General features: G+C 37.1%; 2 protein-coding genes across 2 annotated transcripts; both read right to left on the bottom strand.

Annotated features, from left to right (window-relative positions):
• Positions 1–43529: 43529 nt before the first annotated feature.
• On the bottom strand, positions 43530–61480 carry LOC132189612 (uncharacterized). The gene is made up of 4 exons (XM_059604359.2): positions 61090–61480; positions 60556–60651; positions 60368–60438; positions 43530–43965 (listed from the first exon to the last, which is right to left on the bottom strand). Exons 1-4 carry the CDS (start codon positions 61258–61260, stop codon positions 43719–43721), a joined length of 585 nt encoding a protein of 194 aa, XP_059460342.1. The 5' UTR covers positions 61261–61480; the 3' UTR covers positions 43530–43718.
• A 2356-nt stretch (positions 61481–63836) lies between these two features.
• Positions 63837–69102, bottom strand: LOC132189611 (putative glycosyltransferase At3g07620). Its single transcript, XM_059604357.2, has 5 exons — positions 68997–69102; positions 66695–67657; positions 66430–66560; positions 65179–65527; positions 63837–64729 (listed from the first exon to the last, which is right to left on the bottom strand). Exons 2-5 carry the CDS (start codon positions 67601–67603, stop codon positions 64064–64066), a joined length of 2055 nt encoding a protein of 684 aa, XP_059460340.1. The 5' UTR covers positions 67604–67657; positions 68997–69102; the 3' UTR covers positions 63837–64063.
• Positions 69103–72089: the final 2987 nt, after the last annotated feature.

Below are 72089 nucleotides of genomic sequence, written 5' to 3'. Positions count from 1 at the left end.
AAAGGCGCCAATATTGAAATAGTAAATAAACATAATTAGGACTTCAGTCTAGCCCTCCTTAAGAGTTAGTTACACATAATTAAGATAAAACTAAAAAGAAAAGGGAAAGAAAGAACCGAAAACTACTCCTAGAAGTAGCCTCCAAATTCCTCTCCCAAAGTTATAACTATTCCAGGATGATTATTTTCATGGTTTAGAGGTCTATTTATAGGCTTTTAGAAGTCCTTGACACACTAGTTAACCCAGAAAATTCGTAGGGTTTAGTCCTATTACAAGTGGGACTTGGAAAACCCTAATATGGAAGGAAAGGGAGTCTATGTTGTGCCAAATACTACCTAAATTAATAGATAATATTTAGTACGTTTTAACTCGCAAGTGCACAAGATCAAAACGATAGTATAGTGCAGCAAGTACGAGGTCGAACCCACGGAGATTGTGATTTTATTTAGAATTAATTAAAAATATCAACTTGTCATTGAAGTGATATTGTGAATAAAAAAGATACAAAGATAAATGAAAAGATAAAGGTAGGGCTTTGATATCCACCACTACTTATATTTAGATAATATGTCAATATGCCAATGTCTTGATCATGTTATGTATATCTAATTTTTGTCAACCTAAGGGCATGAGTGTATACTCCTTAAGCTATAGATTTCCCTAAGCAATGAGTTAGGCATGGGTGTATACTCTAACTTTTTTCTTTCCTAAAGGATTTAGCATGGGTGTATACTAAGTTGTTCTTTAGGGAAGCATATATTATGTGGAAATCGACAAACACATGAAGCCTAAAGCATGGGTGTATACTCCCGGTTCCCCAGTTGATTAACCCAAGAATCCGGCATGGATTACTTTTGTTACTTATATTAAACCCAGGACTCAGTCATCCAAATTAATTTAACTAACTAGTCCATACTACATGCATATAATGGTCAAGTACATACATATGAGGAATTCATGAAAACAGGAATTAGTCAAGTTAAATATCACAACATGATCATCACAAAGGCGCTAATATTAAATATTAAATAAGCATAATTAGGGCTTCAATCTAGCCCTCCTTAAGAGTTAGTTACACATAATTAAAATAAAAAAAAAATAAAAAAGAGAAGGGAAAGAAAGAACTGAAAGGTAGCCTCCAATTCCTCTCCCCAAAGTTATGCATCTTCCCAGGATGTCTCCTAATTTCTCTATTGAATTCTGAGGCTTAGAGGTCTATTTATAGGGACTAGGAGAGTCCTAGAAGCCCTAGTAATCCTAGGAATTTCGGAGATTTAAGTCCAAGTCCAATTAGGATAGAGAAAACCCAAGTCCAAATCGGAATAGGATTCGCCTAGAATTGTAGTCCTAACTTGTGGCGTGATTTTGACCTTGCACCGCTCCGAATTGGGAAAATTCTATTTCACAATGATTTGTATAATTTTGAGTTAGCTTTCCAATACTGCTTGAATCACCTCAATCGGACATTTGAACTGAATGTTATGGTCAAAATACCGAGAAGTATGCACAATTCAATTTTTCCTCCAATCCGATTTGACTTCAATTTGAGAAATTCCGAATTAATCCTTTCCTTTATTGGATTAAACTTCACCATGATTGGCTAAGCTTAACCATATCTTCTAGGTCTTCCCAATTTGCCCTTTAAGCTTGGAATTTTTCCATAACCACTTTCTTTTCTTCGAAAAACCTAAAAAAAAAAGAAAATACAAAAATGAAGTAAAATAGCATGAATTAACTAAAACTAAAGGATTAAACATGTAAGTTAACGGCTAAAAATATGAATATTTTAGCACTTAACAGTCTGGCCGCAACTCATGGTGCGTGTGCACTCGATTGCAAGTGCACTCGATCATAGGTCTCCTGTGATTGATCGCACTACCAGAAACTTCAACTTTTCCCGAATTCTCTCTTTAAGCCCAAATCTTGCAGATTTACTTCATTCTCTTCCAAAAGCCTACAAAAGCATGGAAAACACATAAAAGAACCAAAACAGCATAAATTAACAACACTTAAGGAATTAACACATATAAGTTTAAGGGCTAAAATATGAATATTTTGGCACTTAACGAAAGACCCTAGTATTGAAAGCAAAGAGTGTCTGGCCGCAGCTTCTGGAATTTTCCAGCGCACCGGTGCGTTCGATCACAGACTATGTGAGCTCGATCTCACCTCTGTGATCAATTGTGTGTCTCCTACGCTCGATCACAGTGTGATCGAGTCTTCTCTTGTGCGCACGAGCGCATGCCTTGCTCTTCACCTCTGGACCTCTCTGGAAGTGCGTTCGATCGCAGGAGACCTGTGATCGATCGCACTGCCAGAATGCTTTTGGTTGCTTCAAGTCTTCTTGCTTTTTCCCAATTTTATTCTTTAAGTCCAATACTTCCAGGAGTGCTTTCTTTTCTTCCAAGGACCTATAAAACAAAGAAAATATAAAAAGAAAGTAAAATTGCACAAACTAACAACATTAAAGAATTAACACATATAAGTTTAAGGGCTAAAATATGAATATTTTGGCACTTAACAATACACACATTGTGGACAATGTGTAATTTTAAGTTTGAGGGTATGGAAGACACTTACACACACTTTGTCTTAGTTTAATATTTCAATATAAAAAAAAAAATGCATGGTCATGATTGTCTTAAATTCTTGGTTGATCTGAAAAAAATTATGATTTGATTTCATTGGTGAGCTTAAAATTTTGAACACATGATCGGATGATAAATTTTTTTCATTGTTGTTACTTGCTTTAGGCATGTGAGAATTTACCTATTTGATTTGATCTGACAAAAGCATATTAGCACATAATTTGTAGGGTTGTTCATTCTGATGGGGATTTCAGTGAACTTTGAGATACTGAGACATTACACATTGAAAATAATTGGAAGCTTCATACTTATGTGCTAGTTCACTTTACACTGTTTCGAGCTTGCGATGCCTTAGCCTATCTTTTATAAGTAATTTCAACTTTAAAATTTCAATTCATTGAGAAGATGGAGTTTATCTTTTTAAGCTTGCTAGTGAATGGAAATCATGGTTTTGAGTGATACTTAAATTTTTGGATAGCATGAACTTTGTATAATGTTTGTGGGTAACATTCCTGGAAAACCCTCACGAGACTTTACTCGTCCTCTAGGGAATGCTAGGTGTTTAAAAGGCTTGTTGCATATGATAAATGCAATCATATATCCCATGAAAGATGGATTTATCTTTTTGTTTTCGGTTTTTCATTTTGTTTTTAGTTTCGTATTGCTATGGGACTAGCAATATGTAAGTTTGTGGGTTTTTCATATGTAGTTTCGTATTGCTACTGGCAGTGCCACCCCTGGCCACCCGCCCAACCCCTAAGGGGTGGCCGTAAGCCACCCCAGGGGTGGTTTGACCACCCATGGGGTGGCTTGCGGCCACCCCCAAGTGGTTTGTGGTGGCCTTCAGGCCACCCCTCCACCCGAGGGGTGGCGCGAGCCACCCTAGGGGTGGTTTGGGGTGGCCGTGAGCCACCCCATTGGGGGTTTGGGGTGGCCTGCGGGCCACCCCTTTCCACCCATGGGGTGGCCGCAAGCCACCCCAGGGATGGGCAAACCACCCCTGGGGTGGCTTACCCACCCCTTAGGGGTTGGGGGGATGGCCAGGGCTGGCGGTGGAGGGGTGGCGCGAGCCACCCCAGGGGTGGTTTGGGGTGGCCGTGAGCCACCCCATTGGGGGTTTGGGGTGGCCTGCGGGCCACCCCTTTCCACCCATGGGGTGGCCGCAAGCCACCCCCAGGGGTGGGAAAACCACCCCTGGGGTGGCTTGCCCACCCCTTAGGGCTTGGGGGGATGGCTAGGGGTGGCGGTGCCACCCTTGGCCACCCTTCAATTTTTTTTTTTTTTTTTAAGATTTAATTTTTTAAAATTAAATTAATAAAAAATTAATATTTTAATCAGATAAAACAGGGAGTTTTAAGTGGACTAACGGTAGTTAACAAAAATTGACGGTAGAGAGTTTTCTAGTAGTTTCGAGTTACTTAGCGACTAAATTTCAAAAAAAAAAAACCTAGGGAGTTTTTAAAAAAAGCGTGTCGACCTAAGGACTTTATGTATGATTTCCCTTATTTTAATTATGTGTAACTAAACACTTTAGTAGGGCTAGATTGAAGCCCTAATTATGTTTCTTTAATATTTCAATATTGACGCCTTTGTGATAATCATATTGTGATGCTTAACTTGATTAATTCCTGATTTATCGAATTTCTCATATGAATGTGTCTGATCAACATATGCATGTGGTATGGATTAGTTATTTAAGTTAATTTGGATGATCAAGTCCTAGGCATAATAGAGTGACAAAAGAATCTCATCACTGGTTCTTGGATTAATAAACATGGGGAACCGAGAGTAGACACCCATACCCTAGGCCTCATGTGTTTGTCGTCTTCCATAGATTTATGCTTTCTCAAAAAACAACTTAGTAGACACCCATGCTAAATCTTTTGAGAAAGAAAAGAATTAGAGTAGACACCCATGCCTAATTCGTTGCTTAGGGAGATCAATAGCTTAAGAAATAGGTACTCATGCCCTTAGGTTGGCAAACATTAGGTATTCATAATATGATTGGAACATTGGCATATTGTTATATTATTGAGCATGACTAGTGGAGGATATCAAAGCCCTACCTTTTCATTTATCTTTATTTCTTTTTCATAATATCAATTTCGTGACAAAATTTGGTATTTTAATTTAGAAAATAAATTCTAAGCAAAATCAACAATCCCCGTGAGAATGATCTTGTACTTGCACCCTATACTATTGTTTTGACCTTGTGCACTTGTGAGTTAAAACATACCAAATATTTACCAATTAATTTAGGTGGGAATTTGTCACAACAAGAGACATAATTCATTCTCACAAAAATGGTGAGATACCCGATGATAAAAAATATGCTCAGAAAGTACACGTCAAAGCAGCACGATACACTCTGGTCGGGAATATACTTTATAGAAGGGGATATACCCTACCACTTCTTAAATGCCTCATGGAGCTCGAGGCAAAATATGTGCAAAAAGAAATACATGAAGGGTCTGTGGGTGTCATTTAGGACGAAGAATGATGGCTCACAAGGCAGTCCAGGCAGGATATTATTGGCCTGGAATGAATAAAGATTCGAGTGATATCGCAAAGCATTGTGATAAGTGTCAACGTTTTGACAAGGTCACAACCAGTCCCCTAGAAGAATTGAGTCCGATATCCGCACCATGGCCTTTTGCACAGTGGGGGATAGACAATGTAGGGCCACTTCCAACCGGAAAAGGAGGCTGCAAGTTTGTGGTAGTAGCTGTTGATTATTTCACAAAATGGGCAGAAGCCGGGGCATTAGCCACTATAACCACAAGAAATATTAAAAATTTCCTATGAAAATCAGTGGTATGCAGATACGGAATCCCTCATGCCTTTGTGACTAACAACGGCTAACTATTTTACTATGAAGCATTCAGAGTATGGTGTGAAGAACTCCATATAAGGAACTATTTCTCCTCTCCCGAACTCCCCCAAGCAAGCGGTCAAGTAGAAGCAACCAACAAGACCTTGATGAATATATTAAAGAAGAAATTAGAGGAGAAGAAAGGAGCATGGGTAGATATATTGCTAGAAGTTCTTTGGTCTTATCGGACCACAACTCAAACTCCCACCAAGGAAACACCATTTTCCATAGCCTTTGGTAATATCGGTGGAAGTCGGATCAATTTTTTTCTCAGTGAAGCATTACAACCCGAGACTCAATAAAGAGGGCATGAGGCTCAATCTAGATCTACTTGAAGAAAGAAGGGATTGAGCCCAAGTAACAATGTCTGCCTATCAACAAAAAAGGGCGAAATATTTCTACAAAAGTGTTAGAAGGAGAGAGTTCAAAACAAGAGACTGAGTCTTGAGGAAAGTCAGAATAGCTACCCGCGACCCTGTGGAAAACAAAATGGGGCCAACATGGGAACGCCCATACAAATTATTGACAAGTCAAAGGAAAGGAGCATACTATCTACAGTCAGCAGACGGAAGACCATTACCGAGACCAATGTGTTGTCTTTATTTATATATGAATAAAAGAATTCAAACTCATTTGAGCGTCGGAGTGCCCTTTGTCAAACGACCATTGGGCCCGATGATACGTTTCTTGTTTGGCAGGAATTCAAAAACGGATCAAACACAAGAATGCCAGGTGATAAGTGCCAAATATAGCATATTTGGACCCCCTTTATTTACATTAGTTAATCCTTTAGATGTGTCGTTATTTAATGTTTTGTATTAGTTTTCTGTTTTTAGTATTTTGTAGGTCGTTGAATAAAAACTACAGCTTTAAAGGGAAAAATACAAAGTTTGGAAGAAAGCATACTTTGAGAAGATCTAGATGATGTGGTTAAGTTTAACCAAATCCAAGAAAAAGGTAAAATCGGATTAAAGATCAGATTGGATTAAATTTCAGATTGAATAAGATTTCGGATTGGATTCAAATTCAGATTCTGCATACGTCTCAGTATATTGACCATAACATTCCGCTCAAATATGGGATTGAAGTGATTCAAGTGGTATTGGAAAGCGAACGCAAAATACTACAATTTATTATGAAATAGGATTTTCCTAATTCGGACGGTTACTATGCCAAATATGCCCCGCAATTAAAAACACAAATCTGGACGAATCCTATTCCGATTTCAGACTTCTATTTTGACTGGGAGAGAGACCTCCGAATTATCTAGGTTTAATAAGGCTTCTAGGATTTTTCTAAGCCTATAAATAGACTTCTTTGCATTCAAGAAAATATATAGAATTCCAGAAACTAGTTTTGGGATACAATTTTGGAGACAAAATGTAATCCACAGCTTTTCTTTTAGTTTAGTTTTTCTTTAGGTTTAGGTTTTAGTTTCATAATCATGTGGAGCTAAATTCTCAACTAAGGTTGGGGATGAAGCATCATCGATGAAAAATAACATCACTTTATTCTAAGTTTTTATTATTCCGATTTTATTGGTTTATTATTTCAATTGTTTTACTTCTTTTCAACATGTGGCATGATTCTTGGATATCTTGTTGTGATTCAAGGATACACTTGATGATTTAGGATAATTTCACATAATTGATTGTTTGATTTTTAACTCATAAAAATTGGATATCCCTTGTGATTTGTTCTACAGATACATCTGGTGTTTCAATTAAATTTGGATTCCTTTTGTGATTTCGTCAATAAATGGATACATGAGATGATTTTGATTAATTTTTTAAAGTACAGTAAAACATATATAAGATTTAAATTGTGAGAACTTCGGATTAATATTGATGAATATAAAATATGTTCTTATAATTTTGTGAGTGTAGATTCCACATCCTTAGTGCATTTATCTATTGATTTACTTAGTTTTCAAAAATTAAAATTCAAAACCCTTTTGGAACTAGGTTAGGATTTAATTAGTTTAGATTTAAATTGCTCTTTCAAAAATACAATTCTCTGCGGGTTCAACCTCGTACTTGCAAAACATTATATTGCAAATAATTCATGCACTTGCAAGTATTAAAATTTACACAACAAGTTTTTGGGGCCGTTGCCGGAGAATTGTTCAATTTTTTAAACCAATTTATTTCTAAATTAGTTTTATTCTTCTACTAGTTATAATTAAGATTTTATTTTTTCTACAATTTGTTTTGTTTTATTCCTATTACTAATAAAAAATAAATAAAAAAAGATTTCTTTCTGTTTTTGTTTGTTTTGCAGTTTTGCCGCAACCACCTTCCGCACGCCCCTGCTAGTGCGATCGATTGCGCCCAGCCTGCCCTTGAGCGCACCTCCAGAGGCAGCACCAGCAAACTACAGCAATTCCGTAGATTTAAGCCAAAAATTTAGTTTTGGTCCTTTTAGTGAGTTTTTCAGTTTTAGTTTTTATTTATTTTTTAATTGTGTTAGTCATTTTTTTTATTTAAAAATATATATACAAAAAAAAAAATGGTTAATGTTTTATGTGGGATATCTGCATGCTAAAAAGTGAGGGGGAAGCATAAATTTTCATTTTAATGATTTTAATGCATCTCCTAGTTATAGGACACCAGCTCCTACCAACTACCCTAAAAAATTTTACCCACATGAATCATGTTCATACTGCTCCAATCCTTATCATCATTATAGTGATTGTTCATCCTGGGGACAAGCTTCTAATTTTCCATATGAGCAAATGAACACCAGTTTCTCCAGTCCAGGGTTTGATTCAAATTCCAATTATTACAACCCGGACTTTAGTAACCAATCTAATTTCTCATGGTCAGCTCAGGCTACAGGAAATTATGCTTACCTATTTGATGAATTGCACCATTTAGAATATCCACAGTTCAATCACCAAGCTCAACTGCCTGTTTATCAGTCTAGCACTCAAGTGCCACAGCCTGCACCACAATCATCACTAGAAGACATGATGAAAACATTAATAGAAAAAGTCGACCAGCTCAACTCCCAAGCTATACAAGAACTCAAGAATTCCAACTCACAAGCTATACAAGAGCTCAAGAATTCCAACTCCCAGACCGTACAAGAACAACGTCAAAAGCTCAAAGATGCCAATACTCATGCTACCGCAGGGATGGAAGAATGGATTGGCTAGAGTGAGAATGAACATCCATCTGAACATCAACTTGACCCAATAACTCAATATTGGGACAATGAGAGCATAGAGGATAACAGTAAGGAAGAAGAGCTTCAAAGTCAATTGATGGCTAAAGGACACTACATGATTGATGATGATGAGTCAGGAAATTCTTGTCATGAGCATGTCCAAGCCACCTCCAACTTTGAAAGAGAGGAAAGTGATATAAGAAATTATCTTCCTAAAGATGAGGTATTTCAATTTTGTCCAACTGCTCAAATTGATGACTTAAAAAGGAGAATAGCGGAACTCAAGGTAGTTAGGTCAGCCTATGTCGAAACTATAAATAAGTGGGGACTATCTCTATTTTATGAATATTGTTATAATCCTACTCACCACCAAAGCGAATGTCCATTCATTTTACACTACATGGTTAATGAGAAGGAAATTGTGGATAACAAAGAGGAGCACGTAGCACAAGTTGAGCATGCTCAAGTCACCACCACACTTGAGAGTGAGAAAATTGTTGATAACATTGAAGAGGAAGAAACAGAAGAAGAAGTTGAGCACCCTGAGCAAGTTGAGCACCATGAGAACAGTGAGCTACCAACAAATCCTGATCTACCTAGTGAAATGGAAATGAGTACTGGAGCTCCTGCTTGCATCACTATCCCTCTTGAGACATATCAAGAGCCCAAAGCTTCATCGCCTGAATGTCTCAATGAGCCATCTTATGTCAAGATACTCAAGGACTTGTGCACAGAAGCACACAAATCTAGGAACCACTTTCCTAAGAAGATCCTTCGAACCAAGAAATTCTACATAAGATGGCAAAATATCCTTCCAGAGGGGTATCAAGTTTTGAAGAAGAAGGGGCATGATCAGGGAAAGCGCTATAAAGTTTTCACCTCTAGTTTATTTTCTGCACTTCACTCCACAAATTCTTTCTTTCTTTTTTCATACATGTTATTTTTATTTGTTTTTGTTTCTAACAGCAATTAATCTTTTGAGTTTTGTTTCTATAAAAAATAAAAAATAAAATAATAAAAAATGCTGTTAGTTTTGAAGACAGGTGTTTTGATGTTTGAGTTTGGAGGATGCCCTGTCCCTTTTTTCACACATTGGTGTTTTCTTACTTCCGGTAATGTATTTCTATACTACACATTGAGGAAAATGTGTAATTCAAGTTTGTGGGCATAGAAAAACACTTTATTTGTTTATTTAAAAAAAAAAAATTGTGCTATGTTGTTGTCATGTTTGAGTTAAACTGTAACTGTGATTTGCATTTCATTAGCTTGCTTAAAGGGTTGAACACACCATTATGTCATTAGGAGTCTGAGTCCTTTGACTTATTTTTGGGTAAAAGAGATTTCACTTATTTTGAGATAAATTTTTATGAGCACATTAGCATGTTTTCTGTGAGGGTTTGAGCTTAAGTTTGTTCTCTTTGAGATTTGTTGGATGACCTATTGATAAATAACCATTGGCTTGCAACATATAAATAAAATAAAAATAAATAAATAAAAATGAAGGAAAAAAAAAAAGAAAGATCATGTTGAGTTTTCCGCTGAGTAACCGGACCTCTTGCCTCATTAAGCATTGAGTGTTCGCGTCAAAATGTGTGAAGTTCAGTGTTGATTTACAATATGGCTAATCTGGCTTCGTAACCTTTTTGACTTAAGTTAATAAGCCCTTAGGGATGTTTTACATCTAGTGCCCTGAAGCCACTTGACTTGGGAGTCATTGGCCTAACACTTGTTACATGGTTCAATTAGAAAGAATAAGGGAGTTAGACATTGCAAAGCCTATGAAAAATAAATACATATCTTGCCTTGGTTATTTCATTTCCTAGGGAGTCTTACAAATTTTATGGAACTTGTCTTGAGTTGAAACTGAAAGCTTCATGATTGTATGCTATTACACTTTTCAAAACATTGAGGTCTCAATTGTCCATTTATGAGTGATTTGACTCTAGATTTCCTTTTGACTGTGATGATGGTGTTTGTCTTTTTAAATTTGCTCATGAATAAGAACCATGGTTTATGTGAAACTTCTTTCTTATTAACAACATAGTGCTACAATGTTTGTGGGTATCATTCCTGTTAAGCCCTCACGAGACTCAACTCATCCACTAGGGATGCCTAGGGGTATAAAAGGCTTGTTGCATATGCTAAATGCAATCGTCTCTCCTATGAAAGAGGATTTATGTTTCTTATTTTCATTTTATTTTTCATTTTGTTTTGCTAAGGGACTAGCAAAATGTAAGTTTGGGGGTGTTTGATAAGTGCCAAATACTGTATATTTGGACCGCTTTATTTAAATTAGTTAATCCTTTAGATGTGTTATTATTTAATGTTTTGTGTTAGTTTTGTGTTTTTAGTATTTTGTAAGTCGTTGAAGAAAAACTACAACTTTAAAGGGAAAAATGCAAAGTTTGGAAGAAAGCATACTTTGAGAAGACCTAGATGATGTGGTTAAGTTTAACCAAATCCAAGAAAAATGTTAAATCGGATTAAAGATCAGATTGGATTAAATTTCAGATTGGATTAGATTTCGGATTGGATTCAAATTTAGATTCTACACACGTCTCATTATTTTGACCATAACTTTCTGCTCAAATATCGAATTGAAGTGATTCAAGCAGCATTGGAAAGCTAACTCAAAATACTACAAGTGCCTCCCAACATATAAAATTACAAGAGAAAAGAATAATATAAATGTTAAGTGCTAAAATATTCATATTTTCAGCCCTTAACTTGCATGTTTTAATCCTTTGGTTTTAGTTAATTAGGTCATTTTAATTCCTTTTTGTATTTTTCATACTTTTGTAGGCTTTTGGAAGAAAATGAAGTAAATCAGGATGATCTGGGCTCAAAGAGAGAAGATGGGACTGCGATCGATCATAGGGTACCTGCGATCCAGCGCAGTACCAGAGAAGACACAGCACGAAGCAGGCCATGAGCGATCGAGCGCATAACAAAAAGGGATCGATCGCAGACCTGCGATCGAGCGCACACGGGTTGCGATCGATCGCACCCAGGCGCAGGAGACACATCAAAGTGGCGGCCAGAATGTCTTTCTTTCCATATTAGGGTTTTCCAACTCCCAATTGTAATAGGTTTTGAAACCCTACGAAATCCGTAGGTTTACTACTTTCTCAAGGACTTCTAAAGCCTATAAATAGACCCTTAAGCCTCTAGAATAAGGATGCTTTTGTAAGGAGAAGAATAGGAGCTCTTCAAGTTCAAGTCTCGGGTTTATTTTTTTCCTTGCTTTCTTTTCTTTTATGAAAATGTTTAACATCAATTTTATGTGTAGCTAATTTAATTAGTAGGGCTTGATTGAAGCCCTAGTTATGTTTAGTTAATATTTCAAAATTGGCGCATTTGTAATGATCTTGTTGTGCTGTTTAACTTGATTAACACCTACTTGCATGAATTCCTCATATGAGTATGCCTGATCAACATATGCATGTGCTATGGAATAGTTAGTTAAATCAATTTCGATAGCCGAGTCCTGGGTTTAATAGAAGTAACAAAAGAATCCACACCACGATTCTTGGGTTAATCAACATGGGGATTCGGGAGTATATGTCATGCCCTAGGCCTCATGTGTTTGTTGATTTCCATAGAATATATGCTTTCCTAAGGAACAAATTAGTATACACCATGCTAAATCCCTTAGAAAAGAAAAGAGTTAGAGCATATGCCATGCCTAATTCGTTGCTTAGAGAAATTTATAGCTTAAGGAGTATACGCCATGCCCTTAGGTTGACAAACATTAGATATGCATAAAATGATCAAAGCATTGGCATATTGTTATATTAGCTAAATATAATTTGTGGTCGATATCAAAGTCCTTTCTTTTATTATCATCACTTAAACAATCAATCTTTGTTCTACATAAGGAATTTATTTTTAAACAAAAAATTCAGCAATCCTCGTGGGAATGATCATGTACTTGCACCATATACTACTATGTTGACCTTGTGCACTTGCAGGTAAAACATACAATTATTTACCTATTAATTTAGGTAGATATTTGCACAACAATAAATACTAAAAATCCTAGGGTTTTGGCACTACCAAGTCAGCCCTAGTGCGCTCGATCGTACACTAGGTGCGCTCAAGCGTACTCGAGCGTGCCTCAAGGCTCCTACGGCGCAGCACATGGGTGCTACGCGTTTGGGCTTATGTGGACGTGCGCTCAAGTGTTCAATACTGGGCTCAAGCATAGATGGGCTCGAGCATGGTGCTGGGCACTCAATCCCAGCTTCCCAAAATTGCACTTTTCCAATTTCTTTGCATCTTTCATGAGAATACCGCAGTTTCCCTTAGCAATCTGTAAAACACTAAAACATCAAATCTAACAAAACATCATAAAATAATAAAGCTAAAGGCTTAGCAAATGCAAATTAAGGGGTCCAAATATGCAATATTTGGCACTCATCAGAGACATTTACACACACTTTGTCCCATTTTTGAAAAAAAAATGCATGGTCATGTTTGCCTTAAAATTTTGGTTGATTTGAAAAAAATTGTGATTTGATTTTCATATCAGGTTTTAAAATTTTCAACCCATGATCTGATGATAGAATTTTGAAGTTGGTTACTTACTTTAGGCATGTGAGAATTTACTTGTTTGATCTGATTTGACACAAGCACATTAGCACATAATTTGTGGGGTATGACATGAGAGTCTGTTGTGTATGTTTTAATGTCTTGAGGAAGTTGGGAGAATTGTTAGATGGATACTTTGGCATAATTACAAAAAATAAAAATAAAAATAAATATGATCATAGATAAGCTGTTCACTAAGTAACTGGACCTCTTGCCTCATTAAGCAATGACTATTCACGTCAAAAGGTGAAAAATTTTGATTTGGTTAATGTCATGGTTAGTTTGGTTTCATAGCCTTTTTTACCCGATTTAATAAGTCCTTAGGGGTGTCATTACACATAATGCCCTAAACGATCTAGTTTGGGAGTCATTGACTTAACACTCATTACATGGGTCAATTAAAAAGCTTAAGGGAATCAATCATTGCACAGCCTAACCAAAAAGAAGAAAAAGAAAGTTATGCCATAGTTATTCATTTTGATGGGGATTTTAGTGAACTTTGAGATATTGAGACACTGCACATTGGATCTAATTGGAAGCTTCATATTTATGTGCTAGTTCACTTTACACTGTTTCGAACTTGTGATGCCTTAGCTTGTCTTTTGTAAGTGATTAGACTTTAAAATTCAATTCATTGAGAAGATGGAGTTTATCTTTTTAAGCTTGTTAATGAATGAGAATCATGAATTTGAGTGATACTTGAATTTTTAAATAACATGAACTTTTGCATAATATTTGTGGGTAGCATTTCGATTAAACCTCACAAGACTCACTCGTCCTACCAGAGATGCCTAGGGGTTTAAATGGTTTGTTGCATACACTAAAAGCAATCGTACATCCCACAAAAGATGGATTTATCTTTTTGTTTTCTGTTTTTCATTTTGTTTTGAGTTTTGTATTGCTAAGGAACTAGCAATATGTAAGTTTGGGGGTGTGATAAGTGATAAACTATTCATATTTTAGCCCCTTAATTTACACTTGTTAATTTTTTAGACTTGTTATTTTGTGTTTTGTTATTTCCTTTTTCTGTTTTCTGTGTTTTTGTAGGTCATGGATAAAAAAGAAGCATTTCTGGAAAGTTTAGCATAAAAGGCAAAATTGGGAAGAGTTGGAGTGTGCGATCGAGCGCATTAGCACTCGATCACACAATTATGATTGAGCACATTAACGTTGCGATCGAGTGCACTCGGGGCGCGCAGATGTGGCCATACTCCTTTTTCACCCCAAATTAGGTTTTTCTAATCCTATTTGGACTAGGAAAGTTAGACTTCCGTTTTCACTAGGTTTACTAGGGTGTCTAGGGTTTTCCTAAGCCTATAAATAGACCTCTAAGCCTCATAGAAGAGGGACAATTCCAGAGACAAGTCTTTGGAGAGAGGAATTGGAGGCTACTTTCTAGGTGTCATTTTCAGTTCTTTCTTTTCTCTTTATTTTAATTATGTGTAACTAACTCTTTAGTTAGGGACTAGATTGAAGCCATAATCATGTTTTTTTAGGATTTCAATCTTGGCACCTTTGCTACAATCATATTTTGGAATATTTAAATTGATTATTTTCTGGTTAATTGAATTCCTCATATGAATGTAACTGATCAACATATGCATGTTGTATGGATTTGTTATTTAAGCCAATTTGGATGACCGAGTCCTGGGCTTAATAGAGTGACAAGGAATCTCGTCATTGGGGTTCTTGGATTAATCAAATGGAAAACCGGGAGTAGACACCCATGCCCTAGGTTTCACGTGTTTGTCGATTTCCATAGATTTATGGTTTCTTAAAGAACAACTTAGTAGACACCCATGCTAAATCCTTTGGGAAATAAAAGAATTAGAGTAGACACCCATGCTTAATTCGTTGCTTAGGGAGATCAATAGCTTAAGGAGTATACATCCATGCCCTTAGGTTGGCAAACATTAAATATACCAGTATGATTGGCGCATTGGCATTTTGTTATCTTAATTAGTCTAATTAGTGGTGGACGTCGAACCCCTAACACTTTCATTTATCTTTATCTCTTTTCATTATATCAATTTCATGACAATCTCGATATTTAATTTAGAAAATCAATTCTAAGCAAAATTAACAATCCTAGAGGGAATGATCTCGTATTTGCCGCAGTATAAGATCGTTTGATCTTGTGCACTTGCTAGTTAAAACGTACCGAATATTCTCTATTAATTTAGGTGGTATTTAGCACAAGTAGTTTTTTGGTGCCGTTACCGAGGATTGTTTAATTTTGTTTAAAAACAAGCTTCCTATCGGAGTAATAACAACTTAAGTCAAAAGACTTAGTAAGTAAACCTCACAATTAGGTATGACATGAGCCCCATTTTATTAGGCAGAAACAAACATGCGGTTCTTGGTAAATATTCAAAAATAGGTGTTGTCTCCATTAATACACATTGAAAGTAATTTGGTTTGATAAGAAGTGGTGTACTCTCGGCGGCAATTGCCTAAGTATTTTAATGCAAGAAAACTAATGCTTTATAGGTCATAACTTTCATGTATAGTCTACCCGTGATATTATCCGTTCTCAGGAGGGTTGGCTATCCCGAGGGACCTAAAATACAATGCCGGTGCCTCGACCATTGTACGCTACCATCCATAACACTAGCAGCCCGACCGAGTCCGACCTCGAGTAGCCCACGCTACTAATAATGTTCGTCCTGTAGTGACCGCTCGTTAAGGTTGTGCAAGTCACGAAACAACCATTGAATCCAAGGCCCATATAAAACACAAACATTAGACCATAAAATCAAGTTTATATAGTAAGCCCATAGCCATTATACCGCACATACCGGTGTACCATGTCATACAATGCATCTAATCAACCTATTAAATAAGCAGTTACCAAGTGATTATAAAATGTAGACATGCTCATATCATACTCGTGGTTAGTCAACTGACATATCTCACGTTTTTAAGGAAAGTGTTCGTAAGTGTTTACTTACCTCGTTCGCTCGCTCGAGTTCTCCGACATCACGAAACCCTACTATAACAAAATACGACACATTGTTATGTGCAATACTAAAGGACTTTTATGAGTACAATACTAAGCCTGATCTAACAAAATGGGTTGTGATGAGTGCCAAATATTGTATATTTGAATGCCTTAATTTACATCTGTTAATCCTTTAGCTGTGTCTTAATCTGACGTTTGGTGTTAATTTTGGTATTTTAGTGTTTTGCAGGTTGCTAAGGGAAAACGGTGGCGTTAAGGTGAAAATGCAGATTTTGGAAGAAGGTTAGAAAAACAGCCATCTAAGGAAGTAGAGTCAAGCGCACACTCCTAAGCTCAAGCACATATGCACTCAATTGCAGAAGTGTTACGCTTGAGCGCATACACGCCCACAAGCAATCTATCAGTGTACGAGCACTGCGCCGCAGGAGAAGTCAAGCATGCTCGAGTGCGATCGAGCGCACCTAGTGTGCGATTGAGCGCACTCGTCCAACCTGGAAGCGCTGAATCCCTAAATAAGGGTCATAAATACCATATTTTTTTGAGGGAATTGTATGGAGCCGCTCCAGGGGGTGATGTTCGTTATCATTTTCATGTTTTCTGGGTTTTTGTAGCTTTGAACACCAATTCTTTTGTAAGTTCTTTGATTTTAATGAAGTTAATTAGTTTCTTTATGATTTCTTTTGTCATGAGAGGCTAAACTTTCAACTAAGGTTGAAGATGAAGCCTCATCATTGATTTGTTTGCATATTTTTATGTTTTGTTCGTAGAATTCCGACGTTTAGTGTAGTGTATGTTCATTTCAATTCAATTATTTGATTAAGTTCTTGTAATTGATTGTTTAGATTAACATTTGTGCCAAAGTTGGATATTCAATGTGTTTCATCCGATGGATACATTGCATCTTTCAATTTAAATTGGATATCCATTGTCTTTCGTTAATCAAACGAATACATTGAATGATTTTGATTTAAGTTGGATATGCATTATTCATGGAATCTTTCAATAGGTTATTTTTATAAAAAAGAACATGCATAGGATTTTATTGAAATTTGGATGTATGAACAAACCTAATAATATGTGCTTCGATTTGGTGAGTGTAAATTCTGAAATCTTAATATTTATCTTTTGATAAATTTTCTTTTGTTTTGTTTTCAATTTCAAAAATAAAAAATCTTTTGGAACTAGGTTAGGATTTAATTAGTTTAGATTAAAATTGTTTTCAAAAACACAATTCTCTGTGGGATTGACCTCGCACTTGTAAAACTCTTTATTGCAAACGATTCGTGCACTTGCGAGTAATTAAAATTTGCACAACAAGTTTTTGGCGCCGTTGCCGAGGAATTGTTTGATTTTTTAATTCAATTTAATGTCTGAATTGATTTTATCCTTCTACTAGTTATAATTAGGATTTCAATTCTGCAATTCTTTTTATTTATTTTGTTTAGTTCATGTTGCTAATAAAAATAAAAATAAATAAAAAAATAAAAAAAGAAAAAAAGAAAAAAGAAAGATTTTCTTTTTGTTTGTTTGTTTGTTTTTTTTTTTTTTTGGCTTGTTTTGCAGTTCTGCCGAATTTTCATCTGCTTTTTTTAACTCAACGCAAGTGCAATCAAGCACAACTGCAAAATGCTCGAGCGCACTCGCGAGCAAGGCTGCATCTGACCCAGTTGAGCGCGCCTACGCTTGATTAATCTCCGCGTCAACTCGAGCGCACCAACAGCAGCAGACGGATTAGCACATTTGCACTCGATCCCATCCAAGTGGCACTAGAGTGCACTCGCACATAGGGCAGTACCAAGCAGGACGTACGCGCGTAGCAGACAGCACCATTGATAGATCAGTGTGCCTACGCTCAAGAGCACCTCAGCAGACTACACCAAGACGAATCGATACCAAATTTTGCCAAATTTATTTTTGGTCCGATTTGTGAGTTTTTGAGTTTTAGCTTTTAATTTTTGGTATTTTTGTTTAGTTTTGTGCTTCTATGTTAGTTTTTTTTTTTATTAAAAAAAAAAAAAAAAAAAAAAAAAAAAAAAAAAGGTTATTGTTTCATGTAGGATATTTGCATGCCAAAGAGTGAGGGTGAAGCATGAATCTTCCGTTTTGTAATTTTAATGTTATCCCTAATTGTAGGACACCCGCTCCTACCAACTACCCTCACAATTTTCATCCACATGGACCATGTTCATACTACTCCAATCCTTATCATAGTTCTAGTAATTGTCCATCCTAGGGGCAATTTTCCAATTTTTCATATGAGCAGATGAACACCAATTTCTCCAGCCGGAGTTTGAATCGAATTCCAATTTTTACCCCTGGACTGGAGCAACCATTCTGATCTCTTGTGGCAAGCTAACGCTAATTACGCTCCCAAATTTGATGAACTGCACCATCCTGAATATCCCCAGTTCAACAACCAATCTTGTAGCCCTTCAACCTGCAATTATCCTCCACAAGATTTATCATTGCAAGACACCCTCAAAGCGTTCATGCAGTCTAATAGCCAAACCTTGAACGAGATTAAAGATGCCACCATGGTCAGCTCCCAATCCATACAATAAATCAAGGATGCAGCCATGGCCAACACTCAAGCAATTAAAAAGTTGGAAGGGCAGATTGGCATCTATGTGACAATCCTAAGTCCCTTTAGGGTATTTTTAGTTGACTCATAGATTTTTTAAAAAAGGGTTGGCTTAGGTTAACAATGAGAATGGACGAATTAAAAATATAATAATAATAATAAAATAAAGAAGAAAATATATATACATATATATTGAAAGCCCTAGGCGCCGACTACAAAGGAAAACCCTAAGCTCCTCAAAACCTATTTCTGTGTCTCTTTTATACAGCCTATTTAATGGAATGAAACAAGCTCTTGCCGCACACCAAGAAAAAAAAAAAAATTCCTACCGCTCACTTTTTCTCCTCACGTCGCCCTCCCTGTATTTCTTTCACCCAACCCTTAGTGTGTGTCAGGTATGGTTTCTCTTGCCTCACAGATTGCTTTTTCTTCTTCTTCTTCTTATATATATATATATATATATATATATATATATATATATATATATATATATTAGAGCACAAGTGTTTTGTCAAAATTTTAGTATTTTTCTTGCCTTGGTTGCCGTGTTGTAATGTAGTGGAGAATAAAGTATTTGTTAACCCTTCACGTGATGCCATAGCTCACATCTACTTTGTCCCTTGTGGGAACAAGTGATGATTAAAGTAGTTATAAACATATACATATGGAGTACCTTAAATTATATAAATGCATGTAAAGATGCAGAGTGTTCATGTGTATATAAGGAGTACTTTGACGTGCATATATGTATGACATGGTTTACACTTAATTTTATATATATATATATGAATCCTAAAGAATAAAATAATTTCTGGAAATTCTTAGGAAGCATACCTAGATACCTAAGTAAATTCATTCTCAATTGATTAACAAGCCAACTCATAGTAGTAATAGAAAGCTTTACTATGACGTGTATGAGGGTAGTAACGTGTCTGTATTTCCTTCAGGAGACTAGTTAGCTGTCAGAGGAAATTTTTACTGCAGTCAAGAGGGAAACTTCTCAAGGATCTATGCACACATGGTCACAAATCTAGGAACCATGTTCCTAAGAAGATCCTTCGAAGCAACCAACTTGGCTACCTGAGACGGTGAAGCATCCTTCCAGAGGGTTATCAAATTCTTAAGAAGAAAGGGTGAAAGGGATTGGTTGGACACCCAAATGATCGGAGAAAGTGTGTATTTTTTCTTCTTCTTTTTTTTTTTTTCTAAATTTTTTGTACTTCATTTTTGAGTTCTTTTTCCTTTTTATTTTATTTCTTGCCATTTTATTTTTGTTTCTAATAGAAATTAATCTTTTGATGTTTGTTCCTGTGAGAAAATATTGCTGTTAGTTTTTGACAAGTGTTTTGGTGTTCAAGTTTGAGGGATGCCCAGGCTTCACACCATGATGTTCCGTACTTTTATAATGTATTTCTTCACTACACATTGAGGGCAATGTGTAATTCAAGTTTGGGGGTATGGAAAGACACTTTTTCTATTTGTTTGTTTTTATCTGTCTAGAAAAAAAAAAATTACTAGGGTGTTGTTAAGTATGAGTTAAGTTGTAACTGTGGTTTGATTTTCATTGGCTGGCTTAATATTTTAAACATATCATCATGTCATTAGGAATCTAAGTCCTTTGACTCATTTTTGGGCTAGAGACATTTCACTTGTTTTGAGTTGATTATCAAGAGCACGTTAGCATAGAGTGTTTGCGAAAAATGGTGTGAAACTCAAGATTGGTTAATTGTATGGTTAGTTTGGCTTCATAGCCTTTTTGACTTGAGTTATTAAGCCTTTAGGGATGTTTTACATCTAGTGCCCTAAAACCATCTGGTTTGGGAGTCATTGGCCTAACACTTGTTACATGGATCAATTAGAAAGCTTAAGGGAGCTAAGCATTGCATAGCCTACACACACACACACAAAAAAAAAAAAAAACAAAAAGGCATACATTGCCTTGGTTGTTTCATTTTATAGGAATTCTAACGAATTTTGAGGTATTTATCTTGTGAGTAAATTGAAGCATCATGATTGTATGCTAATTTCACCTTACACCTATTAGAACATATGACGTCTTAATTGTCCATTTATGAGTTCTTTGAGTTTGGATGCCCTAATGAATGTGATGATGGTGTTTATCTTTTTAAGCCTGCTTATGAATGAGAACCATTGCTTGTGTGAAACTTTATTATTTTCAATAACATAACACTGACAATGTTTGTGGGTATTATTCATGTTAAACCCTCACGAGACTTCACTCGTCCACTAGGGATGCCTAGGGGTTTAAAAGGCTTGTTGCATATGTTAAATGTAATCATCTCTCCCACGACAGTGAATTTATGTTTCTTGCTTTCAGTTTGTTTTTTTCGTTTTGTTTTGCTAAGAGACTAGCAAAATGTAAGTTTGGGGGTATTTGATAAGTACCAAATATTGTATATTTGAGCCCCTTAATTTACATCTCTTAATCCTTTAGCTGTGTCTTAATCTGACGTTTTGTGTTAGTTTTAGTATTTTAGTGTTTTGCAGGTTGCTAAGGTAAAACTACGGCATTAAGGTGAAAAATGCAGATTTTGGAAGAAGGTTGGAAAAACAGCCATCTGAGAAAGTAGGATCGAGCGCATACTCCTAAGCTCAAGTGCATATGCGCTCGATCGCAGAAGTGTTACACTCGAGCGCATACACGCCCACAAGCAATCTATCAGTGCACGAGCGCTGCACCAAAGGAGAAGGCAAGCATGCTCGAGTGCGATCCAATGCACATAACGTGCAATCGAGCTCACTCATCTGACCTGGAAGCTCTGAAACCCTAAATTAGGGTTATAAATACCATATTTTTTTCTAGGGAAACATAATAATGTGTGCTTTGAAATTCGGATGTATGAACAAAAATAATAATGTGTGCTTTGATTTGGTGAGTGTGAATTCTAAAACCTTAGTATTTATCTTTTGATTAATTTAATTTTGTTTTGTTTTCAATTTCAAAAATCAAAAATCTTTTGGAACGAAATTAGGATTTAATTAGTTTAGATTAAAATTGTTTTCAAAAACACAATTCTCTGTGGGATCAACCTCGCACTTGCAAAACCCTTTATTGTAAACGATTCGTGCACTTGGGAGTAATTCAAATTTGCACAACAGGTTGCTAGACTCTAAATACACGAGAGTGAGGCTTAAAGGCAGATGCCTGGTCTCCTGGCCGTACATATTGATTCGAGGATGTACGTCTGGTCAATGAGTTAGGCAATCCGGCTAAAGCTCCAAACTGCGTTTTATGGTTTCTGTGAAATCTATAGGCTACTAAGTCTCCTTCTAGACTACTGAATAAACACATGCATCATAAGAAAACTATATATTATGCAATAGAAGGAAATCAAAGAGGCTCTTTAAATTCTTTTGAAAACATTATTGGTTTTGTAAGAAGGAAATGCAGGAGCTTTAACATGGTGCCTTTAAAACTCAAAACATTAGAAAAACAATAACATCAAGAGGATAAAATAGGCAAGGGCGTTACCTTAGAAGATAGCAAGAACACAAGGCTTCCTTCCTTCTATCCAAATCTCTCTCAAACTCACTAGAACACTCACACAGGAGATTATGGAGGGGAAGTAAGCTATTTATAGGTGAGAAAAGCTAAGGGTGCTGCAAGCTATTCTGAAAAGCAGCATACGTACAGTACTATAAGGGCATACGTCCGGTACTGTTTACTCAACGGTCCAAAGGTTGCATCGTACGTACAGTCATTAACCAATGGTCAACCCTAAAGTAGCGTACGTACGATGTGGTCCCCTGTATGTACTCGCTATAGCTTAAAGGCGTACATACGGGTGGTCCCCTAGCGTACATCCTCACTCAAGACAAGGGCATACGTACGGTGGTCCCTTGGCGTACGTCCGTTCAAAAAGGGTAAGTTTAGGTTTTTGCCTCAAAAACTTCTAGGAGTCTTAGTTATGTGCTTGGGCTTAGGTCTTTTTGTTATAATTTGTTATAAAACCATGTTTTAAAAAATCTTTAGTCGTTCTTTGTAGAAAGTCTTTTAATAAAAACAATTTTTTTTTTATTGGGGTATTACAGTAGGGTTCGTAGAACCGATTTATGCGAAGATGGAGCTGCTATCGATTGGCTTCGAGGGTCATCCCATCGCCAATGGATGCCAATTTTAATAAATAAAAATGATATGTCACCCAAAATCAATCCAATAACTAACCATGGAATTACATGAAGATAAAGGGCAATTTATGTGTAAAAATATTAGATTTTCTAGGATTTGCAATTGAGTGTGAATCTTTCTCGTCACGCATGTTCTTCAATATAAATTAACAAGATGAATAGGAAAACTTATCTCATTGTCAAGATGTAGGCTAACACCGATTTGGTGTTGTTGGGTGCAGTTGAGATGCATGAACATACATCCGCGCATATCTGTTACAACGAACATGTATTTGTCCTGAGGCAAAGAATTTTACGGAATAAAAATCATCGATCGCTATGAAAGCATGATCATCACCATTACGGATTTTTAATTTCGTAAGAATGAATAGTCATTCCTACATATGGTGCCAAACTATTAGGACATTGTTTGGTCCAACAGTCTTCGATTGGTGTGAACAGCACGGTCCTCGTGTTCTTCGAGGCATCATTCATCTTCGATCTTCGCGCTCCTACAAAAAATAACAAATTAAGAGAACTAGCTGGTTGGGTGCAGGCAGGTCTCACTCTAATGCCTAAATTAGTTTCTTGTATAAAATTATCCAATATACAATAATGGGTAAAGTCCTTATACCCCCTCAAACTACTCTCCAATTTACAATGTCCTCCCCCAAACTTTCAATTGTGACAATATCTCTCCTAAACAACCAAAACATTGTCAATGTACCCTCCAAGACTAGCAAACAGATAAAATGCCCCTATAGATTTTTCAACAACCCTATAAATTAAAAAAGATTAATTTGAGAAAAAAGGAAAAATTTTAATGTTAAAATAATATATTTTTTTAATTTTTTTCTAAAAACGAAATGTTATTTTAAACGAAAATTTTTTATTTTTTTTAAATGGAAATTTTTATTTAAAAAAAAAGATTTTTTAAAAACAATTTTAAAAAAAAAACAAAAGCTTTTATTTTTTTGAACACAAATTTTATTGTTTTAAGGAATTTTTCATTTAAAAAAATTATAAAACAAAATTTAAAACGAAAATTTTCAATTTTTATATATAAAAAAAAAAATCGAAATTTTTAAATTTTGTTCTTACAAAAGGGTTTTTATGAAAGAAAAAAAAAAAAAAAAAAAATTGGCCACTGCTTGGAATTTTTTTTTTTTTTTGTTAGTTTTTAGGTTTTCCGAGAAGTTTTAGTATTTTTGTTTTTATTTTACTAACGGTAATTTCGTCATTAAGGGGAATATTGACAATTTTTTGTAGTTTGGGAGGGGATATCGTCACAATTGAAAGTTTGGGGGGACTTTGTTAATTGGGTGGTAGTTTGAGGGAGGTATGTGGACTCCCCTACAATAATTGAGTCTCTCTTTATACTTGGGATAATGGCCTATTTGTAGGATTGGTTGTTGAGCCGAATATGGTATCTGGATCATAATCTACTGAAATTCTTATGGAATTTCAATTTCTAGAATTTTAAATTCTGGCCGTTCATTTTTCATCTAAGGGTTATTAATGTACAAATTTAATTGTACTCGCAAGCGCACGAGTCGTGTGCAATATAGCGTGTGTGCAAGTGCGAGGTCGATCCACAGGGAATTGTGTTTGTGAAATTTAATTTCTATCTAAATCAATTATATCTTAACCTAGTTCCGAATGATTTTAATTTTGAAAATAAACAAACATAAACTAAATAAAATAAAAATAATCAAAAGATAAATGACTAAGGTTTTAGAATTCACCTCACCAAATCAAAGCATAATTCTCATGTTTTCATTCATGCATCCGACAAACAATTAAACCATATATATGTTCTATTGCTTTTTATAAACCAATTGAATCATTCGATGAATCCATCTCTATTACAAATCACAACGAATATCCAATTGGGATCAAATCATCCACTATATCTGTAAATCACAATGGATATAAGTCTCAATCAAATCATTCGATGTATCCATTGGATGAAACACAACGAATATCCAACGTTTTCACGATCTATAAACAACAATCAATCACAATTTTGTCACAGAATTGAATTGAAACGAACATACATTACATTAAACGACGGATTTGTACGAACAAAACATAAAAATATAAAACTAATCAATGGCGAGGCTTTATCTTCAACCTTAGTTTAAAATTTAGCCTCTCATGACAAAAGAAATCATAAAGAAACTAAATTACTTCATTAAAATTAAAAACTTACAAAGTAATTCGAGTTTCAAGCTAGAAAAACCCAGAAAACACGAAATACGACCAAGAACGGCGCCCCTGGCGTGTCTCTGTACGTTTACAATGGAAAATAATGATATTTATAAGCTAATTTTAGGGTTTTAGCGCTGCCAGGTAGGCCGAGTGCGCTCGATTGCACTCATGCAACATGTCTCCTATGGGCTGGGCGCGAGTACGCTCATCGCACTAAAAGTGCGCTCGAGTGCACTTCCAGTCAGAATTAGCCTACTTTTGTGAAATGTGAATTTGTAGATCTTTCAGTTAGCTTTCAAATGACACCAAGATTGCTTCAATCGAAGCTATACAACTCAAGATATGGCCTTTTTAGTGGAATTCTTCGGATGCGAATAATCACTCGATCCAAATTTGCTGCCAATGCTCCCTGAAGTGTCTTAAGCCCCAGACTTAATGGAATGAGTTGCAAATTTCACCTTAAAGCCGCGTTTTTCTCTTAACAACCCGCAAATCACTAAAACACCAAAACTAACCAAAAACATCATAAATTAACACAGCTAAGAGCTTAACAAACATAAGTTAAGGGGCCCAAATATATAATATTTGGCATTCATCAAATACCCCCAAACTTACATTTTGCTAGTCCCTTAGTAAAACAAAATGAAAAACAAAATCAAAGCATGAAACATAAATCCTCTGTCGTGGGAGAGACGATTGCATTTAGCATATGCAATAAGCCTTTTAAACCCCTAAGCATCCCTAGAGGACGAGTGAAGTCTCGTGAGGGTTTAAGAGTAATGATACCCACAAACATTTATGTACTATGTTATTTGACAAACATCGAATTCCACACAAACACATTGTTCTCACATCAAGAGCAGGTTTAACAAAGTAAACACCACAATGAAATCATCAAGCCAACCACAAATCATTCAACTCAAAGGTGGAAATTTGAGATAACACAAGCTCTAATAGGTGCAAAGTGTACCTCAAAATTCATAGGAATTCACACAGATGAAAACACTAAAGGCTTAGATCAAGACATGCATTTTTTTTTTATATATATATATATATATATATTTATTTTATTTTTATTTTTGGTGTAGGCTGTGCAATGTTCGGCTCCCTTAAGCTTTCTAATTGACCTATGTAACGAGTGTTGGGCCAGTGACTCCCAAACCAGATGGTTTTAGGGCACTAGATATAAAACATCCCTAAGACTTAATTACTCAAGTCAAAAAGGCTACGGAGCCAAACTAGCCATCCAATCAACCAAATTGAATTTTTTATCTTTTTACGCGAACACTCAATGCTTAGTGAGGCATGAGGTCCGGTTACTCAATGAAAAACCCAAACTGATAATGACACCTTTCTTCTTCTTATTTTTATTTTTTATTTTTTATCTATCCTCAAGCCAAGGTTTCATCAACACTTCATCCTACAAATCGTAAGGCACAGCCTAATCAATCCAAACCTCATACCTCACAGACTTTATGTTAGTGTGCTTGTGATAATCAACTCAGACATGTAAAGTCTCTTTAATCCACCAAATGAGTTAAAGGACTCAGATTTCTAATGACATGCAGTGTTCAAAAAGTTAAACACACTAATGACATGCAAACCACAATTATGATGTAACTCATGCCCAATCAACAACATAGCACAATTTTTTTTTTTTTTTAAACAAAACAAACAGATAAAAACAAACAAAAAGACAATGTGTTTGTCCACACCCCCAAACTTAAATGACACATTGTCCCCAATGTGGAAAGAGATACAATACCGTGGGATGAGGAAACTTACTGTGCAAAGGCCAGGGGGTCCTCCAAACTTGAACACCAAAACACTTGTCAAAATCTAACATCAATATTTCCTCATAGAAACAAACATCAAAAGATTAATTGCTGTTAGAGACAAAAAAATGAAATGACAAGAAATGAAATGACAAAAAGGAAAATAAATCAAAAATAAAGTGCGGAAAATAGAAAGAAAGAAAGAATACCGCACTTTCCCCAATCATTTGGGTGTCCAACCAATCCCTTCCACCCTTTCTTGTTAAGAATTTGATATTCCTTTTGGAAGGATGTTTTGCCATCTCAGGTAGCCTAGTTGCTTGATTCGAAAGATCTTCTTAGGAACATGGTTCCTAGATTTGTGACCAGGTGTGCATAGATCCTTGAGAATTTTAGCATGAGACGGCTCTTTGAGACATTGAAGAACTGAAGCTTGGGGTCCATGAATTGTCTCAAGAGGGATTTTGATGAAGGAGTGAGCTTCAGTACTCACTCCCTTGTCACTGGACAGATTTGGAGTTGACGGGGGCTCAATGTGATCAACCTGCTCCTCTTTTTCTTCCTCATCATCTTTTTCCTCACTCCCAAGTATGGTGGTGGTTTGAACACGCTCATGTGCAGACTCGCTAGCATCTTCCTCATCAATCATGTAATGGTTAATGAATGGATAATCATCTATCCAATGAGAAGGATGATAACAATATGAGCATGACTTATGAGGTGCGTGAGTGTGAGGAGGTTGGGTATGGGAACGCCTAGCTGCCATGAATTGGTTCACTCTTTCCTCTAAGCCATCGACTTGAGCAGTTGGAAAATGTTGCACTAATGACTCTTGAAGAGGGTAATTGCAAGGTGAAGGCATGGAAGAATGGTTATTGAACTGCGGATATTCATGATGGTGCAGTTCATGAGATTGGGAAGCATAATTTTTCGTAGCATTAGCTTGCCACGAGAAATTAGAATGGTTGCTCCAGTCTGGGGTGAAGCAATTGAAATTTAATTTAGACCCCGGACTGAAGAAGTTGGTGTTTATCTGTTCCTGTGAAAAATTGGAAAATTGTCCCTATGATGGACAATTACATGAACTATGGTAAGGGTTAGAGCAGTATGAACATGGTCCATATGGGTGAAAATTGTGAGGATAGTTGGTAGGAACAGGTGTCCTACAACTACGGGTAGCATTAAAATTACCTAAAGGAAAAATTCATGTTTATCCTCACTCTTTAAACAAAACACACTTCCACATGAAACATTAACCAAAATTTTTTTTTTTAGTTTTTTGTTGGTTTTTTTTTGGAAAATTTTTTTTTTTGTTTTTTTGTTTTTTTGTTTGTTTGTTTGTTTTTTTTTTTTTTTGAAAATAAAATTAAAAAAATACCAAAAATTAAAAATAAAAACTCAAAACAAAAACTCACAAAACAGACCAAACATAAGTTTGGCAAAATTCAAGGTGCCGACCCGTTTTGGTGCAATCTGCGGAGGTGCGCTCGAGCGGGGGTGAGGAGTGATCGAGCGCAAGTGTGAGCTGGTCTGGCAGGTGTGCTGCTGTTGCGCGTGTGCGCTCGAGCGTAAGCAAATTGAACTCGAGCGTATCTTTGTTGTGCGCTTGAGTGCAGCTAGGGAGGATCGAGCGCAGGTGCGCTTCGTCTACTGCCTTGTGCTCGAGTGCGCTCGAGTGCGAGTGGGGTGCGATCGAGCGCACTAGCAGGGAGTAGATTCCACAGAACTGTAGAAAAAAAATGAAAACAGAAACCAAACTCTTTTTTTTTTTTTTTTTTTTTGTTAATGGCCGGTTAGATGAACCAAAACAGAAACAGATAAAAATAAAAATAAACAAAAATTGCAAAAAGAAAATGAAACAAAAGTCTACCTAAACTAGTAGAAAAATAAAATCAATTTAAACAAAAATCAATTTTCAAAAAAACAAACAACTCCCCGGCAACGGCACCAAAATTTGATGTACAAATTTAATTGTACTCGCAAGCGCACGAGTCATGTGCAATATAGCGTGTGTGCAAGTGCGAGGTCGACCCACAGGGAATTGTGTTTGTGAAATTTAATTTCTATCTAAATCAATTATATGTTAACCTAGTTCCGAATGATTTTGATTTTGAAAATAAACAAACATAAACTAAATAAAATAAAAATAATCAAAAGATAAATGACTAAGGTTTTAGAATTCACCTCACCAAATCAAAGCATAATTCTCATGTTTTCATTCATGCATCCGACAAACAATTAAACCATATACATGTTCTATTGCTTTTTATAAACCAATTGAATCATTCGATGAATCCATCTCTATTACAAATTACAACGAATATCCAATTGGGATCAAATCATCCACTGTATCTGTAAATCACAATGGATATAAGTCTCAATCAAATCATTCGATGTATCCATGGGATGAAACACAACGAATATCCAACGTTTTCACGATCTATAAACAACAATCAATCACAATTTTGTCACAGAATTGAATTGAAACAAACATACATTACATTAAACGACGGATTTGTACAAACAAAACATAAAAATATAAAACTAATCAATGGCGAGGCTTCATCTTCAACCTTAGTTGAAGATTTAGCCTCTCATGACAAAAGAAATCTTAAAGAAACTAAATTACTTCATTAAAATTAAAAACTTACAAAATAATTCGAGTTTCAAGCTAGAAAAACCCAGAACACACGAAATACGACCAAGAACGGCGCCCCTGGCGCGTCTCCGTTCGTTTATAATGGAAAAGAATGATATTAATAAGCTAATTTTAGGGTTTTAGCACTGCCAGGTCGGCCGAGTGCGCTCGATCGCACTCTAGGTGCGCTCGATCGCACTCGTGCAACATATCTCCTGTGGGCTGGGCGCGAGTACGCTCATCGCACTAAAAGTGCGCTCGAGTGCACTTCCAGTTAGAATTAGCCTACTCTTGTGAAATGTGAATTTGTATATCTTTGAGTTAGCTTTCCAAGGACATCAAAATCGCTTCAATCGAAGCTATACAACTCAAGATATGGCCTTTTTAGTGAAAGTCGTCGGATGCGAATCATCACTCGATCCAAATTTGCTGCCAATGCTCCCTAAAGTGTCTTAAGCCCCAGACTTAATGGAATGAGTTGCAAATTTCACCTTAAAGCCGCGTTTTTCTCTTAACAACCCGTAAATCACTAAAACACCAAAACTAACCAAAAAGATCAGAAATTAACACAGCTAAGAGCTTAACAAACATAAGTTAAGGGGCCCAAATATATAATATTTGGCACTCATCAGTTATTGTTTTATTATGTGTCCAACTACTAATAAAATAATAAGATAATAAATATTTATTATTTTATTAATAGTGGGACATATGGCCGAACAATGACCTTTGGATGAAAAATGGATGGTCTAGATCTGAAATTTCAAAAACTAGAATTTCTCTAAGAATTTTAGTAGATCCAAATCCATGGTATCTTAGCCAAAAAGCCGGGATTTAATGAGGGAGGAGTGATTCACATGTCATTAAAGCCTTTAATGCATTCTTTATAATGGAAGATCTCCATCTATTATAATATCTCGAATTATTACCTTTAGTGTAATCTTTATGATGGAAGATCTCATTCCGTTAAGATATCTTCCATAAATTTATTCTTAGCAAGTAACCTTGAGAATAACCCAAGCATCCCTTGGAACCTCACAATTAGTGATATGATGGAACTCTTCAAGGGACACCTCCATAAAGATGGCATTGAGTCCATAGTTGTTCCAATTACACATGGTAGTCTCACCTTGTTACCATTCGGCCAAGGGCTTCTCGGGACGTTCCCATCCCAAACATTCTTATCCACCAACTTAAGAAAAGCTTGCATACAAACTTTTCAACACGCAAACTTATTTCCATCAAAATAGAGAATGAACGCGTGCCATGAGAACTGGGGTCAAGAACACACTCAGGATGCTAGTCCACTAAGAGTGAATCTACTTTGATACCACAGTGGCAAAAAGCACAATAAAATAGTAATAAAATAATGAAATGTTAGCTACTATTTAAACATAAACTACAATAAGAAATGGTATCAACTAGTCTGCCACCTCAGCCCAAAAATATTGTTATTCCTAACAAAGAATCATATGCAAAGCCTTAACCTGCCAATTGGCACGTTGCACTACACGACATCTACTAACTATTGCAACCTACCAAGAGGCAAGGAATTCGGCTTGACTACTCTGCTCCCAATGTACTTCTCGAGAGAGCGACACCTGGCAAAGGACATACCCCATTAAAGGACATGGATTAAATGCCATGTCTGGTCAAAGTGTGCCTATTAGAGACCGGATGACACCTGCCTAAGGGCTTACGATATAAAACACTTTGAATATGGAAAGGAAGGCAACCATTCCAAGTACATATATTTCATACCATACAACTACGGCATCCTCTTTTTCTCCCAACAATTACTCCCTTCATAAAATCCTTGCTAATTTAAGAATCAAAGGGATTCCTAGCAAGTCTTCGATCTTACTCTCCACCCCCTTTGTAGGCATTTGTGGTCTGAGGTTAGTTGTGCAATTAAGTAAACCATCAAGAATTATGATAAAACCTAGAAATTTCACAATCCACTTTTGGCCTTCCTTTACTACACATAGTGAGCACGTGATATGTAAATGAATACATGGAATCAGTTGTCAAATTGAAAGCAATTTGTTTGGTTTATTTAGCAAAGCGCTCCAGTTAAGCTATCAATAATGATAGGTTAAGAAGCTAAACTCTGGATTGATGAACACCTGTTCGTACTAGAATCATTAAAAGATAATTTGGTTGTTTCGAGTGAGCCAGGAACTCCCAAATACGGAATATGTATTATACTTCAATAATCAACGTGTCTTTTATTCATAAACCCTACTACTTTAAATAATAATATAGACTTCTACCCTGGTTGACCTACTTACGCATCTCTGCTTTGCTCTTATCCCTACCGTCTTATCTTATAAACAAGATAGACTCTTATTTGGATTTAAACTACTACCACTCATCTTATCTTCTAAACCAGATAGACTCTTATTTGATCACTACTCTTATCTAATATTATCTAGATAGGTCCTCAATAATAGGGATCCTTTCACTCCCCCCCGCTAACATTTCCCTTGTTCGCAAGGGAATAAGAAGGGAACCTACTAGCTAGAGACTCCTTGTCCTCCCACATTGCTTTTGAGAGCGGAAGGCCTTGCCACTGGATCAGCAACTCCACCTTCTTGTTCCGGTTCCTTTCACCCAACACCCCTTGATGTTTTGGGTTCATCTAGGCATTTTCATCCATCTCTGGCAATTGATTTAAAACTATACTATCCCCTCCCAATTTTCTTCTCAGTAAACTGACATGGAACACGAGGTGGATTTGGGATTCTTTAGGCAATTCCAGCTTATAGGCCACCGGGCTGATCTTCTTAACAATTTGAAATGGCCAAGGAATCGTCCATCTAGTTTAGCATTCTTGCGCATGTAAACCAAGAGTTGTTGATATGGCCGAGGCTTCAAAAACACCCATTCTCCTTCCTCAAACTCCACTTCCCTATGCCGACTGTCATGTATCTTCTTCATTCTCCCTTGTGCTAGTTTAATGTTCTCCTTTAGTTCCCGCAGCACTTTGTCCCCACGCAATAGGTCCTTGCCCACTGCGTCTACCTTAGCCGTTCTGGGTATATATGTGAGTAATGAGGGGGGTTCTCTTCCATATACAGCAAAGAATGGGGTAGTTTTTATGGTTGAATGCTAGCTTGTGTTGTAACTATATTCAGCCCAAGCGATCCATTTCCCCCATTCCTTGGGTTTCGAGCTCATGAAGCACCGCAAATACATCTCTAAGGTACGGTTAATTACTTTCGTCTGTCCGTCCATCTGTGGATGGTATGCTGAACTGAAATTAAAATTGGTACCATGAAGCTGGAAGAGTTCAGTCCAAAATTGACTAGTGAATGTGGGGTCTCGATCACATAAGATAGACTTAGGCATGCCATGGAGTTTGAAAATGTTTTCAAAAAAAAAACCTTAGCTATACTTACAGCCGTGTAGGGAAAACTGGTGGCTATAAAATGGGCATACTTGGACAGGAGGTTAACAACCACCAATATAGTAGTTTTACCTTGTGAGCTTGGTAACCCATCAATAAAGTCCATGGAAACATCCTCCCAAATCTTCTCTGGAATGGGCAAGGGATGTAGTAGCCCCTTAGGGGTGAGGCTCTCAAGCTTATGGCATTGGCACACATCGCATTCCCTAAAGAATTTTTTTATGAAGTTTCACATTCCTCTCCAATAAAAATTTGTGCATATTCGTTGGAAGGAATTGTTATAACCCTCATGGAATCCCCATGGATTTGCTCAATAATTGCTGAAATGAGTGGGGAGTTCTCTTGGAGGAAAGTTCGACCCTTGTAAAATAGGATCCCTTCCTTATACTGCCATGGTCCCAAGGCCTCTCCTTCTTGCACCTTCTGCACCAACTCTTGCAATTCTCTATTTTTTCCCACTTCCTCCCTTATCACCTCCAACCATTTTGGGATGGGACTCAACACAACGACTAGTGTCATCTTCTGGTTGTTAGTCTCAGCCAAGGGTTGAAGAAGGTCTGCACCTGTTGCATTTTCCCTCAACAGTTTTTCGTCCTTATGCAATATTGCATCCGCTACTATATTCTCTTGTCCCTTCTTATGCTCAATGAAGAAGTCAAATCCCATGAGTTTGTACAACCACTTCTGTTGAGCTGTGGTTGAAATTTTTTGCTACTAGAGATATTTCAGGCTGTGGTGATCTAACAGCACTACAAAGTGGCTCCCAAGAAAATATGGTCTCCATTTTTGTACAGCCATCACTAAGGCCAAGATTTATTTTTTGTAGGTAGATAGTAACAATTGTTTTCCTTGCAAGGCTTGATGTAAAACTGCTCCAATTGCTACAATGGATGCATCACATTCTACCATGAATTCCCTGGAGAAGTCTGGTAATGCTAGAACTGGCGCTTGTACCATTGCTTGCTTCAACTTGTCAAACGCCATTTCTGCTGCCTCCAACCACTAGAAGCTGTCCTTCTTTAACATTCGGTTGAGAGCTGCTGCTATCTTCCCATAATTCTAGATGAATCTCCGGTAATACCCGATGAGACCTAAGAACCCCCCATGGATTTGATGTTTTTAGGTTTAGGCCACCTTTGCATTGCCTCCACCTTCTATGGATCTACTCCCACTCCGGTTGGGGACATGATATGCCCTAAGTATTGGACCTCTTGCTGCCCAAACTTACATTTACTTCCTTTGATATATAGTTCCTGCTCTTCTAGGATGTCTAGTACCCTTCCCACTTGTGTCACGTGTCGCTCCCAATCTCGACTATACACCAAGATATCGTCAAAAAAGACTAACACAAATGAACGTAAGAATTCTTGGAATTCATGAGCGATTGGAAGGTTGATGGGGCGTTTGTTAATCCGAAGGACATTACTAAGAATTTGTAATGCCCATGGTGAGTGTGAAATGCCGTTTTCTCAGTATCCTCCTTAGCTGCTCGCACTTGATGATATCCCATGCGTAAGTCCAGCTTAGTAAAAAACCTTGCCCCATTCAATTAGTCAAGCACCTCGATGACTACCGGAATTGGAAACCTGTCCTTAACAGTGATCTTATTGAGCGCACGGTAGTCCATACACATCTGCCATGTGCCATCCCCCTTCTTAATCAATAGGATCGGTGATGAATAGGGGCTGTTAGAGGTCCGTATGATTCCTCGTTCAACATATCAGCCACTTGCTCTTCGATCTCAGTTTTTTGATAAAAATTATAACAATACGACTTAACACTTACTGGTCCCGTACCTGGTTGTAGGTGGATACAATGGTCTTGTTGTCTATTGGGCGGAAACTTGGTTGGTTCCACAAACAGGTTCTCATGGTGTCGCAGCAATTCTTCCATTTCATTGGTCCTCTCTCCCTTTGGTTCCCCCACTTCTTCAATGTGTGCACATTGGCGGATTGGGCTTTCTCCTCGGTCTTTCTTGGGTTTGTCTCCCTGTTACCGTTACTCCATGTAGCAGGATGTGTTCTCCCAAGCATGAGAATTGCATTCTTAGCTTCTTAAAATCCCACCAAATTGGTTCTAAACTATGTAACCACTGCGTACCAAGCACTACTACATACCTTCCAAAGGGAGAACATAGAAATCTACATCAAAACTCCATCCCTGTATGGATAAGGGAACCCCATTACATTTAACAAGGCTTTGGATCCTCGCCCCTAATGCTACCGTGACCTCCATCTTCCCCTTCTCACTTGGTTGAAGGTTAAGTAATTGAGCAAGGGTGAAACTTACAAAATTGTGAGTACTTTCTCGAGTCGATTAACACCAAGGAGACAGACCTTCCGATAAGTCCATATCCCTTCATTGTTTCCGGTGCTTCCTTGCCAGTGATAGCGTGTAAGGATATTTCTGGAAAGGATCCCCCATCTTCTTCTTTTTCCTCCATTACTACATCCCCATCCCCATCATCATCTTCTCCCATATAAGCTTTGATCATGAACAGCCTTTTACACCGATGACCTAGTTCATATTTGTCATTACATTTAAAACATAAGCCATTCGCTTTCCTTTCATTCAACTCCTCTGACGTTAGTCTCTTGATAGGAAGACGGTTGCCCAATGGTTGTCTTTTGACCTCAGCTGCGTTGTTCTTTCAAATGGCAACGTTCTTGGCTTCATATAGCCAAGCTAGCCCAATGCCTGGCGTGAGGGTGAGAGGCTTCCCTGCCATAATGTCGGATTTGATTACCTCCTTTAGCCCACTGGTAAAGCAACTAACCTGTTGATTTTGAGGTAGATTGCCCACCATGGATCGTAAGGACTCAAAACGAGCTTGGTACTCTTTCACACTTCCCTCTTGTTGTAGCTTGCTTAGCTCCCCAAAGGGATCGTAAAATTGGTTAGGCTTGAAATGGGTTAATAACCCTTCGATCAAGTCTGCCCACCTTATGTTTCTCCCTTCTCGCAGCAAGATCTAGAACCACAGCTGGGCTTCACCTTCCAAGTGAAAGAAGCAAGATCTGTCTTTTTTTCCTCCAGTGTCCCCTAGAATTGAAAGAACTGCTCCGCTTGGCAGACCCATGTGGTTGGATCATCTTCCCTGTTAAACCGTGGGAAGTTGAATTTGACATGTCGGTGTGTATTCGACTATCAATCCCCTGACCTGGAATTATCTCTGTACATGTCTCGATCTCTCTGTGAGCCTTCAACCTCCTCTTCATGGGCTTCCCCTAGTTTAGATAGAATTCCAAAAATTTATGTGATCTTGTCTCTAATTTCCTGTTGTCAATCTCTTATCTCCTCCTGATTTCCATTTATCGATCTTACAGATTGCTCCACCTTGCCCATCCGATCCTCCATTTCTCTTTGTAGTTGTTTTTCCCGTGTGACTGATCTGGTAATGGGACGAGATTCTAGAGAGAAATCCCGAAACATCCAACCTTTTTTTTTTTTCCCTATATTGCTGTGTGGTAGCTATACTATTTCTAGAAAGGAACCAGAAATAGTATCGCTACCACACAGCATGCAATTGATGAACACCAGTTCGTACTAGAATCATTAAAAGATAATTTGGCTGTTTCGAGTGAGCTAGGAACTCCCAAATACAAAATATGTATTATACTTCAATAATCAACGTGTCGTTTATTCATAAACCCTACTACTTTAAATAATAATACAGAGGTCCTGTGTAAGTAGACTTCTACCTTGGTTGACCTACTCACGCATCTCTACTTTGTTCTTATCCCTACTGTCTTATCTTATAAACAAGATAGACTCTTATTTGCATTTAAACTACTGTCACTCGTCTTATCTTATAAACTAGATAGACTCTTATTTGATCACTACTTTTATCTAATATTATCTAGATAGGTCCTCAATAATAGGGATTGATGTACAAATTTAATTGTACTCGAAAGTGCACGAGTCGTGTGCAATAAAGTGTGTGTGCAAGTGCGAGGTCGAATCCACAGGGAGTCGTGTCGTGAAAACTAATTCTTATCTAAACTAATCCTATTTTAACTTAGTTCCAATTTTTGTAATTGTGTCGTGCAAAATCATAAATTAAACTAAACAATTTAAAAATAAGTAATGGCAAATTACTAAGGTTTCCGAATCCCCCTCGTCAAATCAAACAACATGTCTTGCACTTTATGCATACAATAGTCAATCCAAATACATTGTTCAAAAGTTGTAAACATGCAAATTAAATCATTCGATGAATCCATCCGTTAAAAGAATCACAACAAATATTTAATTGAGATCAAATCATCCACTATATCCGTAGATCACAATGGATATTAGTCTCAATCCAATAATTCGATGTACCCCCAGACGAAACACAATGAATATTAAATTAAGCATGTTTACAACTTAAGGATCTACAAAGTCAAGGATCTACAAAGACTCTAGATATGGACTTTTTAGTGGGACTCATTGGGTGCGAATCATCGCTCGATCCTAATTTGCTGCCAATGCTCCATGAAGTGTCTTAAGCCCCAGAATTAATGGAATGAGTTGCAAATATCACCTTAAAGCCTCATTTCTCTCTTAACAACCTGCAAATCACTAAAACACCAAAACTAACCAAAAACATCAAAAATTAACACAGCTAAGAGCTTGACAAATATAAGTTAAGGGGCCCAAATATACAATATTTGGCACTCATCAAATACCCCTAAACTTACATTTTGCTAGCCCCTTAGCAAAACAAAATGAAAACAAGGAACATAAGCCCACTGTCATGGGAGAGACGATTGCATTTAGCATATGCAACAAGCCTTTTAAACCCCTAGGCATCCCTAGTGGACGAGTGAAATCTCGTGGGGGTTTAACAGGAATGATACCCACAAACATTGTCAGTGCTATGTCATTGACAAACACAATTTCCACACAAACACATGGTTCTCACATAATGAGCAGGTTTAACAAAGTGAACACCACAATCAAATCATCAGGCCAACCACAAATCATTCAACTCAAAGGTGGAAATTTGAGACAACACAAGCTTCAATAGGTGCAAAGTGAAACTAACACAAAGTTAAGAGGCTTCAATTTTTCTTAAAATTTGGTGTACCTCAAAATTCATAGGAATTCACACAGATGAAAACACCAAAGGCTTAGATCAAGACATATATATATATATATATATATATATATATATATATATATATATATATATATATATATATATTTGTATTTTTGTGTAGGCTGTGCAATGTTCGGCTCCCTTAAGCTTCCTAATTGACCTATGTAATGAGTGTTGGGCCAGTGACTCCCAAACCAGATGGTTTTAGGGCACTAGATGTAAAACATCCCTAAGGCTTAATTACTCAAGTCAAAAAGGCTACAAAGCCAAACTAGCTATACAATCAACCAAATTGAATTTCTCATCTTTTTACGCAAACACTCAATGCTTAGTGAGGCATGAGGTCCGGTTACTCAATGAAAAGCTCAAACTGATGATGACACTTGTTTTTTTTTTTTTTTTTTTTTATCTATCCTCAAGCCAAGGTTTCATCAACACTTCATCCTACAAATCATAAGGCACACCCTAATCAATCCAAATCTCATACCTCACAGACTTTATGCTAGTGTGCTTGTGATTCAACTCAGACATGTGAAGTCTCTCTAATCCACCAAATGAGTCAAATGACTCAGATTTCTAATGACATGCAATGTTCAAAAAGTTAAACACACTAATGACATGCAAACCACAGTTATGATGTAACTCATGCCCAATTAACAACATAGCAGAATTTTTATTTATTTTTTTTTTTTTTAACAAAACAAACGGATAAAAACAAACAAAAATACACAAACAAACAAAAAGACAATGTGTTTTTCCACGCCCCCAAACTTAAATGACACATTGTCCCCAATGCTGCAAGAGATACAATACCGTGGAATGAGTAAACTCGAGTGTGCAAAGGCCAGGGCGTCTCCCAAACTTGAACACCAAAACACCTATCAAAATCTAACAGCAATATTTCCTCATAGAAACAAATATCAAAAGATTAATTGCTAATAGAAACAAAAAGAAAATGAAACAAAGTAAAAAATAAAAAATAAGAAAGTAAGAAAATGTGCAGAAATTAAAATGGGGAAAAAATTTTACAGTGCTTTCCCCGATCATTTGGATGTTCGACCAATCCCTTCCACCCTTTCTTCTTAAGAATTTGGTATCCCTCTGGAATGATGTTTCGCCGTCTCAGGTAGCCTAGTTGCTTGCTTCGAAGGATGTTCTTAGGAACATGGTTCCTAGATTTGTGACCTTGTGTGCATAGATCCTTGAGAATTTCAGCATGGGACGGCTCTTTGAGACATTGAAGAATTGAAGCTTGGGGTTCATGAATTGTTTCAAGAGGGATTTTGATGAAGGGATGAGCTTCAGTACTCACTCCCTTGTCACTAGACAGATTTGGAGTTGACGGGGGCTCAATGTGATCAACCTGCTCCTCTTTTTCTTCCTCCTCATGGTTACCCACAATGAAAGGCTCAACTGCTAATGAGGGTGAGTTAGGGAATGGTATCTCAGTGGTTTCCCCATTCTCAATTCGCATCTTGGGAGTGGAGCCCAATAAAGCATCAGCTTGCTCAAGTAACTTGTCAAGGTCTAGGTCACATCCAAATTGAGCAAATCACTTTCCCAATAAGTCCTCTAGACTTGGCTCATCAACAGTCTCCTCAACAATTTTCTCTCTCCCAATTGGGGTGGTGGCTTGGACATGCTCATGATAAGACTTGCTAGAATCATCCTCATCAATCATGTAGTGCCTTTCAGCCATCAACTGACTTTGAAACTCTTCTTCCTCTATTCTGGTGAGTTCAGCAACTAAATGACCAAGCTGTCCTTCCAACTTTTCAATTGCTTGAGTGTTGGCCATGGCTGCATTCTTTACTTCATTTATGGCTTGGGAGTTGACCATGGTGGCAATTTTAAGCTCTTGCAAGGTTTGGCCATTAGACTGTATGAACGCTTTGAGGGTGTTTTCCAATGATAAATCTTGTAGAGGATAATTGTAAGGTGAAGGGGTAGAGGATTGGTTGTTGAACTGCGGATATTCAGGATGGTGCAGTTCATCAAATTGGGGAGCATAATTTTCCATAACATTAGCTTGCCACGAGAAATTAGAATGGTTGTTCCAGTTTGGGGTGTAGCAATTGAAATTTGATTCAGACCCCGGACTGGAGAAGTTGGTGTTCATTTGCTCATGTGAAAAATTGAAAAATTGTCCCTAGGATGGACAATTACCTGAATTATGATAAGGGTTAGAGAAGTATGAACATGATCCATGTGGGTGAAAATGGTGAGGATAGTTGGTAGGAGCGGGTGTCCTACAACTACGGGTAGCATTAAAATTACCCAAAGAAAAACTCATGCTTATCCTCACTCTTTAAACAAAACACAATTCCACATGAAACATTAACCAAATTTTGTTTTTGGTTTTTTTTTTGTTTTTGTTTTTTCTAAAGAAATTAAAATAAACAAAAATGAAAACTAACACAGAAACACAAAACTAAACAAAAATACCAAAAAAAAAAAAAGCAAAAGACTCAAAAACTCACAAAACGGACCAAACATAAGTTTGGCAAAATTTTAGGTGCTAGCCCGTTTTGATGCACTCTGCAGAAGTGCGCTTGAACGCAGGTGATGTGCGATCGAGTGTAGATGGGCGCAGAGTGTGCGCTCGAGCGCAGGCGCACGGGACGCTTGCTGCGTTAGGCTTGAATGCGCTCGAACGCAGGTAATGTGCGATCAAGCGCTTTGGCAGGGACTAGTTCCTTTGGAAGAACTGCAATAGAAACAACAAAAAACAACTTTTTCTCCTTTTTTTTTTTTTTTTGTTAGTAACTGTAAACAAAAACAAATAAAAAATAAAAAGAAACAAATTGTAAAAAGAAAATAACTAGTAAAAAATAAAATCAATTTAAACAAAAATCAATTTTCACAAAACAAACATCTCCTCGGCAACGGCACCAAAATTTGATGTACAAATTTAATTATACTCGCAAGCGCACGAGTCGTGTGTGTGCAAGTGTGAGGTCAAATTCACAGGGAGTCGTGTCGTGAAAACTAATTCTTTTTTAAACTAATCCTATTTTAACCTAGTTCCGATTTTTGTAATTGTGTCGTGCAAAATCATAAACTAAACTAAACAATTTAAAAATAAGTAATGGCAAATTACTAAGGTTTCCGAATCCCCCTCGTCAAATCAAACAACATGTCTTGCATTTTATGCATACAATAGTCAATCCAAATACATTGTTCAAAAGTTGTAAACATGCAAATTAAATCATTCGATGAATCCATCCGTTAAAAGAATCACAACAAATATTTAATTGAGATCAAATCATCCACTATATCCGTAGATCACAATGGATATTAGTCTCAATCCAATCATTCGATGTACCCCCAGACGAAACACAATGAATATTAAATTAAGCATGAGTATAAAACCAACATTTAATAAATTAAACTTAATCAAACTGTTGAATTGGCTTTTGAACATCACTTTCATAAAATAGTCTAATTGTATATATAAAATGACAAGAACATGTATGTTTATCAAAGACGAGGCTTTATCTTCAACCTTAGTTGAAGAATTAGTCTCTCATGACAAAAGAAATCATAAAGAAACTAAATTACTTCATTAAAATTAAAAACTTACAAAAGAATTCGAGTTTCAAGCTACAAAAACCTAGAAAACACGAAAAACGACCAAGAACGGCGTCCCCGGCACGTCTCCGTACATTTACAATGGAAAATAATGATATTTATAAGCTAATTTTAGGGTTTTAGCGTAGCGTTGCCAAGTTGGCCGAGTGCGCTCGATCGCACTCGTGCAACAAGTTTCCTGCTGCACAGGGCGCGAGTGCGCTCGATCACACTAAGCGTGTGCTCGAGCACACTTCCAGTTGGAATTAGTCCACTCTTGTGAAACATGACTTTGTAGATCTTTGAGTTAGCTTTCGAATGACACCAAGATCACCTCAATCCAAGCTATACAACTCTAGATATGGACTTTTTAGTGGGACTCGTCGGGTGCAAATCATCGCTCGATCCCAATTTGCTGCCAATGCTCCATGAAATGTCTTAAGCCCCAGAATTAATAGAATGAGTTGCAAATATCACCTTAAAGCCGCATTTCTCTCTTAACAACCTGCAAATCACTAAAATACCAAAACTAACCAAAAACATCAGAAATTAACACAGCTAAGAGCTTAACAAACATATGTTAAGGGGCCTAAATATACAATATTTGGCACTCATCAGGGATCATATCAAGAGTAGGGCTGGTAATCTAGGTTGATATGTCGGGTTCATGTCAACCCAGCTAACGCTTGACAATTCTCTATATTTATTATATTGAAAAAGCTAAACACGACTAGTTTGACTCGTTTTGACCTATATTTATTATATTAAAAATATAAATATATAATTTTATAAACGTATCACCCATGGATGGTTAAGCAGGTGGATTAATCTAATAGTGACCCAATCCCTAACTCGCTAGTTTCGTATTGGATTCATGTCAGATTCATGCATCGCGTCAAAAATTGGCATCCCTACTCTGGAGTGATAGTCTAAGAGAAACAAGTAAACCATTAAAAAATTTATCCACAAAGGAACTTTGATTCAAAACAATTTTTTTGCTCTCTCTCTTTGAAAACATTGGGTTTTCTTCTATCTCCTTGGTGAGAGTAGCCACCTCCTTTGTGAGGTTTCTTCAAACAAGTAAACCATTAAAAAATTTATCCACAAAGGAGCTTTGATTCAAAACAATTTTTTTGCTCTCTTTCTTTGAAAACCTTGGGTTTTCTTCTATCTCCTTGGTGTACTCCTCCTTTGTGAGGTTTCTTCGGTGGTTTTTGTTGTTGTGCTATCTAGTTTTGACTCTATTCTGTCAATTTGGCTCCAACACACAGCAGTCTACCGTGCTCCCTGACCTCCCAGCTTCCCAACAACGCCCTCTTCACCCCGATCCGACCACCACGCGCCAGCCGGTGTTCTCTAACCTCTGTGCCCCAATTGCTGCTACTTGCTAGTTTTTTTGTTGCTTTCATGTTGTTTTTCTTATGTATATTCGCAGCTTTCTTTGTATTTTGCTGCAGTTTTTGTGTTTTAAAGGTTACCATCTCCCTGATTTTCAATGGTTTAATTTCTTTGTTGAGATTTTTGCAGCTAAATTTGTGTTGGTGCCTCTCTCTTCTACAGTCCCTGATTTGGACTCTGACGGTGCTTCTTCAACTTCAACCTATTTCCGGTAGTTGTTGCTATTTTCAAGTAGGGGTTCAAAATGAAAGGGGTACAGATTGAGAGGACCATAACACTTTTTTGTCCCGTTTCTTACAGTTTGTTTGTACTGTGCACCATTGTTTTTGGTTTAGGTCTATTATTGTTGGGGGAGCCCGCCCCTTTTGTCGGTTTTTTGTTGTTTTTCTTTAGGACCTCTCACTCTACCTTTCGGATCAAGAGCAGGAAGGGTCCTCCCTTGTAATCATTTCCCTAAATCAATTAAAAAAGAAAAGTAAACCATTAAAAATTTTGTTAGATTTCAGCTCTTCATTGTTTTAAGTTGCAGAGGAAATAAATTTGGAACATCAAGAAATTGAAAAAAGCCAAATATAAGTACATTCTATAATTTGTCTTTGCTCATTATTCCCGTTAGTTAGAAAATATAATGAATGTCTTGATGTATCAATTGTTAGATTGTTTCAGGACACTTGCCTTTTTGCATTTAAATGTAAAGGAAACAATCAGGATTACATTGATACAGACGGTGAGGGGGCTTTTCTTCTTACCCTTTCCTTCTCTTGGGACTTAGAATGAATTCGTCGTCGTCATCACTCTCATTAATGATTCTTTTTTTAGCTTTTAAGGTCCCATTCTTTGATGCCTGCTGCTGCTTCTGTGAACTCTCAGGTTTACTTGGCAGTTTTACAGATTTAATCGGAGTCCCCGTACGAAGTTCCTTTTGCTTTCTCTGCTTCTTCTCATATGCCTTTCTAGCTCTTTCAGGGGATAGCAAGCCATGTTCCATCATCCTGCAAATTGAAATATGATTACTCAGCACCAATTATTTCAGAGTTGGGAGAAAAAATAATAGTAAATTAATACCGCAGATTCAGCATAGAATAATTTTCAAGAAGTAACATGTATACACTACATGAGGGCACTTTACTGGGTAACACAGTCCATGAATCCAGAATGGGAAATTTGCTCCTCTCTGCTATGTTTCTTTTTGTGAAAGGATGTACTACATTCAAATGGTATCATGCAAACAACTCGACAGTGGCATACTGCATTCAAATGCACATCAAAAAATGCATGATCACTATCCACGTCAACTTACTCTCCTAAAAGCATTAAGAAAATCCTTTTTTCCTTTGATCAAATTAAGTCAAAATATTGGTTTCAATGAAGAGCTGAAATCTGCTCTTCATCTACAATGACTCATGTAAGAAATGAAACATTAAGTTAGTTTCTTTTAGAATATATGATTCTAATCAAATCCAATTACAAAATCAAATCTGACTACAATCATATAGTCTAACGGTTTGGAATCCAAGTCCAACCCCATATCTCGAAATTCCAGCTACAGTTTGCCGAACAAAATTACAACATATATAAAGTAATGCACTAGATCATTCTTAAGTAGGGTCTCATATTGTTAATATTTACACGGACTCATGTCAGAAATGAAATGTTAAGTTAGTTTGGAATCCATGTCCAACCCTATATCTCGGAAGTTTGGTCAGGTCATAGTAGTGTTACTACCAATATATGGATGCACCATCTCCTGGTTTCTTAACACTCAGCATGGAAACTTGGTCTATAGAATAAAGCAAAAAGAACTGCAACTTGCCTGCATGAAAATGGAATCCAAAACTTAAGGAGCCAAGAAGAAAAAGGATCAATATTTTATATGCCCATGTCATACTCATTATGACAGATGCATAAGCTTTTGTGATTAGAACAATGTAGTATCTTCCGAGTTTGGGAATAGAAGGCTTTGTTGAGTTGAGTTGTACCCATAGTAATTCTGTTCTTTCTAGTACGGCAATTGGTGTCGATTTTTTTTTTTACTAACTTTTTGATAAGTCAAAAGTGGCATCAAGTTGTAGCTTTGTGGAGTAAATAAAGGCATATATCTATTTTACAAAGCACATAGTTTCTACCATGTAAAATTATCAAAACCTTAATAACCAACTTTGAGAAAACACTAAACAATTGTTCTAATCACATGGGTCATTTTCTACAGCATCATGTGTTTAATTCAAATCTGATCAAATTTTGATTTCAATAGGTTTAAGGTTTATGCATTTAAAGAGGTGGACTGTGTGTCACAAGATGGGCCTCTATCTTCCGGTAATTGGTAAAATATCTAATTATGGAGCAGATGTTGAACCCACAATATATAAAGGGGAAGAAAAAAAAGAACAAAAATTGGTGTTTGATTTTTTTTAGCATTTCTAAATTTCAGTGCCATCATTAGTTAAAGAATTTAGAGCTCGGCCACAGTATATAAGAAAAATAGCAAGAACAACGGCTCCTATGGCTGAAAACTAGAGACTTTTCCATCATTAGTGAGAAGATTATGAATATATGGGAAAAATGCATGCTTGAAATATTAAATTTGACAAGAAATGCAAAGGAAACTTTTACTTGAATCAAAATCTCATAGACTCCTGTTACTAGAACACTATAAAATAGTAATGGTGTTGTCTGATGCTTATGCACATAAATCAGGGCCAAGAGCCCACACTCCCAGATAGTATGTAGAAAATAATATTCATGGTTTCACTACTATTTATCCAAGCAAACTCCTTCCTTGGTACAAATGCAGAAAAAGAATAGGACCATGCAAAAAGTCCAAAGTCAGAGATCGTACATTCATACTGTAGGAAAACATTTTTTTGTTTTTTATATAAGTAATAAAAAAATATCACTACAAGCGCAGAAGGGACAAATCAAGTATTCAAGAGATACACCTACTAAAAAAAGAAAAGAAGTAAAAAAAAAAAAAAAAAAAAAAAATGAAAACTAGGCAAATTAAGATTTAAGGCAGCTATCCAATGGTAAAGAATTTTGAGAAAGAACGACTTTAGTTCCACCACCCTCCTCTTGCAGTCTTCAAAACGTTTATCATTTCTTTACCTCTAAAGACACCACAAAAGGTAGGACAAAATCATCTTCCCCACAACTGGACTTTGAGGACTGCTTTCCAACCCTCTCTAACAAGTGAAAAGGTCTATTACTCTTGTAGGACTAACCCAAGCTAACACAACACACCTGAAAATATCACTCCACAAGGCACTGACGATCTCACAATGGAAGAAAAGATGATTCACAATCTCCCCACTCCTCTTACACATACAATATCAATCAACTACAATGACATGCCACTTTCTTAGGTTATCCAAGGTGAGGATCTTCCTTGTAGACGATCAATGTAGACAGATCCTCTAAAAACAATGTAGATGGATCCTCTAACAACATAGGAATTGCTATACATTCCCATTCAAGGCAAAAACCATATTGAGCCCACCAAGCTTGATGATACCAAGCCTGGCCAAACCTAAATTAGCTAGGACGGCCAGGCCAAATATATCACGGAGCAAGAGCAGGAAAGCACTAGTAGGGACTACTCCTACAATATCCTAGGTCTTGCCATCTAGATTATTGGAATTATATTTCAACCATAGACATTACCAAAGCATGACCTAAGGAAGTGGGGGCCACAAAATCATATTTTTTTATGCCCCAAACCTACTCTACAAATAACTATGCGCTGGAAACACTTTATATAAGGAGGGGAAACTTGATGAGAGGTACATTCATTTTGTTCTAGTCAAACATTCCAATTTCTCTAGCTTACTTCCTCTCTTGAAACCCTTTTCTGACTTAGGCCTTGGAAGAGCTCCACGCTAGACCACCAGTGGGCAGTTTGATTCTTCTTTCTTCTCCTCCTTGTAGACATCATGGATCAAGATCTTGGAATACGATCAATTGACATCTTCACTACCAACATATATGGATGCACCATCTCCTAGTTTCTTAACAATGAGCATGGAAAACTTAGTCTAGAGAATAAAGCAAAAAACTTGAGCAAAATTATGGAAGGGTAAACCAAATGATGCAAACTAACAATTTCTTCCTTTACTAAGGACAATTTAGATATACAACATTACATTGACGACTTGATGCAGACTGCAACTTGCCTGCATGGAGATGGAATCCAAAACTTAAGGTGCCAAGGAGGAAAAGGATCCATATTTTAAATGCCTGAGTTGTCAATTGTACTGAATACCTCTCAATTGAGGGTTGCTCGTATTATATAGAAAAATTGTCTAGGTAATTACAGGCTGTATCTCAGTGATTACAGTAATCTAGGGAAACCAATAAGGCAACTAAAATCTATCTATTAATTACAATATACTATTGCTATAATACAAGAACATGCCATAACTAGAAAGACTAATTATGGCTAAATATATATATGGACCGTATCTGATTGACATCCCCCCTCAAATTGATGCTGGTCGATCAAGAAGCATCAATTTGCCCACAAGAAACTGATGACGTTGTCGTGTCATAGCCTTCGTGAAGACGTCAGCTATCTGGAGATCCGTGGAAACATGAGGAAGAGAGATAACACGAGTGTCCAAGGCTTCCCGAATAGAATGACAGTCTACCTCAATATGCTTCGTACGTTCATGGTAAACAGGATTAGCAGCTATTTGAATGGCACTAGTATTATCAGCATGAAGAGGAGTAGAATCAGTTTGAGAAAAACCAAGCTCAGCCAAAAGCCAACGAAGCCAGACAATCTCAGAACAAGCAGCAGACATTGCTCGGTATTCGGATTCAGTAGATGATTTAGAAACACGAGCTTGCTTCTTACTCTTCCAAGAAATCAATGAATCACCAAGAAACATGCACCAACCTGTGACAGACCGTCGAGTGTACACAATTCCAGGTTTGAACCGCTCAGGCAGAAGAGGCAATTCATCAAAACAAGGTAGAATACTAATCTCAGGCAATGATTCAACATGTGTAGAAAAGAAACATTGATGCTCAAAGAACACAACATTACGAGATATACAAAATTTGTCAGAACAAGGATCATAGCAAACATAACCTTTGTGAGAAACACTATAACCCATAAAGGCACATTTAACAGACTGAGCAGAAAGTTTGTTACGTTCATGAGCAGGTAAATGAACAAAACAAACACATCCAAAAGTATGCAGATTAAGATAGCTAGGATGCTGATGATACAAACGATAATAAGGAGAATCAAAATGCAAGACCTGAGAGGGCAGTCGATTAATTAAGTAAACTGCAGTAGATAATGCCTCGACCCAGAATTTAGAAGGAACATAGGACTCAAGTAATAAAGTGCGAACAACATCCAAGAGATGGCGGTTCTTTCGTTCCGCCACCTCATTTTGCTGAGGAGTATAAGGACAAGAGCGCTGAGAGACAATTCCTTTATGACGTAAGAAATCATGAAACTCGTGGGACATGTATTCTCCACCAGAATCAGACCTCAAAATCTTAATGCCTGTAGAAAATTGATTCTCAATATATGCTACAAAGGTTTGAAAAATAGACAGAACCTCAGATTTGGCCCGAAGAAAATAGACCCAAGTATATCGACTGAAATCATCTATGAATGTGACAAAATATTTATATCGAGCATGAGAAATTACAGGAGAAATGCCCCATACATCACTATGCACAACATCAAAGCATTTTGTAGCATGACTACCATGAGAAGAAAACGAAAGAGTTTTACTCTTACCAAGTTTGCATACAGAACAATCAAATGACAAATTTTGAGAAACTCGTTCTTTATTGCCTAACAAACCAGAATTTAACATATGAGATAGAATAACAGAATTTGGATGACCCAAACGTTTGTGCCATACTTCGTTCGAAGTGTTAACTGTCCTACAAGCTAAAGATAAACAACTAGGAATGGAAAAGTGCAGTGGAAATAGTCTGCCAACTTTAGGCCCCTTCGCGAGTATCTTCCCCGACACCTGATCCTGCACAAGACAACCATCACGAGAGAAATGGACATCACAGTTTTTTTCAACTAACTGGCCAACTGAAATAAGACTATTAGAAAGGCCAGGAGAGACATAAACATCTCTGAATGAAGGATTAATATCTCCTACTTCATTAATAGCTAAATGACTCCCATTAGCTACTTGAATATGAGATGAACCATGATATGGACGAACATTGCAAAGAGTATCAGATGATCTGGTCATATGATTGGATGCTGCAGAATCAATAAGCCAAGACTTAGACGAAACAGTACCATTACCTTGGAGCCCTAAGGCAGAGAAGGCTGACATAATCATCTGCTGGACCATTTCAGGCGTAAGAACAGTTGATCCGGCCGCAGAAGAAGAGGCTGAGGACATCACTGGAGCAGAAGAGGTGTGTACTGCAGCCTGATAGGCAGTAGCTTGACGATTCTGAGGCCGAGTGGGACATTCTTTGATAAAGTGGCCCGGTTTCTTACAGTAATTGCAAGATTTCTTGGCACAATTGGCGGCAATATGACCATACTCCTTACAGCTGAAACACTGGACCTTGCGCATATCCTTACCCTTCCCTTTCCCATAGGCTGCATAGGCTACTGGATTTGGGTTGGAATCGTGCTGGAACGTAGCCTGCGTGAGAAGACGCTGCTCCTCACGAAGTAATTCTCCAAAACAAACATCCAAAGATGGCGAAGGATCCCGATTCATTAAATTTGAGCGAGTAATCTCAAATTCAGGGCGTAATTTCACCAGGAATTGATCTCTCTTGCTCTGCTCATGAACAGCCTGAACAGCAGTGAGAGATGCAGCAGGTACCTTCGCATAAACCATATCAGAAAATTCTCCCCACAAATTCTGAAAACCAGAAAAATACTCCGGAATGGAGAGATTGCCTTGAGTGTAATTAGCAATCTCATATTCCAGCTGAAAACGGCGTGCGGTATTGTCCTGATGATAAACCTTCAGCAAATACTCCCACATAGTCTTCGCAGTCTTATAGGGCCTCAGATTGAGCACAATAAGAGGATCAACAGACCCTAAGATCCAAGACATCACACGTGCATCCTTAACCTTCCACTTAGCCAAATCCTTAGCTTCCGTAGGAGCTGGATCACTACCGTCAATATGGCCCCACAACTCTTTTCCCGTAACAAATAATTGAAATTGGAATTCCCAAGCAGAATAATTTTTTCCAGTAAAACGAACCCCAAAAGTCTCGCTAGAAGACATAATGAAATCAAAAAATTAGAAATTAGACAACTTGATAAAGAAGTAACAGGCCCACCAAATCTGTTGGACAGCAAGTCCAAGTCCACTCAAGTCAAACAGCAATCTGCAACCCTGAACAGCAACAAAGCCCAAGCCCAGCAAGCCCAAAGTTACCAGCAACTCAGCAAGTCTAATCCCTGCAATCAGCAAGTCCAAACCCAACAAAGCCCAAGCCCAGCAAGCCCAAAGTTACTAGCAACTCAGCAAGTCTAATCCCAGCAATCAGCAAGTTCAAACCCAACAAAGCCCAAGCCCAAAAAAAACACAATTTCAGCAACTCAAATCAATAGCCCAACTCGCCGGAAACACCTCGCCAAACGCACCACGCCGACAGCCCAAATCGCCGACAGCCCAACTTCGCCGGAAACACCACGCCGACTGCCCACGTCGCCGATAGCCCAACTCGCCGGAAATACTACGCCGACTGCACCACACCTGCACAGCCCACGTCGCCGATAGCCCAACTCGCCGGAAATACCACGCCAACTGCACCACGCCTGCACAGAATCTGCCGACAACCACCACAGATCGCCGGGAATGCTCCAAGGCGGCACAGAACCTGCCGACAACCACCACAGACCTTGCCGACAACTACCAAGGATCCTCCACAAACCAAGAAACTGCCGAACAGCAGTTTAGAACCCACCAGAATGATCGACAATTCCCTTGAAATTATCGACCGCCACAAAAAACAACGACCCAGTCCCAACCCAAGCTTGACAATTCCTACGGCCCTCAACAGGTAACTGAAAACAACCCTAATTTAGATGATGGCTCTGATACCATGTCAATTGTACTGAATATCTCTCAATTGAGGGTTGCTCGTATTATATAGAAAAATTGTCTAGGTAATTACAGGCTGTATCTCAGTGATTACAGTAATCTAGGGAAACCAATAAGGCAACTAAAATCTATCTATTAATTACAATATACTATTGCTATAATACAAGAACATGCCATAACTAGAAAGACTAATTATGGCTAAATATATATATGGACCGTATCTGATTGACATGAGTCATACTCATTATGCTTCAACAACTATGATAGATGCATAAGCTATTGTGATTAGAACAATTTTGTATCTTCCAAGTTTGGGAATAAGGTTTTGCTGAGTTGAGTTGTACACATAGTAATTCTGTTCTCAAGGGGGCCTTGTGTCGCCAAATACTCTTCCAAATAATGTAAGCGCTATAGGAACATGGATGTTATAGAAAGATCTAATATCACACATCCCTCTCTAGGAAGGGGCCCAACGAAGCTTGTCTTCACCTCCCTACCTCATTCTAAAGGAATACAACAAATTAAAAAACAAAGTAAAGACATCCATCCACTTCTCAATCGTGAATTGCTTTGATAAAGCTTACATTCCACTTATGTGAACCATGAACCACTAGATAACTCCAAGTAGTCTACCACATAAGCATCCTTTACTCGAGCAATACTATACAAATTCGAGAAAGTATCCTTAAGGATACAAATTCGAGAAAGTATACTGAAGAAGTGGGAGAGGATAGGGAGGAAGAGGAGAGCATGGGCGATGGAGATGGGGAATATGCAATAATAGAGAGGGACAGAGATGCTGGATATTCAATTGTTGGCCATTATGGGAGCAAATGGAGGAGCTCAATCAGTGTCTCCAGATTGGTTGCTAGAGAGGGTATTAGAATTTTGTCATGCATTGGGCCTAACATGTGATGGGCATGAGGAGGATTTGCTGGCTCTTTTTACTGCCATCGAGGCCAATAGATCTAACAGGGGAGTGGGTAACAGTCAACAGGCAAGTGACAAATTAGGGAATCGAGGAAAACCCGAATTAAAGTGGTTGGAATGCACGGTGAATTATGATGTGAAAGGATCAACTAAATCGACAGGAAAGGGGAGGGCTGGTAAATATTTTTAATGAAGCCAAAACTAATTTTGTGGAATGTACAAGGTATGAATGAGCCTGAGAAAAGAATGACGATTAGGAGGAGGTTATGAGAGTGGAAGGTAGATATTGTGTGTTTACAGGAGACAAAAATGGAGGTCATTAATATGGAGGTGATTCGGAGTGTGTGGGGGTGTAATTATGTTGATTGGGTGTACATGGGATCAACGGGTGCATCCGGGAGTATTTTATTAATGTGGGATAGGCGAGTGGTGGAGAAGATTGAGGAATGTGTAGGGAGATTTGTGGAAGCTTGTGTCTTCAGAAGTGTTACAGAAAATTTTGAATGAGTGTTTGCTGGTGTTTATGGGCCAAATGCTAATGTTGTTAGAAGCAATTGATGGGATGAATTGGGTGGATTAATGAATCTATGGGAAATGCCATGGTGTATGGGAGGGGATTTTAATGTAGTTCGCAACCCAGGAGAACGATTACGTGCATCCAGACACACACAAGCAATGATCGATTTTTCTAACTTTTATTTTTGAGTAGGGGCTTATCGATCTTCCAATGGTAGCGGTGAGGATCAGATGGTCTAATCATCATGCGGGGTCCAAACTTGATAGATTCTTGATATCTACAGAATGGGGGGACTACTTTCCAGATGCATGTCAGAAAAGGCTTCCTCGGCTACTATTGGACCATTTTCCGGTGGTATTGGAGTGTGGAGTGGAAAGAAGGGGTAGTCGAATACCTTTTAGGTTTGAGAATATGTGGTTACAAGCGGAGGGTTTCATGGAGTAGGTAAAGAGGTGGTGGGAGTCTTATTACTTTGAAGGTAATCCAAGTTATGTGTTGGCTCAAAAGTTGAAAGCCCTGAAAGGTGATCTCAAAAAATGGAATGTGGAGGTTTTTGGAGACTTAAGGAAAAAGGAAAAGGAGATGGAGGAGGGATTGAGTGAGCTGGATCGCATTGAAGAAATTAGAGTTTTAATGGAGAAGGAGATGATTAAGCGAGAAGAGTGTTCTAACCATCTAGAGAAGACTGTTTACCTTAAGAAGTGAGTTGGAGGCAGAAATCTAGGGCATTGTGGTTGAAAGAGGGAGATCAGAATACGAAGCTCTTCCATAGGTTGGCCAATTCGCATTGGCAAAACAACACGACTGCTACCATCTTAGTGGGTGGGAGCAGGACAGAGGATCCAGCAATGATACAAGATCATATTGTGAACTTTTATAAAACACTATATTCTGAACTGTATCAAAGGAGACCAACCAGGTTTCTAGCTCCATTGTTGAACAACTAGACTTTTAGTTCCATTGATGAAGGGGAAAGACTTTGGATGGAGCGAGAATTTGAGGAAGATAAAGTATGGGAGGTGGTGAGGAAGTTGAAGGGCGACAAAGCACTTGGCCCTGATGGATTTACTATGGCTTTCTTTCAGAAATGTTAGGGGTGGTAAAGGAGGACCTTATGGCGGTTTTCAAGGAATTTCATGAGTGGAAAATTTGAGAAGAGTATTAATGCTACGTTTGTTGCGCTTATTTCAAAAAAAGCTGGAGCGATGGAGATTAAGGACTTTTGCCCTATTAGTCTTGTAAGTGGAGTGTATAAAATGATTTTGAAGGTACTGGTTAGTCGGTTGAACTTAGTATTGGGGAATCTTGTGTCGCATACACAAAATGCTTTTATTCTGGGTAGGCAAATACTGGACTCTATTTTAATGGCAAATGAATGTGTGGATAATTGGATTCGATCTGGGGAACCAAGTCTCATACGCAATCTGGATTTGGAGAAGGCTTATGATCATGTTAACTGGGACTTTCCACTACATATGTTAAAGAGGTGTGGTTTTGGGGAAAAGTGGCGAGGTTGGATTCATCATTGTGTCTTTACAGTACGTTTATCCGTTCTCATTAATGGGAGCTTGCAAGTTTTTTCAGTAGCTCTCAAGGAGTGAGACAAGGGGACCCTTTGTCTCCTCTATTATTTGTGTTGGTGATGGAGGCGTTTAGCAAGATGATGACTGCAACGGTGGAGAGAGATCTTATGTCTGGATTTTCAGTGGGTTCGCGATATTCAGAGGTAATGGTAGTGTCACACTTGTTATTCGCAGATGACACATTAATCTTCTGCGAGCCAAAGGTGGAACAACTTCGTAATTTGAGATGTTTGCTGCTATGTTTTGAAGCGGTTTCGAGGTTGAAAATAAATCTGTCAAAGTCTGATATTGTCCCTATAGGTGAGCTGGGAGATATGGAAGGTTTGTCAAGAATACTTGGGTGTGGAGTGGGTTCGATGCCATTTACGTACTTGGGTTTACCATTAGGTGCTCATTATAAGGATCCATCTATATGGAATACTGTCATTGAGAAGATGGAGATTAAGTTGGCAGGGTGGAAGCGGATGTATTTATCCAAGGGTGGTAGGCTAACGATGATTAAAAGCACTCTTTCTAGCCTACCCACGTATTATTTATCTCTGTTCCAGATTCTAGTGAGAGTAGCAAAGCGTATAGAAAAAATACAAAGAGATTTCTTGTGGGGAGGTGGTGACGAATTCAAGTTTCATCTGGTAAACTGGTCCAAGGTTTGCATGCCGATGGAGGTGGGGGGATTAGGGGTAAGGAATTTGATTAAGTTCAATCAAGCTTTGTTAGGTAAATGGTTGTGGAGGTTTGCCAATGATGGAGATGCTTGGTGGAGGAAATTGGTGGAGGATAAATATGATACGATGAGGGGTAGTTGGTGCTCCAAGGAAGTAGGGGAACCCTATGGGGTGGGAGTGTGGACATGTATTCGGAGGGGGTGGGATAGTTTTTAGCAGCATGTGCGGTTTGAGGTAGGAGATGGTTCTAAAGTGTTGTTTTGGCATGATGTTTGGTGTGGGGAGTTACCATTGAAGATTCCTTTTCCAGCCTTGTTCATTATAGCATGCGCAAAGGCATGGGTGGAGGAGAATATGGATATAGCACATGGTGTTATTCATTGGAATATTATGTTTATTCGACCTGTTCATGATTGGGAAATGGAAGCGGTTTCGCGATTTTTCGAGTTACTGTATTCCCAACAGATTAGGCATGGTGTGGATAAAATTTGTTGGATCCCCTCAAAGAGGAAGAATTTTGAAGTGAAGTCCTATTATCAGGAAATGGTTAATCCGGGACCGATTATTGGTCCTTGGAAGAGTAAAGCTCCTTCGAGAGTGGCTTTTTTTGTGTGGACAGCGGTGTTAGGGAAAATATTAACATTAGGCAATTTACGAAAGAAGAACATTATAGTGACGGAGTGGTGTTGTATGTGTAAACATAGTGGAGAATCAATTGATCATTTATTATTGCATTGTGAGGTTGCTACTGAGGTATGGAGCATGGTTTTTCAGCTATTTGGTGTTACATGGGTGATGCCGGGTAGGATGAAGGAATGTTTGGGAAGTTGGAGGGAACAAAGGGGTAATCGTACAGTTCTGCAAATTTGGAGAATGGTTCCTTTGTGTGTAATGTGGTGTCTATGGAGAGAAAGGAATGCACGGAGCTTTGAGGACCATGAACTTGGACTCATCGAGTTGAAGAAAATGTTACTCCAAACACTTTACTCGTGAAGAGCAATGTGGCATTCATCGCAAGCTTCAATGGTTGCTGAAGTTTTAGATTTATGTGCTTTATTCTCAGCTTAAAAGCTATAGCATACTTGGGCTCTATTATATACTACCTGTGTACATGGGGTGCACTCATTTGCACTTATATATGAATTGATATTACCTATCAAAAAAAAAAAAAAAAGGATCTAATCCCCACACCACATATCATACTAGAATCTAATCTTGGAGCATCTCCCACCTCCTACCTCAAACCTAGTATAACTATAAAACACCCCGCAGACCCTAATGATATTTTTCCATAAGCCCACCGCATACAACCCATGAACCTCGTTAGAACATCATCCGACCCACGAGCTGCCATATTTGAAGTCTATTATGACTCTCCACAAGGCCTCTCTCTCATGCAAATAGTGCCAACATCACTTCTCTAAAAGACCACCATTGAACAAAAGCAAGTTTTGAATCCCCAAGCCAAAAATCTTCTAATAAGAAAACACTATGATGTATTTTCTAAGGAGTGTCTAGTTAATTGTTTTAAGAATCTATCAGAAACAATATCCTGATGGTGGCAACTGAACTGCTGGAACTAGATATAGTTTTTCTCCAACAAACTTTGTCACAGCGAATGATTTTTGTAGGGAAGCATGCATCAGCTCATGCGAAAAAATTAAGCCAGTTACAAGAGCTCAAAGCTAAACAAATCCCTAAGATTACTTTAAAACTATACACTCCCACATGGCATGTAGAAACAATATTCATGTCCTTACAACTAATATCCAAACAAACTAATTCCTTCTGTTGTGCAGATATGAAAAAAAATAGGACCATGAACAAAGTCCAGAGTCAAAGATCATATTGAATAAAAAGTAAAAATACAACTAAAATCTTCTTAGAAGAGAACAATCATAATGTATTCTCTAAGAAATGTGTAGTTAATTATTTTAAGAATATGTAAAACCATATCCCTATGGTGGCAACTGAATTACGGTAGATATGGTTTCTTCCCAACAAACTTTGTGATGGTGCATGATTTTTGTACGGAAGCATCAATTTAATTGATGCAAAAAAAGACTAAGTCGGTAACTAGAGCTCAAAGATAAACGAATCCCTAAGATTGGCATCAAACTGAATTTTTGCAGAAACAAAAATTTCTGAGAAATGCAACCAGATTTGCTTAAGGAACAAACACCCCACACATCTATCATTTTACTCAATAAACACTACTCTCTTTGTTCCAATTTAAATGTCTTATTTTTGTATTTGGACGTCCTAGTATAATTGTCAACTTTCCAGCAGTGGATATGTTTACTTTGATGTTCTTCTAAACTACCATCATCCTTCTTAAAAACAATTAAAATAAATAAATGAAAAGAAAAAGAAGAAGATTTCCTCTAAAAGTCATCCCCAAAATTATAATCAAGGGCATTTAGAAAGTTAATTGGACTTTTTACCTTTCTTTAATACTTATGCCACATTGAGGATTGCCCATCATCATCAAATCACCAGCAGCATTTTTTTATATATATATATAAGTAATGTCCCCCATATAAATGGACATGCAAAGTATTTGTTGCAGTCCTTCAAGCTGGAGAGGGGTCCAAAATAAGTGTTATGATGAGCGAAGCACCTTGCATAAGGCAGAAAAAGCACTGTAGTATGAAAGAGGAAACTATATGACACAATTGGAAAGAAATCAAAGATCTTAATAATAAAACCTTACTTAAGATCTGTTAGGTTCGTTGTTTTATCAGGATCATTTTGAATTTCTACAGACTATGGACCATGCTCGTGACTCCATCAGCAACACTACAGCAGAAGAGCCAAGAGCCAATGATGACACTGAGGAGTTGCTATATAAAAGGTAAGGAAAAATGGGGTCACACAACTGCAGAGCCATTAATTGCAAACTGCAACTAATTTTTTTATCACGTCCTTGCTCCTCATGATATTTGATATTAGATCTTGGTCCTATAAAACAAGCAAGAGCTTTCGCGCAGCTCAATCCTTTGCTTGTTCTAGCCTTACCAAATTATTACCCACCTCTGCTTGCTCTACTGCTGCTATCTCTCTTGCGTAGCCTTCCATTAACATCCTTATTCCTCATGATAGCGCTCACTTTCTTTGGAAGAGTATGTGGTGACATAAGTAATTAAAAAACTGCAGGATAAAATGCTTCTTAAGTAATAACCATCTCAAAGACATTAAAGGCAATCCTCAAATAAGCGTCACCAATACAAGTTAATAAAGCCCGCCTGCCTCATGGATCACCACTCCAGCCACCAAACTAAGACTCCTAAATTACTCTATTGAGTCAACATCAGGGATGCCCTGAGCTTGTCACACATTACCAATAAGCAATCAGACCCATTCAAACTTGGTAAGCCTCACTCTGAATCAGATAAGTTCAGACATCAAGGTGCTGCACCTTATCAAAATCCCAAAGGTCAAGAAAATAAGGAGAAACAACTCATTTTGGCTCTCAACGGTTGCTTTGGTTTCTTCCTTGTGGCACAATGCATGTGTTGCCATAACAAGGTCACATTTTAGGTGTAGATTGAGTGGGATACAAAGAACAAGAAAGATTATCAAAGTCATCAAAAGATGTGAAGTGCTTAAAATTGATAGTATACTGAATGTCAACAGGAGACATGTTCGTGTCTTCCCTCTAGCACTATTTTTAACTACTTTTTTATAAGTAATTGAGATATCAATAAAAACATAAGGCGTCCCATTTACACAAGAAAAGACATCTAACTAGTAGGGGCAAAAACAACAAGATAATCATGGTAACTAATCACCACAGGAGAAACATAAGCAGCTACCCAGAGATACAAAGTGTTGAAAAAGAAGACTTAAATCTCCTCTAAAGTCTTCAAAACTTCTATCATTCATTTCCTTCTATAGACACCCTAAAGGTACGAAATCACCATCTTCCACACAGCAACTACCACCTAAAACCATTGCTTGGCAAGGAAATGAAAAAAACCCCACCACCCCACCCCCCCCCCAAAAAAAAAAAAAGAAAAATGGAAACTATTGGCATGTTAATTAATCCTTCAATTCGGGTAAAGATGCCTAGGCAAGTTATAGGCATAAGTAAGGCAGTAGAATATAATTTTGTCCCAACACCTTTAGTCAAGTCATTATAGGCTAATTTATAAACTTTTGTTTTCTGCTCATCTAGAGCTTTCCTCCTTTCTACAAACACAGAATGTCCATTTTGTTCCAAAACCTTTCTTCCCCCTAGTTTTTGTCCCTTCACATCAAACTCTTTTAACTACAATACCCATTCTTATTTGAGTGAAGCCAAAGGTTTCTTCATTTTATCTTGTGAAATCCTTGCTAAGAGATCTAACCTTTCAGCAAAGATAAAGCTCAAAGGCTTCATATCATCCCAGCTAACAGATGGCTGCAATCCAAGAAAGAAAATAAATCTATGACCCAACAAGCTTAGGAAGCACACTTGTCAGAACTAGAGAAATGGATCCCACCATTGCAGCGTGAAGTCACTGATATCGTAATGACAAATATATTTGACCATACAGCATGAGTGTTTGTGTGTGTGTGTGTGTGTGTGTGTGTGTGAGAGAGAGAGAGAGAGAGAGAGAGAGATTTGTTCTTAAGCTAACACATGAAATTTAACTTCTATTTGTCTCTCGACTTCATATTGAGCGTGAAGTTATTGTGTAACATGAAATGTTTATGTGATGGGTGCTAGAGTAGCTTAATGTTGTCCTAGTTATTGGATAGTACTTATGCAATTCCTTCAAACAAACAAGTTAGCATAGGCACACAATCAAAATGTAGAGCAAGCACCTAGTTGTAATATAGCCAAAACACCAATAACCTGACATTGAAATTTTTTTTTTTTTTTTTTAACATGTCCTCACAAGGGAAGGGAAAGGGGGATAGGAGATTCGAACTAGTGACCTCCGTTTCATGAGGCGTGGTCCCCAGCCGATTGAGCTACCCCTTAGGAACAATCTTGAAATATAATCTAATTAAAATCATTAGATTCTTTTTAGAGTATTAATCATTATGTTCTATAATCTTATCAAAAAAAAATAATAATAATCTATTCATTCAAAATTTTATTTGAAATTCTACTCTATATTCTTTTCTATATTTATGAAAATAAGAATGAACAATCAATAACTATATCCCAGTATAATAGATTCTTATATATGTATAATTTTTTAGTCTGAATTTCATATTTCCGTATGTGAAAAGAATTTTTTTAAAAAATAAAATAAAAAATCTCCACACCCTCGCTACTATAAATTTTTTCCCAAAGCAAGTTTGCCACCAACTGTAGCAGCACCAATGGATTTAGCTCCTCAATGCGTCCAAGAACTGATCCAAGCTTTGATTTGTTGACACTATCATATTCAATGGCACAAAGAATCTCATTCTAAATTTCCAACTAATGACCATTGTTCTAATCTAGAGCCAGGAAATTGATTGAAACATTTAAAGCAATGCAATCCATAAGATATGTAGGAACCATCAAGAAATACGGTTAACTTCCAATGGTCTAGGCACCGAGCAATGAACAGAATAAAAGCAAGTTCCATATCTTACAGATGAACAGGTACTGTAAAATTAAATCGAGGATGTGGGTTGTAAGAATAGAAAGGAAAGCTCACCAAAATTCTGCCATTTCACTCGTTGGGATCTGTTGTGACAATGACTCATAAAAGATCCTCAGGGGTTCCCTCTGTCATTAGATAGAAGCAAAATACAAGATTTAAGTGGCGGCGTTACATCACTATAAACATTCTTCCAGGAAAAGGAAAGAAAAAACAGAGATCAATTGCGTGGGCACAGAACGAACCTCCTCAGGGGGATCGTATTTCTGGCCAGTCAAAGTGTACACTTTCTTCACCCTCGCTTTGGTAATAGTCTTTGCTGTTATTGTTTTTGATTTTACCTTCACATTTAAGAACTTATTAAATATCGCACCCAGTATGACATTAACACAATTGACAGGGAAAAGGAGAAGATTTCCAGATGACAAGGACCAGAATCCATCAAAGACCATACCCTTATTACACCCAATTCATTGCAACTTACCCAAATTTGTTTACAAAAACCATACCCATATGACCCCAATCAACCACAAATAATTATTGAAAACAACCCAGAAACTCCAAAATCCAAATCACCCCATCCACTGAAAACTCAAACCCATTCCAAACTACACAATTCAACAATTAAGTAAATAAATTAATAAATTCCACACAGCCAAATCAAGCAATTGAGAAATCAATCATTAAGAACATCATTCTCAGCTCAAAAGAATACATAAAAACAAATCTGATTCAAAAAAAAAAAAAAAAAAGAAGCAATGAACCTTTGACATGGGTACCTCAGTTTTCGTGGTAGTGGTCACAGATTTCTGCTTTGAGTTAACAGGCTGCTTGCTAGAGCTCTCAATCTTCTTCTTGTTGATAGCAGAGTAATCAACCTTTCCCTTTGAAGAACCATCTTGATTGCTCGGCTTCACCTTCACAACAACGCTTTTTGTCTCTGTGGCCATTGATATAAATAGATATTGTCTTTGCTATTGATCTGATTATTCCTTTATCTTCTTCTTCTTCTTCTTCTTATGTCTTAGCCGTCTCATTGAACATGCATCAGCTCTGTAATAGTCTCTATCTATACGTGTAGAAATCAGTTGATATTTGTTTATTTAGTACATGAACTAAAGCATAGAGAGAGAGAGAGAGAGAGAGAGAGAGAGATGGAATTCAGGTAAAACATGAAAAGGTGTGAATAGATTTGCTGGTTGATGTTGTTTAACTGCTTTTTTTCAAGGTTTTCTAACGTATGATTGAGGCAAAGGTTTTGGTTGCTATGTTGTACCTTGAAGCAGGTGATCTTTGCTCTCAACAGAAGCCATTGGAAAAGACTGTTTTGTCTTCGTAAAAGGCTGGCGCAGGTAGAGGGGTCAAGGTTAAAGTTGTCATGCCGAAATCCAAGCCTAACGGAGTGTAGATTGAGATACGGCCGGACTCATGAAACGCCTTGTCACTTATAAATTGATTTAGTTGATTGTCATGAGCGGACGGTCATGATAGATGGCGCTCGCTTTTTTTCTTTTAAATTTCTTTTAAATTTCTCTGTCGGATACGATCGGTTTTCACTGACTTTCACGTGCGCAGCGGTCCGGACACGTGTTCAACACACTACTTTAACCGTTGAGTTCCGACCTTGTTTCAGACAACGTGACCCCTTTCCAGTAATATATGTATCGTAAATAACCGAGAAATGCTATTCAAGTGAAATTTAAGGAAAATAAAATAAAATGCAAAATTACTTTATGTGGTTTACATTATCTACAATTAATTGTGTGTGGTTTTAAAATGAACTCATAAGACCTTAAGATATGCTCAAAAAATAATTTAGTTTATGCAATTAAATTCCGTCAAAATGTTTGACTCATTTCTTTATGTGTCACATCAGCACACTAATAAAATAAACAACGCATATCACTCTTAATATTATATTGAAAATATAAATATATTAAAAAATTAAAAATAAAGAAATTAAAAACTTTTTTTTATTTATTTAATTTTTTTTAATTAAGAGATGCATGTGTCGTCATTTTATTAGCGCTGTCGCGGTACCTCACAGAATCCATCAAATTAAGAGATGCATGTGTCGTCATTTTATTAGCGCTATCGTGGTACCTCACAGAATCCATCAAATGTTTTGGCAAAATTTGATTGTAACGACTAAATTGTTTTTTTCTTTTGCATACTCGAGAGACCGAGTTCATTTTTATATCATAAAGAGTTAATTGTAAACTAGATAAACCACTTAAACTAATTTTGAATTTTTTTCAAAAGTTTATACGTTTATTACATGATTGTAAAATTTAGCTTTGTTCTTTATATATATATATATATATATATATATATTTTACAAATCTTTGCTAATTCGATGGTTGCATTTTGTTGTCATATCATCCAAATTTTATGATAATTATATAACAATTTATTAAATAACTTTTTTTTTTTTTTTTTAGATAACCGTGTTCATGACCTATATTTATTCATGGACACAAATTTCTTACAATTAATCCAACCTCTAAGAACCACATGTTTTTTTTTTTAATCTATTAATACATACTATTAAAACAAATATATGTATTTTCACATGCATGTTACAGGTTTGTAGTAAGAAATCTCTATCCTTCAGTGATTCGAATGGTTTAAGCGATATAATATTTCATATTTGAATGAGAAGTACCTCAAGTACTTAAAATTTATTATTATATTATTCCAATATAATCTATTTATGATTGACAGTCACATAGAATTTCTTCTCATTATATAAAAAAATAAAATGATGTTTTTTTTTTTTCTCGGTTCTTTATAATTTTTTTATTAAAAAAAAATATTTTGTTTTTTTTTTTTTTAATGAACTAGAGACTACCCCAAACTATAATTATCGAATAAAAATATTAGATCCCCACTTGTCTTGGTGCGCCTATTCCCACACTTAAATTCTCACACCCACACACACAATGCACGGCAAGTTTCTTAAGAGACAAAATTTGAAATTTGAAAAAATAAATAATAAAAGGTCACTGCCCGCTCTTGTCTCTTGTCATGTGTGTGCCGATTTATTCTTATTTCCCAAACGACAAAACAAGTGAAATCTGTAAGCAGTAATTGAGAAATCTAGTAGCATCGAGGAGTGCCATCGGGCAATTATGAGGATAAAACCATATAAAGATGTTGAAAGACTAATTTTATATTTGTTTATGTTTTTATTTTTAAATGGAGGTGTGTTGGACTTGGAAATACATGGGCGAACTCTTTCTTTTTGGGTGGTTCAACTATACAATGGAATCTTCCCTCGGCTGTAAAAGTCTCACATCCTTAGAATTTGAAGGATTTAATTTGAAAAATATGCAAGAATAAAAATAAATAATTAAATTTTAGCATATAGGATTCAAGAGCCAATAGACGTTATCACATCAACTCAATGGTATAGTAATGAAATGACAGATGATTATTTAAAATTACTTCCTCAAAATACTATTGAAAAAAAATAAAAACAAAAATCTAAAAAGTAGATGAGGCACAAAAATTTGAAAATTGAATCAGACAAGATAATAAACAGATTTATGGAATACTATCCATGGCCATGGGCGCAAAGGAGAAACATTATACACAAAAAAAGAATATGTTCTGTGAGTTCATCATTGGCATCAAAAGAATTTAATTTGCTAACTATTCTGGTAACAAGTTTAATGATTTTCCCCACCTGTCTTCTCGTCAAGGGGCTTCTTCTCTCTTCATTTATCTCCAGAAACACAATAACATAAAATGTTATCTGGGTCTGATTTGATGAAGTCTGTTAGACCAAATCGAGTGAAGAATCATATGAAAGATATCATACTTTACAGGCCTAGCATGCCAAAGGAAATGCTGTTGTACCCTTTTGACCCCCATCTGTAGCTCAAGATATCTCTTCTCCGGGATTGAAAGGAGTATTCTCTTCAAATTTGGAATATCCTTCTCCAAGACAAAAACAGCAAAGGATTCCCAGTTCAAAACTTCAAAAAATGGAGGCACAAAATTGTCAGATATGATCACCGGGACACACTCATAAAATATGGCCTCCACCACTCGTGGGCTGTTGACTTCATAACCTTTTGCACATACACAATACTTGCTACTTTTCATGTGCTGAATATACTTCTTATTCCCCTTGCCATCAGCCATTCTACCAAAGATTTTCATGTCAGGATCTTTGTTTCCCCAGTGCTTTAGCAGAATTGGCCGTACATAACCATGCATGTTTCCTGCGAAGAAAGCAAGAATTGACCTCCGGGAAGGAGGGTTGCCCCCAACATCCCTCAGTGGATTCCGAGTCAGGCGCACATATGTTTCAGGAAGAGACACGTCCTTGCCTAAAACAAAACCTTCTTTCATATCAGCATTGCAGAGGGCTCTTATGCACTTGGCCATATGTTTCTTTGTTTCATCTGGGGCCTGACCAAGTTACCTTTCATTAGAAAATACATTGATCTAATCTGATCTAAATTATGTAATGATCCAAAGCTTAGGTTTTTGATGCACAATTAAAAAAAAAAAAAAAAAAAAAAAAAAGAGGCATTCAATGTTACACATCAATAATCTAGAACGCGGTCATTACTCATAATGCAAGGAGAAAAATAGTAGTAATCAGCACCAGACAAGAAAGAGAAAAGAGATCATCAGTTCACCCCAAAAATATTATGATCAATTTAAAAAAGCAAACACTACTTCAAATTTAAGGTAAAGATGCCTTTACATACAACAAATAGGATCATTTAGGCCCTTTGAATCATTTAAATGCTATGTAAGACAAAATGGGAATCATCTGAATTTTTCATTTTAAGTCCTAAAAGCCCTAAAGTGATTGGCAAAACATAATTTGAAATGGAGCATGAAAAGCATACCCAGTCATGGCAAGCAACAAGAAAATGATCTGCTCCTGCAGTTCTGTTCCAGAAAGGATGTTTCACTGCAATCATGTCCAAGTAGTTCTTCAAATATTGTATAAGGTTCTCACGGCTGTGTGAATTAGGTACATATAATGTTATCTCCAACGCTCGAGAGCTGAAGGGTAAGTAAAACAGATGTGCCTTCCTTGGGTTTTTCGTAACCAACTTTTTGTTAGCTTCCAGCAGCTTCATGAACCATCCTTCAGATGCATATATTCCCTTCAGTGGTGGCTGGTGGAAGATGGGTTTTTCCCCTTCCCTGTAAATATATACTTTGAGCGTGCCTTCCATTAACTCATAGCTCCTGTAATTGGGATGAATAAATTAATGAAGACACAGTTCACTTGAGCATCAATAAGTAATTTGTCTGCATGTACAGTCGTAAGTATACAGCTCGTATTAGTAATTTGTCTGCGTACACATCCATGAAAGAAATACAGTATTAACGTATCATGGAAAACCAACAGCCAGTCTATCTCAAAATAATCCATAACTTGAATGCTTCACACATACAGAACAAGGATGTTATTCCATATGTGGAACTACAAAGATATTAGCACTAAGGTCTTAGCTCAGGTGACACTGATGGGTGGGGTTGAGGTAAGTTTTATGTTCAAATTTTGCCAAGCAAAAGAAAAAGAGCGAGGCCGGGGGAGAGAAGAAGATTCAGAAGAATTTGACAGACCAATGATACAAGTCTTAGGTAGAAGTAATAGCATTCGTGTCATCTAGAGTACCCTCTCCTGCTTTATTGTGTGTGAATCCTTCTTATCCCCCCCCCCCCCCCCCCCAGTTTCTCCAAGCCAACATAATTTGCATAAATTCTCAAAAATACTATTAACATACAGATATCTCGCACTTATGTTATCAATAATTTCATTGACAATCATTTTGTCCACCAACCTCACACACAATCCACAGATCAAACAAAATAAACAACTAAAAATTATTTTATCAGTCTGGTCACTTTATGAAGGTAGAGGAGGGAGGAGATTTGAGGAGAAGGGGGGAGGGGATGACCCTAAAATTTTGCCTGCTCACATGGAAAATCTCACACTTTTAACCAAAGAGAGAAGTTTCACAAGCAAGTGACACTTGGATATAAAGGTTTCTATTTAACAAATCAAATCATCAGGAATAAATCACAGGATACCATTTATCAAAAAAAAAAAAAAAATCAATAATCGCAGGATACAGTTAACTTGCCTTTTGAACATGGAAACATTCCTATATAGAGGAGCATAAAGCTTTGGATCGTTCTTTACAATGGGCGCATTCTCGATCAGTGATTTTGCATACAGTAATTCTTGGTCAACAGCAGAAGACCATCGTGGTGCCTACAAACAAAATGGAAAAGTAAGGAAAAAGGCTGACACAATTTTATTCACAAAGAATCCAATCCTCTCTAATATAATGACCAAGAAGAAAAAAATCCCTCTAAGATCATTTAAAGGTAACGTTTAACACATACCATTGACTGGTATGAAGGATGACTTTGGAGCAACAAATCATTCATCCCTGATATTGAAATTACAGGAGAGGTTGGTATCTCGTGCCCATTAGCCAGCTCAGGAACTCTATTCACAGAAGGATTATTGCCCGATGGGGTTAGGCCAATTTGCAATTGCCCAGATTTTACACTGCTCTCAGAAGTGGTCGTTCCATTTGTTTCCAATATGGATGTCTTGGAATCAACAACAGGTGTTCTAATATTTGTATCCAAGACTATGGTAGAAGCTGGATTAGATGATGAATTAATAGGCGCTAATGCAGGGGCAGGGGATGCAGAATCAGCACCTGACCTTCCAATATCTTCTGGTGCAGTCGTATTAGTTGCCTTTCCAACCTCACCTACCGAAGACTTACCATCATTTTGATAAAAGCTTTTTTTAGGTTCTTTAGCCTCCTGCGGTGCAGATACATTACTTGAATTTTTTATATAGGCAACTGTGGAATTTCTATTTAGCCACTCAAGATTCTCAGATGAAGATTCATTAGCATGGTTATCCTCATCCAATCCTAAAGATTTATGTGAGCTTCCATTTCTATCTGATACAAACCCATTCTTTGGGTTTCTAGCCATCCATTTGGATGTTCCAGTGTTATTAGTTCTCTCATGAATGGCATATGCATCGGTGGAGTTTGAACCATTCAAAAGTGTCATGTTCCCAATCATCTCAGGTTTAGATGGTGAATTTCCTATATGTAACGTACTATTTCCCACTTCCCAAACCCTACCAGCAGAAAATAAAGGCAATATAACATTACCATATGGAAGTTCAAAACACTGGAACACTATAATCACAACAATCATCATGCCCATAAGCCATAGCAATCTCCTGGTTTCGACCAGACATAGAGATAGAAGTTGTTGACCCATTCTGAGAAACCACAAAGTTTATTGTTGGCTGACTTTCAATGAACATAATCAACCCTGCAAATAATCACAAATCCTCAGGTTTAGTTAGGAAGGAAAAAAACCCCTTTCCTATGGGGCCACAAAAGCTTAATATTTCTCAGAGCCAGTTCTCAAATTCACTTTAGGGGTGTGAGGGCTTGATTGAGAGTTTTTTACGGGGCCTTCAGTGCATTCAAAAACAGAAACACTTCTGAGGATTAAAATTCCACTTACATGCAAACAGCATGGGGCTTATCTCGTCTTACTGAAGATCTCGCAATCAAAACAAAATATCATCTTAAGCCACCTGATGAATTTTCTTGAAAACAATATGCCCACTTTGGCGCTAAAATGAGTGGGGGTGAAAAATGGCTTACTCTTCTCAAGATATGTAAGCCATTTTTCGTCCTAAACCCCTTATTTTCCATTGACTTTGTAAATAATTTCTGTTGACTATTTTTTTTTTTTTTTCCGTCTGCACCAAACATTGGAAACAAATGCAGCCTTGGTATGACCATTTTTGTGGAAAAATAAGATAGTAATGCCAATATAAATTTTCTTTTTTTGTTTTTTTTTTTTTTTGGGGGGGGGGGGGGGGGGGGGGGGGATTGGTTTAATTAACCTCAACTTAGATTTCAACCATTATGTAGTTAATTACATAAGGAAAACACCAGAATTTAATTTGTACTTGTATATATGTTTTCATTTTTCTACTTTCTTACTGTTCAAATAGATTATTAGTAGACTTATTTTTGATAAGTAGATTATTAGTAGACTTCTCTATATAACATCAAAACAAATTAACAACGAAGTCAAATGCCACATATCACAATCAAACAACAAGCTGTATAGTTCCTAATTAGGCACAGAAAAGCATAGTCATAAGAAAATCAGGGTCTTCAAATCTCTGCGAAAGCTCAATTTTCCCAATAAGCAATCAACATTGGACTTGTATACTTCACCATGTAAGAAGAAAGTAATTAATGTTCAGATTTGAATACTGCATCTTTCACCAAAAACAGAAATACCCATTGATCTACAAAAGACTCCAAAATCATGCACCGACAGAACTACAAAATTTCCAGTAAAAAAACAAAACATTCATTTCAATACCATGTTCTACTAAAGAATGCATAGAAAAAGTAAATAAATAAAGAAAGAAAGAAAGAAAGAAGAAAAGAAAGAATGAAAGAGAGACGAAGTTTTAAATTGAATTTCATTAACTGGGTTTGGCTCAAAGTTTCATTCGCAAGATCAGAAAGCAAGTTTTGTTCTTTCCCTACGCTTTTTTCTCAGCTAACAAACAGTTTCTAGTTCTTTGTTTTGCTTTCGTTCTTGTAATTTCTCTCCTGAAATAGAAATTGAAGAGTAGTACCTGGCTCTTGAGCTTCAGCGCCCTCCTCTATTTCTGTTTGCTGGTTTTTTTTCGTTATTGACTAAACAAATGCGTGTAATAGATATGACTTCTATCGCTCTGATTCTTCGTCTCTTTTGAGCACCAGAAAGCTGACGTCTTGGAAAAGAAAAAATGGACGACGTCGTATGCCTTAAAAATTCTGTCATTCAATCCTCACCGTTCCTTTTTAAAAGCAGATGTGCTGTTCTTCTCTTTTACAGCACTGAAGCCGAATTCCTATTGTACGTCTCGGACTTTCGTTCTATTCTTTCGCATAATAAAACGGACCGAATTCCGAACTTATTAGTATGAAATTTGCTGCAAATTAATTATTTAATAGCACCTACTTTTTATATATTTAAAAAAATACATATTAATTTTAATATATATATATATATATATATATATATATATATTGTTGGATAATGGATTATCCACAAATACCCAATGGGCCTCCAAGCTTATTTACATCATACAAGCTTACTGGTGAAAGGCCCAGGCCAAAGTTAAGCCAACCCATTGAGGGTAAATCGAGAAAAGAAGGTTAAAATAAGAGAAGCCACGGTCACAAGAGGCGACGATCAAGCTTCCAACGCCGAATTGAGCGACGTGTGGACGTGCCCGAGAATAAAGCGGGAGCCACATTCTGTACAAACATAGCCGAGCCATCAACCAACTCCACGATCCCATGATCATGAGTTGACCCACGATCCCATGATCCACCTTTCCAGCATTTCGCACAATGGATCCTCGCGAACGTGAGGTCGAGAATTGGGGAACACTAACCGTTACTTGATGCCTATAAAAGAGAAGCTCCTACCAGGTATTTTGGTTAATCACTCTCAAGCTATTTTACCCACTCGCTTTCTCTCTCAAATCATCAACTGACTTAAGCATCGGAGCTATCCCCCGCCGGCAGACCCCGGCAAGCTCTTATCCTACATGTTCTATTTTGCAGATAATTCATCCCTCGGATTGCTGAGTCACTATCCTTGGAAAACTGTCTTTAACAGTTTGGCGCCGTCTTTGGGAATTTCGAGACAATCTCAGTTCCTATAAACAAAATCCGAAATGGTAACTACACATTCAAGGGAGCTTCGGGATGACAATACTCCCAAACCAAATTTACAAACTAGACAGTCTGGAACTTTTGCCGATTCAAATGGTCGGATTGCTTCACTTGACTCGCCTGATATCTGCATCTGAGGACTGCACCATCTGCATGTGGATGTAGTCAATTGGGTGATCATCCGGAAATTCAACCATCGAAAAGGTAAGTACAATTATTTTGTCTTTTATTTCTATTTTCTGGAGAGAGAGCTTGCTCTTCACTTGGGTTTTGTATTTTCCAAACAACATAAGAAGTAATTTTCAATTTTCCTTTGTTCGCTTTGTATTTCTTAGTAACCAAGTAGATTTCTCTGTATTGCTTACAGCAGAATCGCAGTAGGGAGGATCCTCTCCATTTTATGAGCTGAAATCATCCAAGTCCATGTCACCACATTCTTGTGAATCATTTTGTCGAACAGGAGGTGTGCATGTTCTAAACCATTACATTTTGTTGTATGCGATATGGATTTCTGAGATTGCCCGTGAGACTACAAGCTTTGCATGGAATTTCTTGCACTCTCTGATCGATTCAGGCTTTGGGTTCTTCTCAAATAGAAGTGAAATGGGTGGGGTGGCCAGGGGTGGCGGCCTCACCGCTGGCCACCCCTTCAAATTTTATTTAATTTAATTTAATTTTTATATTTAAAATTTTAAATTATATTAATAAAAAATTAATATTAAAGTGAGGTGAAACGGTGCATTTTGATTGGAACTAACGGCTGTTACAAAATTTTGATGGTAGGAATTTTTTTGGCTTTTTGATTGAATCAGCTGGGCTGGACTAAATTTTCGAAGAAAAAAAAAAATAAGGACAAAAAAATTTTGATGACCCCAGAATTTATGATATATTTTTCCTTATTTTAATTATTTAATTTAAGGTTGTTCATAAGGCCGTAACAGTCAAACACCCGATATTGAATAGTTTGTCAAGAAAAATGTTTTGAGTTGAAAAAGTTAGATTGGAAAACGATTATTGTCCAAACAAACAGAGTCAAGTTTTAAACCCAAAAAAAAAAAGGAAAAAAACAGGTAGAAAGCAATTACTTACGTAGCCCAACTTAAAAAATGGAAAAATAAATAAAATTGAAACAGGGTATTCGCATGGCCTTCCAAGCTTTCAATGCAGCCAAAAATAAAAATAAAATAAAGTTTCACCAACTAATAGATGAGTCTAGAACTGGAAAGCATTTAACGAGCAAAGATACCTTTGTGAAATAGCTAATCTTTGTCTTCTTCCCTACGTACCTAGCTACTCATAATTAGAATAAACTATTTTGAGAATCTATTTTTTTTTTTTTTTTCCCCCAGAATTATTTAGACAATCCTCTCTGTTTTTTACACTAAATATATAGTAGACCTCTAAAATTGAAAATATAAATTTCAATCTTAATTTTTTTTTTTAATTACGTACCAAATTGATCTTAATTAAAGCCCGTTGGCTTTGATCGCAACCTCTTTATAAGTGCGACAAAATTGGCATGTGCTTACTATTTTCAAAGCTAGGTTTGAAAATAAAGAAATATATATATTAGCTTCGTAATTGAGACCCCCAGTAGTAATGATCCAAACCTCCAAACACATTTTTATGTCTTTTTCTTCCTTTTATCACCCATATCCCTTCATCTACATTCTACAATTATTTTATTAAAAAAAAAAAAAAATTATCTCTTTCTTTAAGTCTTTAATTTTGTCCTTGATACTCACACTTCATCAATATCGAAAGATGGAAGCTCAATTAAACATGCAAGTATATTTATTAAAAGGATGGATTAATAATATATATTAATGTATCATGTACGTACAAGTAGCTTTGATGCTTTAAAATACAATGCTGACCTCATCCTATAATTTATTCATTTATCAAGTTGTCTAATATATGTCTGTTAGTGAGTCTGTGTTTGCATAAAGGGTGAATGGAAATAGAATGCGGTGTGCAAATTTTTTTTTTTTTTTTTTTTTTTT

The sequence above is a fragment of the Corylus avellana genome, chromosome 9 (assembly GCF_965113065.1).
Source record: "Corylus avellana chromosome 9, dhCorAvel1.hap1.2, whole genome shotgun sequence".
In the NCBI taxonomy this organism is placed as follows: Eukaryota; Viridiplantae; Streptophyta; class Magnoliopsida; order Fagales; family Betulaceae; genus Corylus; species Corylus avellana.
Note: the sequence above shows the minus strand (reverse complement) of the source record. Positions and strands in the feature narration are given on the sequence as shown.

Bases quoted from the DNA above. Each gene is read 5' to 3' on its own strand.
- LOC132189612 (XM_059604359.2), bottom strand. From the start codon at position 61,260: ATGGCCACAGAGACAAAAAGCGTTGTTGTGAAGGTGAAGCCGAGCAAT. The intron at 60,652-61,089 runs GTACCCATGTCA...TTAAATGTGAAG, and splicing joins CCACTACCACGAAAACTGAG to GTAAAATCAAAAACAATAAC. The intron at 60,439-60,555 runs GTTCGTTCTGTG...ATCTAATGACAG, and splicing joins AATACGATCCCCCTGAGGAG to AGGGAACCCCTGAGGATCTT.
- LOC132189611 (XM_059604357.2), bottom strand. From the start codon at position 67,603: ATGGGTCAACAACTTCTATCTCTATGTCTGGTCGAAACCAGGAGATTG. The intron at 66,561-66,694 runs GTATGTGTTAAA...TTTTGTTTGTAG, and splicing joins ATCCTTCATACCAGTCAATG to GCACCACGATGGTCTTCTGC. The intron at 65,528-66,429 runs GCAAGTTAACTG...TCCCAATTACAG, and splicing joins AATGTTTCCATGTTCAAAAG to GAGCTATGAGTTAATGGAAG.